General features: G+C 34.1%; 1 protein-coding gene and 1 long non-coding RNA gene across 2 annotated transcripts; both read right to left on the bottom strand.

Annotated features, from left to right (window-relative positions):
• Window positions 1–11,865: 11,865 nt before the first annotated feature.
• Window positions 11,866–12,240, bottom strand: LOC140873909 (uncharacterized). Its single transcript, XM_073277192.1, has one exon. It carries the CDS (start codon window positions 12,238–12,240, stop codon window positions 11,866–11,868), a length of 375 nt encoding a protein of 124 aa, XP_073133293.1.
• A 25,771-nt stretch (window positions 12,241–38,011) lies between these two features.
• On the bottom strand, window positions 38,012–40,310 carry LOC140876441 (uncharacterized). Its single transcript, XR_012148793.1, has 2 exons — window positions 40,032–40,310; window positions 38,012–38,348 (listed from the first exon to the last, which is right to left on the bottom strand). It is a non-coding gene; the product is annotated as an uncharacterized lncRNA (long non-coding RNA).
• Window positions 40,311–72,089: the final 31,779 nt, after the last annotated feature.

Here is a 72,089-nt window from a genome sequence, read left to right as displayed (position 1 = left end):
TCCTGTATAATATTTTGTAAAATATTTTGATTAATATTCAAATAGAAATAATATCATAACTTAAAAAATTATGGAGAGATTAAATTGTGATTTGAATTATCGAAATATTAAATAAAATAAAATAAAACAAAAATGTAATATCTATATCGTACAATTTTAGTAAAAAAAAACCCGTGTCTCAGACCTTTCTATATAAGGGTAATATGATCAAAATTCTTGGTAGGTAACTTATTTCACGATAGTTTGTAATTTATTTTAGTTTCTAATTTTTATAACTGGGACAAATTTTTTATATTTTTTGTTGTAATTAGATTAAGGGGAGTGTTATTTACACTCCAAAAAATATTAATCACATCTCAAATTATATTTTTATTGTATTAGTTAACAAAATTACCCTTATTTATGACTTTATTATTATATATAAAATCTTGTTTGACATTCCAAACTTATAATTTTGCATGTATTATGAAAATTATTTTGTTTAAATCATTAATTTTTTTATTTTATATATAATAAAATATTTAAATTTAACAATTCAAGTGGAAAAATATTAATATATTTTATGTTTTATATCAAATTTTACAAAATATTATACAATTTTATATTTCTGTACACTGAAATTTGATAAATTTGATTGAATGAAATTAAATATTAACTATTATCTAAATTTGTGTATAGTTTGATTTGTTTATATCATGATTATCTCGATTATTAATTTTAAGAACATATATTATCTTATTTAAATTCATTAAATATTTGAAAATTTGACCAAGAAATAAATTAAAGTTCCGGGAAGATATTTTATTTTTATTTTTATTTTTATTTTTATTTTTGAAAAAAATTATTCAATTGTCTTTATTTATTGAAAATATTTAATTAAATTTATTGATTAGAAATATATTATTCTAATTAGTATCATTTTAATTATTTTATCTTATTGGTTCCCAAATAAAGTGATTACACAATATTATATACATTATTTAATTTAAACTTTTAACTAATATTACAAATTAACTTCATATTTATAAAAAAAATAAAAATAAATATGATATCTACATTTTGTATATATTTTATTATTATCAAAAATATATATTATTACTTTGATCAATAAAGTATGGTGTGGTATAAACAAATGTAATTAAGAAGCATAAATTTTTTTATTACATCAATATTTAACAATTCATTTAAATTTTAAGTATAATGCTATTGTATAAAAAAAATTAAAATTCTTCAAAGCCATTCAGTATTATGAATTAATTGTAGGCGGTTTACTAATATAAATGTTTTTTTTTTCTATTTTGAACATTAGTTTTAAAACTTTCTATAAAAATAATTGATTAGTTTTTTTTATTTGTTTATTAATTATACAAGAAAGTTAGTTCATATATATTAGATATGTTCTTAAATTTTAGAATGATTTAAAACTTACTAAAAAATTTGAAAGGATATATTGTCAATATGTAAAATAAATTTTTTAAGTGGAGTGATTAGTATTTTTTGGAGTGTAATTTAACACTCCCCTTAGATTAATGGTCGATGATAATTAGGTGGAATAAATATTAATATTGTAATTATTTGAAATGGCGTTTTTATATTCATGATTAGCTAGAGAAACAGACAAGCACTTGGCCTTTATATTTAATTAAGGGAAAATGTAATTTTAGTTCAATAAGTTGGTATGTTTTTGTTTCAATTTTATAATTTTTCAAAGTTTGGTCGTAATCAGTAATTTGGTTTTTTTTTTTTTTTGTCTTTTTTTCCTCGAAATTCATTAAAAAAATCAATCAAATATTTCTTATTAGACATCGATATTTTCATATAACTCATTAAGCAAGATTTAACCATATGTTACACAAATTAAAATTGTTTATGCAAAATTAAAGGAAAAAATAAAGAAATTGACAGTCAATATACATGAATCTAGGGAGAAATCATTTTGTTTTATTTTGATTAGTTATATTATAATATGTGTAATATAAGTTTAATTCTAACCACGCAAGTTTAATAAGAAAATATTGACATCAAATAAGTAAATAAAGTAATATTCGATTGATTTAGTAACTTTTGATTCAAAAAAGACCAAAACTAAAAAAAAGAAAAAAAAATCCAATTTATCGGACTAAGATTAAACTTTGAAAAGTAATAGTATTAAACAAAAAGCAGACCAAGTGATAGTACTAAAATTACAATTTTTTCTATATTAATTAACCTTCTAGAGGCCATAGAAAAATTTACTTGTATTTTTTACGGTTTGTTTGGACATGTATTTTTAAAATATTTTTAGTGTGCTTTTTACAATTGAAAAAAATTTTAAGTTTGTTCTTGGATAAATTTTCAGATATTTTTGAATTTTTTTTAAAGTGTTCTCCAAGTATATATAGTTTCTAAAGAACACTATAGATGAGTTTCTGTAGAAGTATCATTTTTCTTATGCCCAAGGTGCAGTGAAAGTTTTTAAATTTTTATTTTGACATTCAAAATATGTTTGTACACTCGTATGGTTTAAATATCATTCATAAGGTGTTTGTAAATGTAGTGACCCTGCATGAAATCACCTACTAACTGGCAAGTGACAACTAATAACATGCATTAAACTTAATACAACAAAATACTTAACAGAGTAAAACGTGCGGAAACATAATTCATAATTTACATATCAGCTTAAAATATATCCAGACTTAATACTGTAGTGATACAATCATATCGAAAAAATTTAAAAGTAAACATTATACAGTTATATCAAATCATGTTGTATAATAAACTCCTCAAGGCTCCTGCTCCTTACTCCTGCCTTGAACTACCAGCTCCGTTCATCCTGCGACCTACCCCGTGAAATAGGGTGTCCAAGATAACAATAGGACGTGAGCGCTAATGCCCAGTACATAAACATGAGTAAACATATGTATATAATGCATGCAATATGATGACTAGTAAAATATAAATTTAATATAAAAATATAAATTGAGGAAGCAGGACGAACATAGATAAGAGGATATTCCCTTAATATCTGACCTCAAAAACACTTTTATTTATTTAAAGGAAGATATTCCCTAATATAAATAATATTTATGAACACGAAAAGTCAAAATAAAAAACAAAAAAAGTTGAGCCACAGAACCATCGGAAGAAGACCAGAAGTGAACACTTGATTTAGGTTCAGGCAATCAATCTGTCACAAGAAAAGGGTTGTCGAGTATAAAACCGTCAGAGGCACAAGAAGTATTCCAAAGTTGACCCTAAAATTATAATGAACAATATCTTGATTTTTTTTAATTAACCAGATGTTCAATTACAATAAAATAAAACATGTACAAATATAAAATTTCCAATATATTAGAATACATAAATTATTGAATTCTCTGAAAACAATTAACTCAAATACTTTAAGTCTAACTCAAGTAATAATAACATTAAACATAATATGAATGATTTGTTTTAGGGATATGAATGAATTGTGTCGGTGTAACAACGAAATAAATTGCAATTCAAAAATAAAATTAAATTTATGATCAATTTTTTCCTAGCATTTTTTAAAACTCGAGTAGCCTCAAGCCAATTAAGAAACAATTAATGTTTTAATCTCTCGATTGCCCACAATTGACAAATTCTTAAAATCTTACTTTCACAAAGGAAACACTAACGTACAAAACTATATAAATTACTTATTAGTACTTAAAAATCCAAAATATATATATACATATGTGAAAAACACTTTCTTCGAAATGAAAAATAAAAATCATTTGACACATAACCCAAGTGAAGTAGATTGTGAGATTGGAATGTCCAACACATGAGTCATCAACAACTAACACCTAACACAATAACATTTATCGGCCCTTCAATGTAGCTGGATAATAAGATTTCTTGAGAATAATCAAATAAAAAAAAAATTGGACCTATAAATAATATATAATTGAAGAGCAGGTCTCTTGAATCTCCCTTCAGGTTGGGTTCTCGCAAGGAATGGATTTTCGGTATACCGTATAAAAAATATTGATATAAAAAAAATTCATACTGGTACGATATAGAAATTTAAAAATTTTGGTATGAAAAAAATCCTACTGATACCGTACAGATACTGAAAAAAAAAATTGATATACAAAAAAAAATCTATATCGAAAAAATTTCGATACAATATTTCAAAAAGTCAATATTTTAGTTCGATATCCCAAACTTAATTCAGACCAGCAAACAGTTGAATAAAAAAACGATTATGTCATGAGTGAACATAACATGGCCATTACACTTCCACATAATTGGTTTGGCCTGCGGTGGCGACTGTGAACTGAAACCTAGTTCTTGAATCTACATAGGGTGGATTTTCGGTATATTGTATCAAAAATATTGGTATGAAAAAAATTTATATCGGTACCGATATCAAAATTATGAAATTTTGGTATAGAAAAAATCCATACTGATACCGATAGATACCGAAAAAATTTTGATATACCAAAAAAATGTGTATATATCAAAAAAAATTTCGGTATGATATTCCAAAAAGTCGATATTTTGGCTCGGTATCCCAGCCCTAAATCTACATATGTCATTGACGAGGATTTATGTATAAGAAAGAATCTTTATCCGTGGGAGGCATTTGGGTCAATAAATTGGTCCAATTTTTTTTTGGCAGGAGTGAGGATAAATATTCTAGAACACATGAATTCATCCATCATGACCAATTTGTTTTTGGCAGGAGTGAGGATAAATATTCTAGAACACAGGAATTCCTCCATCCTCGTGTCATTTGAAATGTTTTAAGTATGAAAAATGTTATATTTATACTATATACATCTAAATTATAAAATTATCTCAACTGTAAATTTTTTTTTTAAAAGTATATTTAAGATAAATTTATAATTTCAAATATGTTTTGTAATTTAATATGTAATCTCACGAAAGGTGGGATTTCGGTATATCGTAACTAAAATATCTGTATGAAAAATATTCTTACTGGTATCGATATCGAAATTCTGAAATTTTGGTATAGAAAAAATATATACTGATACCATATAGATACCGAAAAAAATGTCTGTATATCGAAAAAATTTCGGTACGATATCATGATAATTTAGTATTTTGATAAGGTATCCTAGCTCTAATCTCATGTGCACATGTAGCACGATCCATAATATATATCTATATATATTTATACATACACACACTAGTCGGATCCGATGCACGATGCATAAATGAATAAATGAATATCATAATCCTCGTTTGATAGACAAGATATCTGCTGAATTGGTAACTATGCCCATGCTTGAATTGATTTTTGAACATGAACTATGATATGGATTGACAAAAGTTGTACTAGCCCATGGACAACCCATCAACACAATCTACCTTTGATTATATTTAGCCACATGAGTTACAAAAGTAATTTACAAAACTATCCCTTCACTGCAAATAATGAAAATCACTTGGGTGGAAAGAAATTGGTCCACTTGATTAATAATTGAGAGCGAAAAGGGTATTTTGGTCAATCTAAATTATTTGTACTAATTTATCCCACTTTTAAAAATCATATCAAACATTAGAAAAAAAACTATCAAATACATACTTATCTTCCCTTATCAATCAACATTCTACTCTAAAAGTTATCTCATCTCTATACCAAACGGGCCCATATGTATTATATATATTAAAATTTTTTCCTTTGCACATAATTTTTAGCATCATATAATAAATTTCAAATTTTATCTTTAAAGTTCATGCTTTGAATTCTTCCCAAAATGAAATATCCTAATGTATTAGCTTTTGTATGTTGTTCGTCTCCTTGGGCATTGTTTGGTTTAATGTATTATTAATCTATGTATAACTTATTTCATTCAATTTCGCGTTATTTTCGTCATATTATTTGTCCATTTATTAATTATTAATTTTACATTAATTAAATCAAATAAATTATAATCTATCCATCAAATCAAATAATGTATTAACTATTTTTCTTATTTATTTTTAATTTACATTATATTACTTATCCATGTATTACTTATTCTATCATTCAAACCAAACGGTGCCTTGATATATAATTATGTATGGAAGGAAGTTAAATTTTTGGAGGAATAAAATTAATTTGCACGATAATTTCAAATCAAGAACCTTAAAAGAAATTCCTATATTTGTGATTGAATTATACGCGTATACTAGAAGATTTAATTAGTCTTCTTACACAGATCAGGAAGTTTCTTCAAATGTTTCACAATGAACATAAAACAATGACGTACATTATTGTGCAGTCAATATATAATTTTGAAGTCGACGAATTAAATATATGTGAATAGATTTTTTTTTTTTGAAAACAAATATATGGAAATAGATAAGAAATTTAGTAAATGATTTATCAAGTTGACGTACAGCTAGCTTATTTAAATTTGGAAATGCATGAACGTAACTCAGCATTGATTTCTTTCGCCATGAAAATTAGATCACGTTTTATATATGTTTTATTTTATTTTATTTTTTTGTTAGAGAACGCAAATTATATATATATATATATAATTTTTTTTAAAAAAACAAAACAAAACGAAGAAGAAAAGAAAATGGTATATCGTGATTTTAAATGCATGTTTTATTATTATTTCTATTATAGAACTCTTTATCACTCATTTTTTCTGAAATTAAAATTCCAGTTTTTTTATTAAATTTTTTTTTTAAGAATTCCATGTTGATATACATGAGAACATCTGCTATATATACATATCGTCTATCAATCTAAATCCCAAGTTTGCCCCTTGACACTGTATCAATCTTTTAGCACAAGCAACGTTAACTTTCAAAACAAAACAAAGGTAAAGTACTCTTAATGACTTTTAATTAAATGTCTTTTGGCGACATATAAAATTATAATTAATATTGATTTGAATGCCAAGTAATGCGATTATTCAATACTTCATTTGAGGTAATTAATTATCATTTATCAACTCATCAACATATATCATAATGTTATTCAGGTTCATTTTATTTTAGTAAGGTATTTGCATGTCTAAGATGTCTTACTTATTTTTGTCTAACGTCCAACATTATTGAATATATATGTTTAAACTATTGAAAGCGTATAATTTTGACCTGCTCCTATGTACGTACCCAACCCAAATTAAATGTATAAAAAAAGACTTTAAAAGTCCACATTTCTGAAATTCATATAAAAAAAAAAAAAATGGGACCTGTACTGTCCCATTATTTTGACATGAAAGGACTGATCAGAAGAACATACTAAACATTGTGGAACCTCGTTTGCATTGAGAAGTATTTATAATACTATATTTGTATTTGAACCAAATTACATATTCGTAAAACTATATGGATCATATATATTCGACTAGACTACATATATATCGCAAAACTAGATCATATCATTTGGATTTGAATCAATATTAGTTCTCCACCTGTATGTTAGGCCGACGAGGCAGAAATGGGATCAAGAAAGGTAGCAGCACTACAGAAGCAGAGCAATATTGGGTGTAAATGGTAGCCATTGACATGAAAAGAGCTAGCTAGGGATTTTTTATTTTTTATTTTTTTGACAAAGGGGTGGGGTTGTGGGTTTAGAACCTCGGCCTCTCCCGAATTCGGGGGTTTTAATTCATATTGGAGAAAATCATTACCATGTAAAATATAAGTGGTAATAGTACTCTGATTATATGAAGAAGCAAAGTCAAGTTCCAAATCCACACAGGATTAATTAATTAGATACGTACTCCATGGCCTAGCTTAGAACTTAGGTCGTCTTCCAAATATAATGGTGATTTGTTTTTGTTGATGTACTGTCTTTGTCGACAGATTAATTACATTTGCATACCTAGCCTTTTAAACTCTCTGGTAATTAATTCCATGTGACATTATATAGGATAGGGGATATATAGATCACTATAATGAGCTTGATCGGAAAAATTTGAGTTCAAGTTATAATAAGAGTCTTTAAGTGTCACGCTCTGCTCCGTGGTCGGGTAACACCTGCGTTGCTTTCAAATAAAATTCGAAAACAACCAGCCTCACATATTAAAAATCGGAATAATAACTATAAAAGCTCAAAAACTATCTTCATCAGCATCGCAAAACATGTCTTTGTTTATTCTCTTCTACTTGTTCCTTGGTAGATCCAGGGGAAATTCTACGTGTTCCTCGGTATCATCCGAGGGAAAAGTAAGGAGCGGGCCATCTAAGTATCGCTCAGCAAGTAGGGATCGATCGATCATATAAATATTTAAAACACACACACACACACACACACACACACATATATATATATATATATATATATATATATATATATATATATATATATATTCATCCGAGAAAAACTAATACTTGGAATTCAAGCATGACATATTTTAAAACGTATTCATATCATAGCATATCTTATCAAAGCATAAACATCATAACAAAACTTGACATGGCTTAACTTGACACGACACTAAAATTCATCTCCTTATTCGTGGCTAACTAATCAGTCTCCTATATGTAATTCTTCTAAGGGGTGAGACAAATGATCGGTTATTATTATTTCGAAAATTTCCTTTACACTTCTAATCGAGTCATAACAGTGCCAAAAAAACTTTCAACAAAATCGTATCCTTAATAGGACTACATAACAAGGATTTCAAAATATCATGAACGTTCGAATTTTAAAGAATATATATAGGATTTTAAAACAAAAGCCCACTTACATTGCTACACGTGCAAAATCAAATACTTGAATTGTTGCATCACTTATCTTCCAAAATTCATTATTGAAAGGTCTGTGACATATCAAACCGTCAGATCAACATGAAAATTGGTCTGGTCACGTAAAAGGATGTTATCTAAATTTTGAACAGTGGGGATCTGGTTTGGTGGTCGTTTGAATCCTTTTCTGGTCCATGAACAGAAGTTGCTTCTTTCTCGAGTAGAATCTGTGCAGAATTCTTGCAAAATTCGTAAAAAAGTGTCGTTGGATCGGGCTGAAATTTGAACTGCATATGGATAAAATCTTATTCTAAAATCTTAACGGTGAAGATCGGATTATGATCTCATTAGTATCGCCGAATAATTCTGGACATAGTGCTACATTTTCGAACTTGAAGAAAATCTCTGCAGCGTTTCACCTACTTTCCCTCTTGTTTCAAATGAAATCTGAGAGAAATTGTAGTATGATTTTTTTAAGGGTTTGAGAGTCTATTTATAGGCAACAATAGTAGTCAAGATCAACTTGGATATATACCAAGGTTTCAAATTTTGAATAGGACTTTATCTTTAAAATTTGATTCCTTCTAAATCTCAGATGCCTTTATATGTTCAATCTTCTTATCTTGCATATATTTTATCTTGATATGCAAACTTCCAAAATCCAATATTATTGATACTAATTTATCTTGGTTAAAAATATGTGGTTTCACATTAAGTCCAACAATTGATCAATGACCCAAGTTTTGCTACGTTAACACTATCAACATTAACATTATCCATGTCCTGGGATACGAGCACTTGAATAAATTATTGATGTACTATGAGAACCCAAAATTTCAATTGACGGAACTGATTTGAGTAAAAATGATTAAGCTAGGTAAACTAATTTGAGGTAAACTGATTTGAGTAAACTGAAATGAGGTAAAACCATTTGTCAAAGATCAATCTAATAGCTAAAGTTAAACCAGATTTGTAATCAAAAAATTAACTCGGATTAATGACAATTATGTCAACTAAGGGCAGTAAATATAAAGTATAACAGACATATTTAATTTGTGCCTATAAATAGCACTCAGATTTTGAAAATTATTACACAACATTCTAAGCAAAAACAATGTATAATTCGAGCAAGAAAGTTCAGTTGAGCAAGAAAATTCAGTTGAGCATAAGGGTTTAGTTGAGCAGACTAGTTGAACGTACAGCTGAGTAAGAGCAACCTTCCAAGAACAACCGAAATTCTTTAGTAAAAATGGTAAGTGGACATTTTAAAGTATCGAATCTCTGTTTGTATGTTTTAAAACTGATCCAGCATGACATTGTGTTCAAATCTTGCTTTTCGAAAACTGAAACTCTGATTACTGATTTTTTATGCACTGAATCTTATGAATTAATGGTAGGAATATATATTCTGGATATTACTACTCTGATTACTAATTACTGACCTCACCCTTTAGAGGTTAACATATAAGAGATTGATATCAATTAGCTAGCCACGAATTCATAATACAGTTTAGTGCAGAAAATGATTACTGTTATTTTTTATTACCGAATTCATGTTCTGCTCTATTCTGTTTTGATATATTTATGTACATGAGATCAATGTTAAAATGATTTTAAAATCTGAGATAATTTGCCCCCATTTACTGAGTGACAACCATATCACTCACCCACCCAAAACCATCTCAGATAAGAACGAGAAAGAACTAGAATAAGATGAACGAATTTAGTTTTGGGGCTGGTGAAGAAGAAGAAGACTGATTAGTTTTATTATTTTCTGTCCGATGCACTTAAGAGTCTGTTATTGTTAAATTTATGAGATAAATTTCTGTAATTGTTTAAGCATGGTAAATGACAATGCATCATCAGTTTATAAATGAAAAAACTAGTTATTCTTGAAATTCTATACTCCGAGACTTATTGTTTAATGTGAGCAGATAAGATCGAGAAAATAGAAGATGATGAGCAAAACCAGCTTTGGGTCTGGTGAAGATGATCGTGATTCTAATGTTTAGTTTTGTTTAACATTAGTCGTTGCATTAGATTTTGTGTTTCTGTTTATTTTGTTGTCATTTAAGCGTTGTAAAGATAGTTTAATTCCAGTTTGTAAAGGCAATACAAATTTCAGTTTTATGAATGAATAAACTGGTTTTTGAGTTTCTGAAATTTGAGGTTTGTTGTTTTCGAATTTATATTTGATAAAAACACCAATGTAAACCAATGAACCAACTTTGGTTTTGGGACACGACAACGTGAAAATCGTGTGTCATGGTTGCAAGTTTATAATAATTTATGCATAAGATTATTAATAATCTTTATACCGAAATGTTTTTTTACTCGTAATTTATTAGGTTACAAAATTTCTTCTAATTATTAATATAATTATGGTAACAAAGTAACTTAATATGGTATAAAAAGTCAATTACTGTAGTGATCCAACCTAGATCAACTATTAATCAGAGGCTAATTAAACCTGCATTAAACTTAAGCAAATCATAATCAAAATTTGTGGGCGGAAAGAAAAAAATATCCAAAATAAAAAACAGTTGGCGGAATACAACCTACACTAAAAACCCATAATAAAAACTGTATAATACAATAAAATCGAACAGTGTATCAAATATCTAACAACTAAGGGAAACTCACTGCAATCCGGATACATGTAATAAAAAATAAATTGCGACATCTCCATCGATTGCCACGTGTAGAATTGCGACATCTGTCCGAACAGCAAATCGGACGGTCCGATCTTGCACTTCAGATCATTTGATCTCACCATGTGACATCATCTTATGATCTCATCTTGGACACCTGGTTGTGAAAAGTTCGGATCATCCGATCCTCACGATCGGATTTTCCGATCACAACTTATATACCAAACTACAGCTGAGCTTCAGAACTTACATAAATCGGATCCTCTGATCCTGGTTCGGATCGTCCGAACTGGTCCGAATTATCAAAGTTCAGATTTATTATTTAAAGTTCAGTTAAGTCCTTGATTTGTCCAATTAACAATCCTTGATCATCTTTTACCATTTAATCACGTTAATTAGAATACGGGTCACTACATTATCTCCCTCTTAAGAAATTTCATTCTCGAAATTTAAGCTTGAGGAACAAATGATCAATACAACAAAAAAGTTCTTTACTACATCTGGTTATCAGAGGATTACAATACAATTCCAAAAGAAACTACACAACTCAAAACAAATTTGAATGCTCCGCACGCATCCGGCTCTCCAGATCCAGAATTGCTTTTTCAGTACCTCTGTGCTTCCACTGAACCATAACTAACGATATGCGCTTGTTACGAAGTATCTTCTCCTTCCTGTCAAGGATCCTAATAGATCTCTCCACGTACGACAAGTCTTGCTCTAACTGAACCTCTATCGAATGCAACACATGATGAGACTCATACGCAACATACTCTCTCAGCAAGAACACGTGGAAAACATTATGAGTGTCATAAAGATAAGGTGGCAAGGCTAAACGATAGGCTACATCATCAACTTTCTCAAGAATCTCGAATGACCGTATGAATCTCGACGATAACATGCCCTTTAATCCAAACCTCATCACTCTCCAAAAAGGTGAAACCATAAAAAATACATGCTCCCCCTGCTGGAACTACAAAGGTCTACGATGCCTGTTAGCATAACTAGCCTATCGATCCTGAGCAGTTTTGATCCTCCACTTGATCAACTCTATCACATCGATCATCTGCTGGACTAAAATCCGAACCCAAAATCTGACGTTCGCCAACCTCATCCCAAAACAAAAGCGTACGACAAAGACGTCCATACAAAGCCTCAAATGGTGTCATGTCAATACTACGTTGGTAACTGTTATTATGTGCGAGCTCAACCAACGCCAAATGGTCAGGCCAATTAAGCTGGACCAAAATCCATCATAGTAGCTCTAAGCATATCCTCGAGAGTGTGAATCATCCTCTCAGTCTATCCGTCGGTCTCCGGATGATAGGTTGTACTCAAACTCAAAGTAGCCCCTAGAACACGTTGGAAGCAGCCCAAAAACATAGAGGTAAACATCGGATCTCTGTTTCTAAATGCTCAGTGGAATCCCATGCAGGCAAACAATCTCTTGCACATACAGACGTGCCATCCGATCAAAAGTGAAATCTCGATTATACGAAAGAAAATGTGCGAACTTCGATAATCGATCAACAAAGACCCATATTGTGTCACAGTTACCCATATTGTGTCACAGTTATTGGAATACAACGACAAGTGAGTGACAAAATCCATAGTCACATCCTCTCCCCTCCCACTTCCACTCAAGAATCTCTAAACTCTGGAGGAACTCACTGGGTCGTCGAAATTCTCCTTGATCTGCTAACACAAAAGATATCGCGACACGAACTGATACACACTGCGCTTCATCCCTTTCCACCAGAATCTCGTCCGTAGATCCTTATTCATCTTCATGCTACATGGGTGGACAGAGAATCTACTACGATGAGCCTGCGACAAGATCTCATCTATTATGAATCATCAAGAACTACCACACGACAGGGAAGACACCTAGCTGGGAAAAGTTTGAATCATCTGATCCTCACGATCGAAACATGCATCCGATCACAACTGATCTACCGAACTATAGCTGAGCTTCCGAACTTACATAGATCGGATCGTCCGATCCGGGTTCGGATCATCCGAAGTTCAAATTTATTATGTAAAGCTCAATTAAGTCATTGATTTGTCCAATTAACAACCCCTGATCATTTTAACCATTTAATTAATTACGTTAATTAGAATATGAATCACTACAATTACTTACTAAATGCAAGTGGCCCCAAAGAAATTATACAATTAACCTTTTAGAGGCCATAGCCATAGGACCACAATTACTTACTAAATGCAAGTGGCCCGAGAGAAAAAGTTTATACAATTAACCTTTTAGAGGCCATAGGAAAAATTTACTTGTATTTGCAGTAATTATGAGAAGAGGAAAGACAAATAATTAATGTACAAAGTCAGGAAAGCTGTAAAGAGGTGCCAGAGTAATTATCTATCATGGTAATTTGCCTGATGTCGTTTACAGATAGCCGATCCTCTTGTACGTAGTTTCCCAGCTTGTATATATATTGAAAAATCAACTGTGTGTGGGTTTGGATGTAATTATCAAGATACAGCTGTAACACAATTTTTAAATGAGAACTGTAACACATTTATTAATTATGTTATTGTCATATTTGAATTTGTAAAATCAATCCTGAATTATGCTTTACAAAATCGCATTGCTAAAGTTTCCGACGTCACATAGATACTCGGCCGATTGAAAAAAGTAATTACATTTGGATGGAAGGAATTGAGTAGATTTGATTTTCACCACATCTCAAATTTTTTACAACAGTTTGAGTCAAAATTAAAACGAAGTTTTATATTAGTTTGTTACAAATAAAAGGGTACTACAAAATTTACTTATTTCTATTCCAAAGGATAAAAAATAATGAGTAACACTCCTGTGAGACGGTCTCATCTGTGAGACGGGTCAATCCTACCCATATTTATAATGATAAGTAATACTTTTGGCATAAAATGTAATACTTTTTAATGGATAACCCATTTAAGAGATCCGTCTCAAAAAAATTACCCTTGAAACCGTTTCATAGGAGTTTTTGCCAAAAATAATCTACGTTCAATAATCCTATTCCATGGATAAAAAAAATCTACATCCAAACTAAATTTTTTATGAGTCAGTCACATTTGATCATTTTCAGGTAAAAAATGCACAGAAAAAAACATTGATTTTTATATATATATATATAAATTATCGAAACCATAAATTTTTTTTTTGATAAATTGAAATCGTAGATTAACAAGTGTTTCTTCTAAGACGTTTTTACGCGAGATATTCGGATGGACATTAACGGGGAATATTTTTTTTTTACCAATATAACGTAGAATAACATAACCCATATTTAGTTTCAAAAAAAAAAAAAAAAGAAACATAACCCATTATTTCAATCTTAAAAAAAAAAAAAACCAATATTTCAGCTTCCGGCCGCCGTAATTTAATGACAGGTAAAAAAAAAAAAGAAGGGGTGGGTTGAGTCCTTTTCAGCCTTCCAGCAGTAAATTCGTTAGAAGTCAAGAGATGGATTAAGATTGAGGAGTGTCAAAAGAGAAGGGATGCCAAGTATAAAAGTGTGGAGAGGCAGGGAATCCACATGAAGTATTTGGGGAGAAGGGTGGCCATCAAGCGATTGAATAGAAGTACGATTACTGTGATGATTCCTCCATCCATGAAATTCGCGGGTTCCACCATATCATCGAACCTAAGTAGAATAACGATGGATATCGCCGTGAAACGACTCAAGGCCAATTCTTTGTTACCGGAGAAACATAAAATGGCCGCCAAGAGTACTACCAGAACGGCCGCGGACTTCCACATCTTTTGGCCTGCAGTGGTCTGTGGTGGTGGTCGTGGAAGAAGTTCCGGCATCGAACTGAAACCCGTAATTTTAAATGTTACGTGTAATCCAACAACATGTAAAACTCCATTTTACATGTAACATTACATTATATTTTTTGAGTGATGAATGGGGATTTATATAGATAACAAAGAATCAAGACTTCGGAATATGTCGGGGGCATTTCGGTCAATAAATTGGTTAAAATATTACTTGTAAATAATTTTAATTTTTAATATAACAAATTAACAATGAGGAAGAGTGAGGATAATGTTCTAGAATACAGTAATTCTTCCATCAGCTCGTGTCATGTGAAATGTATTTACCTGGAAGAGATGGTTAAAATGCAAAAAAACTATAATTAGACGGTCCCTGAGTTCATTTTGTAGATAACTTTTTATTTTACTTTGAAAAAATTATCATTTTTTAATATTAAATATTACTTTTTATTGTAAATATGAATCGAATCGACCCAAACCGTGAGATCGTTTCATAGAAAACTTATTCAAAAATATATATATATATATTCAAGGAATTAGTTGAAAAAATTAATTTTAAATATATTTTTGTAGTGTTTACATACTTTTTAGCGTCATATAAGAAATTTCGATGTTGTCCCATGTGCACAAATATTTTATAGTAATATTTATATTGAATTTCTTTTTTTTTTTTGAGGAAATTTATATTGAATTTCATATATATTTAAGTCTGATATCATTAAAACTCATTCTTTTGAATTCTTCTTAAAATCAAATTCATGTTTTATCCTAATATATATATGCAATTTTTGGATCGTTCGTCATCTTGATATAGAAATAAAACTAATCGACACAATAATTTCCGAAAAATTTCCTAAAGAGAGGAAGTCGGAAGAGATTTGCATTGTGATCACTTTTTCCACATTGACATATATTATTGTCGAGTCAATATATTCAATTTTTTTTTTTGAAGTTTTCTGATAAAGTATATGTGAATAGGTAAGAAAGTTGATGTCAAAAAAAATAAAAAATAAATAAATATATGTAAGAAATTTTGTGAATGATTTTTTTTTTTGTGTGTGAATGATTTTTTATCATGAGTTGGACAGGTTATTGCAATTACAAAAATAAAATAAAAAAGAATTAAAGAAAAGAGCACGGTGTGTCGTGATTTTAAATGTACAACTTTTTAAAACAAAACAAATTAAAACGTGTTATGATATGATTTTGAATAATATACATATAATAATATAGAAATTATTTAAGAATTTAACCTTCATTTCCACACCACTTAGAAAAATAATCTCTTCTTTTTTATTTAATTATTTTTACTATTTTACCCTTCTAAAATAATCATATCCATAAACAATTGCAAAATTAATTATTTGGCTACTACTCTTCGTTTGACTTTCATACACCACATTATTTCTCATTCCAAAAAAAATTCCCAATGGTTTTTTATAATGACACACAACGCACATCAAATATTGAACGAAAAAAAGACAATAATTTAAATATATTCAATGCAATAAATATTAAATCAAATTTTAGTATAATCAAAACTTGATCTCATATCAGAATGAATTAATGAACCGTGTTAAAATGACATAAACACAATTTACTTTAATCATCAACATAGCTGAAACTTGTCATTTTTTTTAGGGAAAATTGCTTTTTTGGTCCTGTATGTTTGTCACTTTGCGATTTTGGTCCTTTATATTTTCAGATTGCAGTTTTAGTCCGCTATCTTTATTTTTTTGGCAATTTTAGTCCTTTTTCCGATGTGGCGCTGACGTGGCACCAATTCAATGCTGATGTGGAGCTGACGTGTACAGTGCCACGTCAGCATTTTCGAAGAAAAAGGACCGAAATTGCCAAAAATCGAAACATACAGGACTAAAACTGAAATTTGAAAACATAAAGGACCAAAATCGCAAAGTGACAAACATAACGGACTAAATTTGCAATTTTTCCTTTTTTTTACAATATCCATCTGTCCATCTATTATGATAATTCATTTAAAGAGGGTTCAAATCCCTAAACATTTTATGTGTGAAGAAAATTGTCATTTTTTTAAATTAAATTAAAAAGAACATTATTTTAGTTAAAATGATTTATTTTCCTCTTGTATCCAAATTCTCAGATACATAAATGCCCCTTCGACATCTATTAGTTATTCGTTCAAATGCTTCAGAAACTCAAGAATTAAAAAAAATACTAATAATATACTAAGTAAAATGGCATCAATCCTACACAATTTAATATTAGTAGAAGTTTTTTTAAGGGAAAAACAAACTTAATTCTATAATATCATACAATGTACAACTTCTTTTAACCAAAAAAGAAATTCGAAAAGTTCATTCCATAAAATATAAAATATTAGTAGAAGTTGGTCCTACTTAATTGACTTTTTTTATTCAAGTTTAATGAATAAAAAAATCGTATTATAGCATAAGAGATATACGTAGTAATATTTCACTTTCTTCCACAATAATAATATTAATTTGTATCAACACGTTATTATTGATATTCGAATCTTCACAAAATTAAATGAGAATAACATAAACGTAAGTAAAATGGCTGCATGTTGCGATAAGTAAACAATAACAAGAGTTTGAGTTTTTTTTTTTTTTTTTGGCTAGGGAAATCTATATAAATATTTAAGAATTTTTTTTTGACGTAATAATATGAAATAATCTTAGAAAAAAGAAGTGTAATAAAATAATATGGAAGAATCAATAGACTGAAGTGGACAATAAATAATAGGAAGTCGCCAAAAAAATACCGTGCGGGAAAAAAATAGGATTTTGGGTTAATTGAGATTGAGTCAACCGTAAGGCAATTTTGATATAAATTATATTATAATTTTAGATGAAGGTTAGTTTACAAAATACAAAATTCAGAAGGTAAAAAATCTAAGAAATGAGTGAGGGAAGGTTATTTTTCAAATTGTCCTGATTGATTAATCCTGTTTAGGCATTCAAAATTTGTAAATTTTGCAAATTACAATTGTTTGTTTATTTATATGTTTTCGCCCGTGTCATTTACAATTGTATAACAATAATATATGGAATAAAATTTCTCGTCTAGAACGAAAATTACAAATGAAAGGATACAAACTTTTTTTCTATCTTTTTTGCCATAAAATATATTACTTTTTCATTAAGCTGATTGAGTATCACAAAATTGAACCGTGAGACGAGACGTCGAGTTCACAAGAGTTTTGTATTTCTATTCCAGCTGAAAGCAAAAAAATCTACATCCAAACACTTTAGGATCAGCACCATGAGGTGCACTACAAAGAATCCAAACTAGGTTTTGTCATGGGTTACAATTGTCTAATAAAACGTGAATAATATACGGAATATATAAATAAAATTTCTCTAGAACGAAAATTACAAATGCATGGCTACAAAATTTACTTTTATTTCTATTCCAACGGGGGAAAAAAAAAATCCAAAATCCAATTATTCTTACTTATTCTGAGACAAACGATATATGTGCATAAAAAAAGTCATATATAGATCCTCGTATACAAAAATAAATGTAAATTATCAAACGGATATGGGGCAATATATCCTATGATGACTCTGTTGGTTCCAGGTGCTGCATTACGAGATAGAAACTATGGAAATTGAAGACTAAATAGACACCAAGATTTACGTGGAAAACCCCCAAAAATTATTAGGGTAAAAACCACGGGCAAGACCAAAAGATTCCACTATAATATTTGGAGAATTACAACCTCTCTCTGTGTTTTCAAAGAGACACACACTCTCTTAATACAAGAGAAAACCTATCTCACAAATATATATAGAAATAAATAAGGGAGATGAAGAAACTCAAGCTTAGATGGTTGAACTCGAGATGGGATGCTTTTCATTCCAAGAGAATGCACCTATTTATAGGTGCAATCTCTCGGTTATAAATGTGAAGGAAAATTCTCAACTGAATTTTCCTTCATTTTTGTACGCACAAGTGTAATGAGTGTTGTCTCATTTTCCAACACTTGCTGCCACCAATTGCCACCTACCATTTGACTGTTCAAACCCAACATTTCTCCCACTTGGAGATTTGATTGAGAATTAAACACGTCTCCACACGTCCTTTCAATTTTGCCATTTCCTGCTGCTTACGTTTCTGCTAGGCCACTTGAGGATCTACACCATTCGAACTTATCAGTATTCACTGGCTTGGTCAGAAAATCAGCTAAGTTATCCTTCGTATGGATCTTCTGCATATCCACACTTCCTTCCTCTACTACTTCCCGAACAAAGTGAAAATGAACTCCAATGTGTTTAGTCCTGGAATGAAAGGCTGGATTCCTTGCAATGTGCAAGGCACTCTGACTGTCACAAAACAGAGGAATCTTTTCTTGTTTGTGCCCAAGCTCCTCCAATAACCTTTTAATCCATATTGCCTTCTTGCAAGCTTGAGTAGCTGCCATGTATTCTGCCTCCGTTGTAGATAATGCCACAACGCAACTATAAACACATAACCAGTAGTAGATTTTCTTTTATCTGGATCACCTGTGTAATCTGAATCAACATAGCCCCTGAGTGTAAAATCTGATCCTCCAAAATATAATGTAGCATCCGAGGTACCCTTAACGTATATAAGGATCCTCTTAACCGTGCTCCAATGCTCTTGTCCAGGATTCGCCATATACCGACTGACTGCTCCCACTGCTTGTGTAATGTCTGGTCTTGTACAAATCATGGCGAACATTAAACTTCCCACTGCTGATGCATACGGTACTCGAGACATCTCCATCTTCTCTGCTTCACTGCTAGGACACATCTCAGAAGATAACTTGAAGTTAATAGGAAGAGGGGTTGAAACTGGCTTACTATCTTGCATGTTGAAGCGTTGCAAGACTTTCTTCAAATATCTTTTCTGAGAAAGCCAAATCTTCCTATTGCTTCTGTCTCGATGAATGACCGGCTATTTCGGTATGAATAAAATTCTACTGGAAAGCGCACCAGGTCAAGTAATAGTAAAATGGACTGAGAATCCAAGTATCGATCCCACAGGGACTGTTTAAAAATGATTACCAAAATATATTTATTCCTACCTAATCTAGACTAAATAAAAAGATGATTTCAGATTTTTAACTAACAAATAAAATTGCAAATAAAATTAAATTAAATAAAAACGCAGCAGAAAAAATTGGATTAATTCAAATTTGGGAAAAACTTCGATCAAGGACACACGTAGGTACCAGACAATTCGTGCAACAAGCAATCTATCTAAGATATCAGACTTAATTATAATTTACGGGAATTTTTCTAAATTGTTCGAAAGACTATTTCTAGAACAATCAAACCTATTCAAATTTGACGGATTAACATTTCATAATTCTAATCAAATCCAAATGCATAAACACTGTGAAAATTCAGTAAACATCTAAACCGCATAATGAAACCGAATTCTATTTTTAGTCAGTTTTACACTATGTTGAAAACCAAAGTGATCGAATTCGAAACCTCTTCTGTACAAATTGGAATCGATTAACAAGCAAACAAATAACTGGCCAAGAAATTTGTAAGGCAAAGATAAATCTGATAATCAATAAACTCAATTAAGTCTAAAAATCTCAAATAAATAAATCAAGTTTTTACATAAACTGTCTGGCCCAATCACGTGGCCTTGATCGAAATAAAGAAAAACTACTCACAATTCATAATTCAAAACCAAATTTTAATCATGAATTGACAAATAAAATAAAATAAAAGAGAAGAGAAAAAACTCTCAAGCCTGTGCCGTAGCCGCCTCTCCAAATCTCCTCTAAAATTCTGGAACCCATATAAAATAATAAAAACTCCTATTTATAGTGTTTGGAAAGCCTTAAAAATTAATTTCCTAGTTGAAATATAATTTTCGGAATTTTCTGGCCCGTCGACACGCGCGCGTGCGCCTTGGAGTCCTCGCGCGCGCGCAATTATATAAAACAGTGGCCCAAACTTCCTCTCTCGCGCACGCGAGAAATAGTCCCGCTCGCGCGCGCTCCACTCACGAATCTCTGGAATTTTCTTCTGCGCGCGCGCGAGATAATGCCCTCGCGCGCGCGCGTTATTTATTTTCTGAACATGCGCGATAGCTTTCTCCTCAGCGCTATCGCGCTTGATTTACAACTCTACACGCTATCGCACTTCATTCCTCCTTGTTAGCGCTAGTTTTAGCTATTCCCATCTTCTCTTGCGCGCTAGCACTCCCTCATGCGCCAATCACCTTGTTTTAAGCGCGTTAGCACTCTTTCTAGCGCCAAAATCAAGAGCTAACGCGCTACAATATTTACCGTCAGCGCAACATTCCAACTGCTCCGAGCGACGATTTTGAAAAATTCATATCTTGAGTTCTAACCGTCGGATTGACCTGAAATGTGGACTGAAGCTTCAAAAATCTTGAACTTCATTCTGACCGGTGGAGATCGGATTTGGATCTCTCAAAAATTAAATATGATTTTTAGATCAAGGCTGCTCCGTTATTCGCTCTTCAAAAATCTAATTTCCTACAAAATTAACCGGGGAAGTGAAATACACACATATGAACTAAAACACATAAAAACACATAAAAATAATATGAATGCACACAAAATAGACATAAAAATAACATGAAATAATGCATACAAAATGCACTTATCAACACCCCCATACTTAACTCTTGCTCGCCCTCGAGCAAGACATGCAAAAACAAAATGCAAACAAAAACATAAGTAAGGACAAGTCATGAATGTGCACAGCCTCTGAGAAGTTCAATTACCAACAAAAATCACAGACATGCTCTCAACTTTTCATAATACACTTTCGGTTTTACGTAAACGTGTGTGTGTGAAATGTCATTCCAGTTTCATACAACTTAAACCGAATTCGTCTCAAATCTGCTTAGCAACCTATGACAAATCAGTGCAAGTTTCACTTTCCAAGTGTCCATTCATTCCAACGATCTCTAGACATACCCACCTCCCTTGAGATAATGAATTACACACCTCCGGATTTTGCACCCGGTATTGCATTAGCCCCAATAATTACCCGCTGACTTAGCTATAACTGGATAGGATATGAAAAATCATTCTATTTTTTCTTTCTAATCCCCTCATCTATAGACCGGATGGAGCATCAATCCCATTTAACCCGCATACTTAGCCTTAAATTTAATCTTTTATAGGATTTTAATCCTTTCAAGGCCCGGATGGAATTGTATAAAACTCTTTTTTTTTTCTTTTTTTTTCTCTAGGTGCGCCCAAGATCATAAGTGTAAACTAGAGCCTCATCAAAATTCATAGTACACAATCAAGATTCACAAACCATCTATTGCCGTGCAATGGTCAAACAGAAAAAAACTTCATCAAATCTTTTGTTACAGTCCACTGGTCTAACATTAGTGCTTAAAAATATTCACGGTTCAACCTACAGTTTCTCATGTCAAGCCAAGAGCAAAATTTTTCAAAAATTTTTTTTTTCAACATAACTTCATCATCATTGGCTATCATGACTCATCCTACTCATGCAGGACAATACAAACAACAACAAAAACACACTATATGCAAACACACATGAAACGAACTTTATGCAACACAAACACAAAACATAATGGAATAAACTAGTCTACCCCCCCCCCCCCCCCCATACTTATCCAAAGCATTGTCCTCAATGCTTCAGAACAATGAACAGAATGCAAACAAACACACAATGTAATGAAAAACAAAAATAACACTCCCCTGGTTTTCGATGCATTCTCTTCCTTCTTGACAGTATCCTCTGGGACGGTATCAGTAGTCTAGATTATCGGCGGGCACGACCAACAGGCATGGGAAAGAAACAATAATCAAATAAAAACAAAAATAAAAACCAAAAACATAATAAAAAAACAAAAACACTGGGTTGCCTCCCAGTCAGCGCTAAATTTATAGTCTATAGCCCGACTATACTCCTCTTTGAGTGGTGAAATTCAAGGTGGTTTATCCACCGTCTGTGAAAAACTCGAATCAGTCCTGCACTTGCATGCTACATCATTAAAGAACTTGTGCAAGGGATTAATTCATGTAGACAACTGCACCTGCAGACATGCATCAACATCATGCATCTCATCAACCAAACGAATAACAGAACAAGATTTCAAAATTGGGCTCTCAGTAGCCGACTTAGATATAGTAAAAACTACTTGTTCATCGTTCAATCTTAGAACCAACTCTCCCTTCTCAACATAAACTAGGGCTCTACTAGCAGCAAGAAAAGGACGCCCTAAAATCAGTGGAACCTCACAGTCCTCATCCATGTCAAGAATAATAAAATCTACAGGGTATATAAAGTATTCTATCTTGACTAGGACATTCTCTACGATCCCTCTCGGATATTTAATAGAACCATCAGCAAATTTAAGAGAGATAGCAGCATGTTCTATATTTTCAACTCCTAATTTTTGAGCAATAGAATAAGGCATTAAATTAATGCTCGACCCAAGATCACACAACACATTCTCAAAAGACAAACTTCCAATATGACAGGGTATAGAAAAACTCCCTGGATCCTGAGATTTTGTTGGAAGCTTCTTTTGCAACACCGCCGAGCACTCTTCCTTCATTGTGACTTGCGTAAGATCATTCAGCTTCTTTTTATTTTTCAGCAAGTCTTTCAGAAACTTTGCATATCTCGGCATCTGAGCTAAAGCATCTGCAAAAGGTATGTTAATATGCAGTTTCTTGAAAATTTCAAGAAACTTCTTAAATTGAGAATCAAATAATAGTTGCTTAGCTCTAAGAGGGAAAGGTAAAGTAGATAAATCAACATTTTTATTAACTTCAAATTTTGAAGTCTTACCTTTCTTACCTGTCGTGGAGGATTTTTCTGTACGCACCTCCTCTTTTTCTTCATCAATTTTCGGCCCTTCCACAGCCTTCTCGTCTTCCGGTTGCTTCTCAGACTGTTCAGATTGTGATCTCGTCACTATCATAATTGCATTCACGCTTTTGGGATTGAGCTCAGTGTTGCTCGGTAGAGATCCAGTAGGAAGATTTGACAATTGGGAAGCAATTTGACCCATCTGACTTTCCAACCTCTGCATCATAGCTTCTTGATTTTGTAAACGAGCCTCAGTTGAAGCGTTGCAAAACTTTCTTCAAATATCTTTTCTGAGAAAGCCAAATCTTCCTATTGCTTCTGTCTCGGTGAATGACCGGCTATTTCGGTATGAATAAAATTCTACTGGCAAGCGCACCAGGTCAAGTAATAGTAAAATGGACTGAGAGTCCAAGTATCGATCCCACAGAGACTGTTTAAAAATTATTACCAAAATATATTTATTTCTACCTAATCTAGACTAAATAAAAAGATGATTTCAGATTTTTAACTAACAAATAAAATTGCAAATAAAATAAAATTAAATAAAAACGCAGCAAAAAAAATTGGATTAATTCAAATTTGGGAAAAACTTCGATCAAGGACACACGTAGGTACCAGACAATTCGTGCAACAAGCAATCTATCTAAGATATCAGACTTAATTATAATTTACGGAAATTTTCCTAAATTGTTCGAAAGACTATTTCTAGAACAATCAAACCTATTCAAATTTGACGGATTAATATTTCATAATTCTAATCAAATCCAAATGCATAAACACTGTGAAAATTCAGTAAACACCTAAACCGCATAATGAAACCGAATTCTATTTCTAGTCAGTTTTACACTATGTTGAAAACCAAAGTGATCGAATTCGAAACCTCCTCTGTACAAATTGGAATTGATTAACAAGTAAACAAATAACTGGCCAAGAAATTTGTAAGACAAAGATAAATCTGATAATCAATAAACTCAATTAAGTCTAAAAATCTCAAATAAATAAATCAAGTTTTCACATAAACTGTCTGGCCCAATCACGTGGCCTTGATCGAAATAAAGAAAAACTACTCACAATTCATAATTCAAAATCAAATTTTAATCATGAATTGACAAATAAAATAAAATAGAAGAGAAGAGAAAAAACTCCCAAGCCTATGCCATAGCCGCCTCTCCAAATCTCCTCTAAAATTCTGGAACCCTTATAAAATAATAAAAACTCCTATTTATAGTGTTTGGAAAGCCTTAAAAATTAATTTCCTAGTTGAAATATAATTTTCGGAATTTTCTGGCCCGTCGACACGCGCGCGTGCGCCTTGGAGTCCTCGCGCGCGCGCAATTATATAAAACAGTGGCCCAAACTTCCTCTCTCGCGCGCGCGAGAAATAGTCCCGCTCGCGCGCGCTCCACTCTCACGAATCTCTGGAATTTTCTTCTGCGCGCGCGCGAGATAATGCCCTCGCGCGCGCGTTATTTATTTTCTGAACATGCGCGATAGCTTTCTCCTCAGCGCTATCGCGCTTGATTTACAACTCTACACGCTATCGCGCTTCATTCCTCCTTGTTAGCTCTAGTTTTAGCTATTCCCATTTTCTCTTGCGCGTTAGCACTCCCTCATGCACCAATCACCTTGTTTTAAGCGCGTTAGCACTCTTTCTAGCGCCAAAATCAAGAGCTAACGCGCTACAATATTCACCGTCAGCGCAACATTCCAACTGCTCCGACCGATGATTTTGAAAAATTCATATCTTGAGTTCTAACCGTCGGATTGACCTGAAAGTTGGACTGAAGCTTCAAAACATCTTGAACTTCATTATGATTGGTGGAGATCGGATTTGGATCTCTCAAAAATTAAATATGATTTTTAGATCAAGGCTGCTCCGTTATTCGCTCTTCAAAAATCTAATTTCCTACAAAATTAACGGGGAAGTGAAATACACACATATGAACTAAAACACATAAAAACACATAAAAATAATATGAATGCACACAAAATAGACATAAAAATAACATGAAATAATGCATACAAAATGCACTTATCAGTGAACTTGCATCCCTAGAATCTTGTTTGCTGGTCCCAAGTCCTTCATATCAAATTCCCTAGCTAACTGTGCCTTCAATTCTTGGACCCGATCTTTGTTGGGGCCTGCTACCAACATGTCATCCACGTACAACAGCAAAATGATATAATCATCATCACCAAACCTCTTGAAATATGTACAAGGGTCTGCACTGAGTCTGTTGTACCCAAGGCTCATGATATAGGAATCAAATCTCTTGTACCAACACCTCGGCGCCTGTTTGAGACCGTATAGAGATTTGTTCAACCTGCAAACCAAGTTCTCATTGCCTTTTTTTGAAAAACCTTCTGGCTGGAGCATATAGAATTCTTCTTCAAGATCGCCATGAAGAAATGCCGTTTTCACATCTAGCTGTTCTAGATGTAGGTCAAACACCGCACACAATGCCAATACTACTCTGACTGTTGAAAGTCAAACCACAGGAGAAAATATCTCATTGAAGTCAATTCCTTCTTTCTGAGCGTACCCTTTGACAACCAATCTCGCACGATACCGCTCCACTTGGTTATTGCCATCACGCTTGATCTTATAGACCCATCTGTTACCGATAGTTTTCCTTCCTCGTGATAGTGTAACAAGATCCCAAGTTTTGTTCCTGTCCAATGCTTCCAATTTTTCCTGCATCGCTGTCATCCACAGGGATACATCCGAGTTTTGAGTAGTCTAATGGAAACTCGATGGCTCAACATCCTCTGTTAATAGATAATATGCAATGTTGCTTTCAGTGACATAATCTGAAAGCCAACCTGGTGGTCTTCTCTCTCGAGTTGACTGCCTCACTTTGGAAACCCCTGACTCAACTTGTTCTTGTACCTCGTGCTCTGGTACTGCTTCACAAGAAACTTGATCTTCGTTTGTCTTATTTTTCACCTGAATGATAGTAGTTTCTGAATTATGTGTGCCTTTGTCTCCCTTCACTTTATCTTCCTCGAAGATAACATCTCTGCTGATGATAAGCTTGTGTACAGTAGGATCCCACAAGCGAAACCCTTTTACTCCATCAGCATAGCCCAAGAAGATACACTTTCTGGATTTGGAATCCAACTTTGATCTTTCTTGCTCATTGTACATAACATACACCGGACTTCCAAATGTATGTGACCGAGAATAATCAGCTGGCTTGCCAGTCCATACCTCCATCGAAGTCTTCAAATCAATCGCCACTGAAGGAGAACGATTGATGATGTAAGAAGCGGTTTTGATTGCTTCTGCCCAAAATGACTTTGGTAGACCCACAGTACTCAACATGGCTCTTGTTCTGTCCAACAAAGTTCTGTTCATCTGCTCCGCCACTCCATTATGCTGAGGCGTGTAAGCCGTCGTGAACTGTCTTTTGATGCCCTCATGCTGACAGAATGCATCAAATTCATCACTGGTATATTCTCCTCCATTGTCAGTCCTCAAACACTTGATTTTCTTGTCAGAATCAAGTTCAACCTGCGCTTTGAAAACTTTGAAGACTTCGAAAACATCTGACTTCTTCTTGATTGGATACACCCAACATCTCCTAGAGAAATCATCAATAAACGAAACAAAGTATCTTGCTCCTCCTAGGGACACCACCGGTGCTTGCCAAACATCAGAATGAATCAGCTCCAATATGTCTTTGCTTTTGGCAGTAGATGTGCCAAACTTCAATCTGTGTTGTTTACTAGTAACACAATGCTCACAAAAGGGTAAAATCACTTTTGTAAGCCCTGGCAACAGCTTCCATTCTGAGAGAATCTTCATTCCTCGTTCTGACATATGCCCGAACTTTCTATGCCACAACACTGTTGATTCTTCTCCCGAACCAATTGATGCAATAGCTAGTTCCGCATCTTTGTGTGTTTCCCTCAACAATATATACAGATTTGCAGCAACCTTTTTCGCCTTCATAACCACAAGCGCGCCTTTCACAATCTTCATGATCCTTTTCTCGATACGGGTTTTGCACCCAATATCATCCAATTGCCCCAAAGACAAAAGATTTTTTGTCAGGCCCTTCACATGTCGTACCTCCTGTATGGTGCGAATAGTGCCATCAAATATTTTGATTTTGATGGTACCGACCCTAGCGATTTCCATGGCATGATCATTTTCCATGAATACAGATCCTTCTGAGACTGGTTCATAGTGATCGAACCATTCTCTCCTTGACATCATGTGCCACGTCGCTCCTGAATTCATAATCCATGCATCACAAAATTTGTGTCTGCCTTCCGCAACTGTTGCTGCTTCACTGAATAGTATTTCACCACTTCCTGAAATACTGGCCACATTTCCTTGAGATCCCTTCTCGATGCTCTTCGTATACTCTCTCTTGAAGTGCCCTTTACCGCCACATTTAAAGCAATAAATATTCTTCTTCTTACTTCTTGACTTGGATCTACCATATCTGTGGCTCCCACTGGAGTCACGCTCCGTCAATCTTCCTCTCGTCATCGATAAAGCTTCTGCTTGCTTCGACGTTGCCAACCTATCTTCTTTATTACTTCGACGACTCTCTTCTCCAAGAACCGCAGTTAAGACGTCGTCAAAATTTAAATTATCCGAAAGAACATTGTTGATAACATTGATGATGAGCTGATCATATGAATCTCGTAGACTCTGAAGTAGAAGCTCCGCACGTTCTTTTTCCTCTATTTTATGCCCCATAGAGGTGAGCCGGAAAAATAGAGTATTCAGTGTGTTGATATGGTCGGTCATCGATGAGGATTCCGCCATCCGAAGAGTATAAAGTTTTTTTTTTAGGAAAATTTTGTTGTGTAGTGACTTGACCTCGTACAATTTTGTCAGAGTATCCCAAATAACTTTTGCGTTTTTTTATTTCAGAGATACTTAACAAAACTTCATCCGCTATAGCCAAGTGCAAATTGGCAACAACATTGTGATTCATCTCATTCCACTTTTAATCGTCCGTGACATCCACCGGTCTATCTTCAATAGCTGCCAAGCAACGTTCTTTTGTTAGAATTGCTTGCATCTTCAATTTTCACAGCAAAAAATTGCTCCCATTGAACTTTTCTATCTCGTATTTTGCCGTCATCTTGACTACAAGAATCCTGCCTTATAAAATCTTCAAAAAATCTTTTCTGATGTGGAAGATCAGTCACAGCTGCAACCACAGAGCATACTCAGAATTTTAAGAAATTTTATGTCAAGGCTTTGATACCACTTGTTGGTTCCAGGTGCGACATTACGAGATAGAAACTATGGAAATTGAAGACTAAATAGACACCAAGATTTACGTGGAGAACCCCCAAAAATTATTAGGGTAAAAACCATGGGCAAGACCAAAAGATTCCACTATAATATTTGGAGAATTACAACCTCTCTCTGTGTTTCCAAAGAGACACACACTCTCTTAATACAGGAAAAAACCTATCTCACAAATATATATAGAAATAAATAAGGGAGATGAAGAAACTCAAGCTTAAATGATTGAACTCGAGATGGGATGCTTTTCATTCCAAGAGAATGCACCTATTTCGGTTATAAATGTGAAGAAAAATTCTCAATTGAATTTTTCTTCATTTTTGTACGCACAAGTGTAATGAGTGTTGTCTCATTTTTCAACACTTGCTGCCATCAATTGCCACCTACCATTTGACTATTCAAACCCAACAGACTCCATCCGTTACATTCAGCGGGAAGATAATATCATCGAATCGAAGTAGAATGACGACCATGAAACGACGGGAGGAGATTCTTTGTTGCCGTCAGGAGTAAATCATCTGGTCTTCGGTGGTCGGAATTTATGTAGTCATTTTTAACGCGATTGGAATTTAATTTATATAGGTCGGAAAGAATCAAGATAGAAATATCGGAATCTGTCGGGGGCATTTGGGTCAGTCAATAAATGGGTTCAAATAATATTAAATGTAACTAATTTTAATTTCACTTTTAGTATAAAACAATGGGGAGGAGTAGAGAGTGAGGAGAATGTTCTAGAATACATGAATACGTCCATCCTCGTGTGAATGTATTTACCTGGACGAGATCAGCAGTGACGATTACTGTAACATTAATTTTTTTATATTAACAGTTAATAACTTGAATTGTTTTATAGTTTTTTAAATATGTTAAATCAACACAAATGTTAATCATTGATTAGTGTAACGTGATATGTTACATTATTTTGTCACAGAATTTTCCTAAGGAAGAGATGGTTCAAAAATATCATAAAAACTCTTGTGACACTATTTTATATATGGATTAATTTTATAAAATATATCTGTCACTAAAATCGATCCATGAAAATTATTTATGAATGAACATAATCGATGATATCAATGTTGAGTCAATATGCAACTTTGAAGTCGACTAAGAAAATATATGTGAATGGATAAGAAAGTAAGCACGCAAGTGATTCATTATGAAGTTGACATATTATTGAAATTAAAAAACGCTTTATGTATATTATATTTATTTTATATTTGTAAAATAAAATAGAAAATTAAAAGAATATGGTCTTTCCTGATTTTAAATGTATGTTTTCAATTTAATACATAAAATTTTCACTCTTTTTTTAAAAGAAAAAAAAAATTCATGAATGTTGAATGACCAATGACTCAATTGTACGTACATGTGTGTGATGCGTCTCATCGGCTCTCGTCTCACAATTTTTAGTCCCCAGTCTGCCCCTGGGCACTGTATCAACTCTTTTAGCACAAGCAACCTTTAAAAAAATAATAATAATAACAAAACTGAACAAAGTAAACTCTTATATATATTTGGCCACATATGCAATTATTAATATTGCATTCCAAGTATGTGATTATTCAAGATTAATTCATTTGAAATATACAAAAAAAAAAAGATTAATTCATTTGAGGTAACTAATCATGAACTTATCAACATCATAATCACATAAGCAATTTGTATAAAATTAGTCAGATTATATATGTGTTTGTTAAGACCGATCATTATAGAAGACAAAAAAACAAGACAGGAAAAAGCAAGAATACAAGGCGGAAAAATAAAGAGCACCAAGACACTATTTTACTTGGTTCGGATTGAACAATCCTATATCCAAGGTTTTGGGAATCACCCAATTGAATCTATGCTAAGAAGATCGAGTTACAGAGGTTTCCAATTCTCACATAGATTACAACCAGATTCAATCCTATACAATCTATATGGTAGATGTGGGGACCTCGGGTGCTAATCTCAATTTTTATTGGACAATTAATCTTAATTAAGTCCGGACAGAAAGTAAGCAATCAACAAATTTTTTTTAAAAGTCAAGGCCTCGCTCGAGCTCACCATTGTCCCGCTCGAGCGAGAGGTGCTCGGGTTCGAGCACCACCCTTGCCTCGCTCGAGCGCACAAAAGTGCCGCTCGAGCGAGTCTGGTGCTGTTCAAAATTTGCAGGCTTCTCTAGTTCTGTGTTTTGTTGCCTTCTTGCTACCTCTCAACAAATACTTCAAGCTAAACAATGCTAGTCATGCAAGAACAAGTTGTTCATGAAATTTACCAACTTTATTCTACTATCAAGCTCATAAGATGCTACATGTATTCATGATTAGTTCTAAACTTACAAAAACTAGATTTATACAAGTTTTTACAACATAAATACATTCTACTTAGTTCAAAATAAAAGGTTAACAGCACTTTTATTCGTAACCCAAAGTCTCCACGTCTAATCTCTCATCTCAAGCTATCCATGTCGTCTCTGACTGGTTCCTGCCCCATCTGTTGCCATGCACATATACAAAACAAAGTAACAGCCGGATAACTCCGGTGAGAACACATTTCTCAGTATAAGCAACATAAACATGCAATAACGATAGCATTTCAACTCAAGATATATCAACTCAAGATATAATATCAATGCAATGCATGTGTCATAAAATAATTCAATCATCAAGATTTGTATCCGATCCCGGCATCAAGATTCGTATCTGATTTTGGTATGGATATATCCACTTCTTATAGTTCGTATCCGACTCAATATCAAGGTTTGTATCCAACCTTGACATCATAATAAATGCAATATGAATCACATATGCATTAACTAAAATGAATCAATAGGATCAAGTTCTAAATCAAGAACACATATATAATCAAGTATGTGGTTTTAAGGAAAACTCGAGAAACCTCTGTTTCGAGTCTTAAATCCCTTTGTTACCGATGTCAACTTATACCTTTTTGTTCTTGTTCTGAAGTGTTTAACTCTGGACACTACAACAAGAAGATCTCATATCAAAATTCTGTTCAAGTTCATAATTCAACCTTCAAGTGAAATTGGCTTCAAAACTTGATCACGCCTTAACCGATTCGAAGGCTAAATTCCCAAGCTCCTCACGCTTCAATACAATCTAAAAATGAAGTATCACAAGCTGCAAGATCATCTAGCAACTCAATTCCAAGCATAGCTAATTCAATAAACTCTAAAAGTGTAGCAATTCTGAAACCGGTGGCGTAACGGCTATAAACCGATAACCGAAACTATATCTAAATCAATCCAACTATCACATATACCACATATCACCAACATACCAGAATATACACGTTCAACACCACCAATTAAGAAATAGGAAGTGTTCGAAATTCTCTTTTAAAAATCATAATAAATTCAATCGACGTTCTTTTTCCGATCCGTCTTCAAATACATACTCTTGGCTAGCTCATGAACATGTATTATCAATAATAAGCACATTCCATCTTTCACTTTAAAATCAAACATGAAAGAACTTAAGAAAACTTATACCAAAACTTAGCTCTCAGAGTGGTGATCGCAGATATATATTCAATATTGAAATTTGACGGCCGAATCACAAGAAATCGAAGCTTTAAAAATCTAAAAATGGCGTGGGTTGAGTAATCTGATTCCTTCCCTTCTTTTCTGATGTGTTTTCGTGTAAAATGAAAGAGGAAACAAGTGGGATTTAGATAAATATAAGACAAATTGCAGTTTAGTCCCTGAACTTTGGCATAAGTGCAAATCACTCCCCGGACAAGCGATTTAATTCAATTTTAATCCTAAATAATTTAAGAATATTAGAATTTAATTCTAAACTCTAAATATTCTCAAATTAAATATTTTCGGATTAAAATTAAATAATCTCGGGCCTTACATTTCTCAAATTAAATATTACCGATGTCAACTTATACCTTTTTGTTCTTGTTCTGAAGTGTTTAACTATGGACACTACAACAAGAAGATCTCATATCAAAATTCTGTTCAAGTTCATAATTCAACCTTCAAGTGAAATTGGCTTCAAAACTTGCTCACGCCTTAACCGATTCGAAGGCTAAACTCCCAAGCTCGTCACGCTTCAATACAATCTAAAAATGAAGTATCACAAGCTACAAGATCAGCTAGCAACTCAATTCCAAGCATAGCTAATTCAATAAACTCTAAAAGTGTAGCAATTCTGAAACCGGTGGCGTAACGGCTATAAACTGGTAACCGAAACTATATCTAAATCAATCCAACTATCACATATACCACATATCACCAACATAACAGCATACACACGTTCAACACCACCAATTAAGAAATAGGAAGTGTTTGAAATTCTCTTTTAAAAATCATAATAAATTCAATCGACGTTCTTTTTTCGATCCGTCTTCAAATACATACTCTTGGCTAGCTCATGAACATGTATTATCAATAATAAGCACATTCCATCTTTCACTTTAAAATCAAACATGAAAGAACTTAAGAAAACTTATACCAAAACGTAGCTCTTGGAGTGGTGATCGCAAATATATATTCAATACTGAAATCTGACGGCCGAATCACGAGAAATCGAAGCTTGAAAAATCTAAAAATGGCGTGGGTTGAGTAATCTGATTCCTTCCCTTCTTTTATGATGTGTTTTCGTGTAAAATGAAAGAGGAAACAAGTGGGATTTAGATAAATATAAGACAAATTGCAGTTTAGTCCCTAAACTTTGGCATAAGTGCAAATCACTCCCCGGACAAGCGATTTAATTCAATTTTAATCCTAAATAATTTAAGAATATTAGAATTTAATTCTAAACTCTAAATATTCTCAAATTAAATATTTTCGAATTAAAATTAAATAATCTCGGGCCTTACATTTCTCCACCTCTAAGACATGATTTCGTCCTCGAAATCGCATGCAATCTATATACACATAAAATAATGAAATAACAGAAGCATAATAAGAATTCATATCAGTGAAATAACTCTGGAAATCTCTGTCACATGTCTGATTCAGTCTCCCAAGTAGCTTCTTCAATATCATGTCGACTCCACTGAACTTTGACCAACTGAATAGTGTTGTTTCTGAGCTGCTTTTTTTTACGATCAAGAATCTGTATAGGTTGCTCAAAATAGCTAAGAGTCTCATCAAGTTCAGCTTTATCAGGTTGAAGAATATGAGAAGCATCAGGCTGATACTTTCAAAGCATAGAGACATGAAAAACGTCGTGAATACCAGACAAAGATGGAGGAAGAGTAAGTCGATAAGCAAGATCGCATATCTTCTCGATAATCTTATACGAACCGATAAATCATGGAGATAACTTTCCTTTCTTGCCAAATCTGATTGTGCCTCTGAAAGGAGAAATCTTTAAGAACACCCTGTCTCCCTGTTCAAAGTATAGAGGTCGGCGTTTGATATTCGCATATTTAGCTTGTCGATTCTGAGCTATTTTCATTTTTTTCTGAATAAGCTTCACTTTATCTGTCATTTCATGAATCATATCTGTCCCAATATCAGGTGTCTCTGAAATGTCATCCCAGTAAAGAGGAGATCTACACTTCTTTCCGTACAGTGCTTCAAATGGAGTCATCTCAATACTTGTCTGATAGCTATTATTATAAGAAAATTCAGCAAGTGGTAACGAATCTTGCCAACTAGTGCCAAAATCTAGCACCACAGCTCTAAGAATATCCTCAAGTGTCTGGATAATTTGCTCCGACTGTCCGTCTGTTTGAGGATGATATGTTGTACTCAGGTGCAATCGCGTACCTAGAGCTTGCTGCAGGTTGTGCCAAAAATGCAATGTAAATCTAGGGTCTCGGTCTGAAACGATAGATTTAGTCACACCATGAAATCTTACCACTTCTCTGACGTAGATTTCTGTCATCTGAGCATGTCTATATGTCATCTTGTATGGAATAAAGCATGCTGATTTTGTTAACCTGTCAATAATTACCCAAATGGCATCGCACTCACAAGCTTCAGCCCAGACATACGGTGCATTTTTCCGAGTCAGCTGAGTAATAGGCTTTGCAATGCTGGAGATATTTTTGATAAATCTGCGATAATAACCCGCTAAGCCCATAAAACTCCGTATCTCTGGTACAGATGTAGGTCTAGGACAACTGATCACTGCCTCTACTTTTCTTGGATCAACAGAATTTCCATCTCCTGAAATAATATGCCCAAGAAAAACAACTTTCTGCAACCAGAACTCACATTTTGACAGTTTGACATACAATTTTTCTGCTCTCAAAGTTTTCAAAACGATTCTTAAATTCTCAGCATTATCACAAAAGTTCTTGGAGTAAATCAGAATATCGTCAATAAAGATAATAACAAAATCGTCAAGATATTTCTGAAATACTCTATTTATAAGTCCCATAAATACTGATTGAGCATTCTTCAGACCAAGCAGCATCACTATAAACTCAAAATGACCATACCTCATTCTGAATGCAATTTTGGATATATCTTCATCCTGAACTCTCAACTGATGATATCCAGATCTCAGATCGATTTTGGAATAAATAGATGAACCCTGCAACTGATCAAATAAATCATCTATTCGAGGCAAAAGATAACGATTTTTTACCGTTGCTTTGTTCAGTTGCCGGTAGTCAATGCAAAGTCTCATTGATCCATCTTTCTTTCGTACAAATAGAACCGGAGCGCCCCAAGGAGAAACACTCAGTCTAATGTACCCTTTGGACAGTAAATCTTCCAACTGATCCTTCAATTCCTTCAGTTCAATAGGTGCCATTCTGTAAGGAGCTTTGGATATCGGTTGCGTGCCTAACATTAGTTCAATACCGAAGTCTATCTCCCGAAATGGAGGTAATCCTGGAATTTCATCTGGGAAGACATCAGTAAATTCACTAACCACTGGCAAGTCAGCCAATTTTGGGCTAGTTTTCAGCACATCTATTGCATAAACAAGGAATCCCTCAGCTCCTTTTTGCAATAAACGAGTCATAGATAGAAAAAATATCAAAGGAATTCGATATCTCGAACCTTTACCATAGAAATTCCATTTATCAGCCATCTCAGGTTTGAATCTCACAAATTTCTGAAAATAGTCAACTGTTGCCCTGTACTTGGTTAACATATCTATACCGATAATGCAGTCAAAATCTGACAAACCAAGCACAATACAATCTATCTCTATCACATTACCTTAATTCTACAGTATACAATTTTTGACAGATTTCACGGACACAATACCATTGCCAAAAGGTGAAGAAATAGATACTACCGCAGATAATGGCTCAATATATAATGCATGTAATATGGGAAATTGTTCAGAGATGAATGTATGTGATGCACCTGTATCTATCAATACATAGGAAGGATAACCAAAAAGAGAACAGTTACTTGCTATGCCATCGTCAGGTGCTGTCTGAGCCTGTTCTTCAATCAATGCAAAAACTCGAGCTTGTTGTCTCGGAGGTTGGCTCACAGTCTGGCTTCCCCCTGCTCAAGTCTGTTGTTGTGGCTGAAATGAATGCACTGCAGATGATTGCCTATCAACCTGAGGAACTGTTCTAGAGGAACTTGAACTTGGTGCTCTCTCAGAATCATTTTGCGGACAAACTCTAGCAAAATGACCAACCTGGTTACATATATGACAACTTCCAAATACTCCTCTACATTGATCACTGGCATGACGACCTCCACATTTATTGCAATATACTCCAGAAGAACTAGATTTCTGTCCAGATTTAAACTATTTTGATCCACTAGAACCAGATGAACTACTGCCTGATCGCTTAAATTGCTTCCCTTTAGATCTAAAGAAATATCTTTTACCGCTACTACTATTTCCTACCTCGAATCTGGTTGGTGGCTGTGGAACCAGTGGCTGATCATGGGGTTGCCTAGCTGGCGGTGGTACAAATGGTGCTCTTCTTTGTCTGATCTAACCAACTTATACCTTTTTGTTCTTGTTCTGAAGTGTTTAACTCTAGACACTACAACAAGAAGATCTCATATCAAAATTCTGTTCAAGTTCATAATTCAACCTTCAAGTAAAATTGGCTTCAAACCTTGCTCACGCCTTAACCGATTCGAAGGCTGAATTCCCGAGCTCATCACGCTTCAATACAATCTAAAAATGAAGTATCACATGTTGCAATATCAGCTAGAAACTCAATTCTAAGCATAGCTAATTCATTAAACTCTAAAAGTGTAGCAATTCTGAAACTGACTGTGTAATGACTATAAACCGATAACCGAAACTATATCTAAATCAATCCAACTATCACATATACCACATATCACCAACATACCAGCATATACACGTTCAACGCCAGAAATTCAGAAATAGGAAGTGTTCGAAATTGTCTTTTAAAAATCATAACATATTCAATCGACGTTCTTTTTTCGATCCGTCTTCAAATACATACTCTTGGCTAGCTCATGAACATGTATTACCAATAATAAGCAAATTCCATCTTTCACTTTAAAATAAAACATGAAAGAACTTAAGAAAACTTATACCAAAACGTTTCTCTCGGAGTGGTGATCGCAGATATATATTCAATACTGAAATCTAATGGCCGGATCAGGAGAAATCGAAGCTTGAAAAATCTGAAAATGGCGTGGGTTGAATAATCTGATTCCTTCCCTTCTTTTCTGATGTGTTGTCGTGTAAAATGAAAGAGGAAACAAGTGGGATTTAGATAAATATAAGACAAATTGCAGTTTAGTCCTTGAACTTTGGCGTAAGTGCAAATCACTCCTCGGACAAGAGATTTAATTCAATTTCAATCTTAAATAATTTAAGAATATAATTGAAACGACCCTCACTCTACTTTAAATTAAACTAAATAAAATACGAATTTTTTTAAAAATTTCGGCATGACTTATCCATTTATTTTACAACCCACCTGTCCCAGACAACAATTAAAAATGCAAACAACAACACTAAATAAACTAGAACGAGAAGGGAATAAGAATCGGAGAAAAGATTCGACATTTCGAACATCAATAAAATTAAAACATTTACATAATTGCATGCCCACAAATTAATCTATAAATCCTTACATTAATATTTATCTAAACAACAGAATGAATGACTTTAACTTTTCAAAGTAAACTATTGCGGAAGACTGGCATGGTCAGAGGGATGTGCCATGCCCGCATCGCAGTCCACTCGATAGTCTTGCCCCTCGATCTCACTGATAACTTAACCTGCCTGAAACAAATAAGTGTAGTGAGTCTAAAAGACTCAACAAGATTATTGGGGGGAATAACTAGTACTACGTAGATACAAGCACACCCAGAATTAAAAATAGTTGGCAATAAAATAATTGTTTGTGCCCCAAGATTTAAAATAATGAACATGTAAAAGATGCGAGTACATGAATATGACAAGTGCTAAGCGAAGTCAAATAACTCAATAAATTGCATAACATGGTTCTGAAAATAATCATATAAATAGTGAACTTAGATCATTGAGTTGTGATCCTGTGGTTTCGATCATGATCATGGCTGATGTGCACTATGCCGCAAAAAAGTCAGGATAACACCCAACTCGATCTTGCCCTATATTTGGTAAGGTAGGTCAAGATGCCTCTCAACCCCATACATACACGTCATTTCTATATTTGGTAAGGTGGGTCAAGATGCCTCTCAACCCCACACATACACGTCATTTCTATATTTGGTAAGGTAGGTCAAGATGCCTCTCAACCCCACACATACACGTCATTTCTATAGTCACAATCAGTTCACCTCATTCGAAAAGTAATTTTCTATCTTTATTAGATATAGGACTTAGCATGCACAAGTGAAGTGAAAGAAAGGAACTCAAAGAAAATATGTTTACTCAATTTACATGCAAGAGACTCGATGGTGAATGATTGGGTTTGGTGATTTAGGGGAGTACCAATGCGGAAACCTAAACCATGAATAAAGAACTTAGGTGAACGGAGCTGTACACTCATAAATCTTATGACTCACTTAAAACTTGCCCAAGAGAAGAACCTACTTGAAGCAGCACTTTCCTAACCTCTTAGGTTAATCCCAGCCTCGTTCCCTTAACCCAAATCTGAATCTATCCTGTCTTAAAAGCTCGACCCGAACAGAGAACTTATAGTCTAAAATTCTGCCCCTCTTTAGTCCCAAGACTTAAAACCTAGGGAAAACAAAACCAAATTGAATTTCGTTCGAAGCGTCATTTCCCTAACACCATGAAGCATCCACCAGCCCTGACCCCTCTCCAAAATCCACCCCTTAACCCCGTTGAAATCCCACGTTTCCGGGCAGCAAGGAAGCTCCCAGAAATCTGTCCAATGCCAACATCCTAAACTAAATCCAGAAACTCATCAAATTGTCCCACGATCCTCGAATCACTATCCTAGTATCAATGTCAACATCTAGGCACATCCAGCAACCCCTTAACAGTCACTAAAATCCCCTAGCTACTGACCAACCTCAAGCAAACCGAAATAGCCCCTAACACACTGTCCTATTCGAAACTTGCCCACTTAAATCTCAATTAAAACTTGCTCGTTCTAATGCTACCACGTGAACTACATATCACCCGTGGTAGCCCCTAAATCACCACACCATCCAACACCATCAACAAACACATAAAATCGAAACATGCCAGCCAAGAAATAAAATCTGAAATTTCGAAAATGTGCTAGCATAATCACCATTGCATTCCAAGGCTTTAAAATCGATTAATCTACGAATATGATCATCATAAAATCAACTACAAAAAAATCCCAAATAAGAGTTGATCGGCCGTGAGAAAGAAAAAGGGCCCTGGGCACGATACATATGAAATTTTCGAAAATGGGTAATACATGAACTAACAACAATCAAACACACATTAATAGTATATAATGCAAGCAATGAACCATAATCTTGCCTAAGCTACAAAAATGGAAGAAAATCGAAGGACCCAAGCTAAAAGTGCTGCGACCGAGGCAAAGGGAGGAGCTGGGCTGAAGCTAAAATAATCGAGCTTAAAGGAGATGCACCAGCTCGTCCAGCTTGCTTGGAGTGAATCCCCAGAGAAGAAAGTGAAGATTGGAGCTGGATTGAAGAAGGTGTCGATGGATTCTTGTTGGAGGCGATACAGGGGAGTAAGGCGTGAGGGTGTGTGTGCGTGTAGGGGAGAGAGTGAGAATTTGGTTGAAGAATTGGAGAGTTGTGTGTATCGTGCGGTGTGTGTGTGTTTAAATTAGAAGCTAGGGTTGTGTAATTAAATTGGAATTTTCTAAGTGCTAAATAAATAGAAGGGAAAATATTACACAACCCAAAGTGCTATATAAACTTAAGAACTAGAATTTAGGAAATTAATGGCACTAAATAAAACACAAGATAAAAATTTAGAAATTTAAAATACAACACTTTAAATATTTTGATGTCACAACAACGAGTAAAATTTTTAAATACCGAACCGAGCGATTTAAAATAATTTGAACAAATGAACTAAACAATTAAAATCAAAAATCATTTAAATAAGCAAAAACCTTAAACTTTTAAAATATTTAAAACAAATAAATTGCACAATTAAATCATTTAAATAAATAATAAAATATTCTAACAACACATAGTTCAGATAAAGAATTTAAATCAAATAAACTTAAAAATAATAATCCTAATATTTATTTAATTAAATGCATGCGATTTAGTAGATTGGATTTTAGGTGCTACAATTCCTTCCCTTCTTAAATGAAATTTCGTCCTCGAAATTCAGGATTTACTAACTAAGATCAAGATACAATAGACCAGATTGGTACTAACTACTTTTACCTAGTACTTACACGAGTCGACGCTACTAAGCTTTAGCTGCGCACTCTGATGCTTACGGACATTGATATCATCAAAGGTTCGACTAACCCTTACTGCAAAATACATTTGCAAATTCCTATTTATTCCCAAATGATAGTAGCGTAAGAGAATTTTCTAATCGTTATTTCCATGTAACTGTAAGAGTTTTCAATTCGCCACTTAAACTCCTAAAATATCTGATGCCTACCTTAGTTCGATAACCTTAAATCCTGGATCGCAACTTAAATCATTAAATATCCATAAAACCAATAAATAATTTATGTCGACCTTACTCATAACATAGAAGCTTCATAACAACGAAACTATGCTTAATGTCTAATCACCGGCTAAACTTAACTCATATAATCTAGAATTTGAGCTCTTAAGAAATTCACAAGTCTAAAAAATACTTAACAACTAAACACTAACCTTTCTAAATAGGATAGCTAAGGAAAATACACAATTTTACCTCGTTAGCCCTCGAAATAAAATATGAATCTGGCCCATAATTCTATAACAATTCTCTACGGCATGCCCAAACGATAAAACAATTACCAATCTCTCCAACAATCTCTTAAAGGTCGACAAAACGAGTTAATTTACTTATACTCCCAAATTGTTAATATCACGGAACAATGATACCCTCAAGAACATCTTAGTATCCATTTTGAAATTCTAAATGTCTGTGCCACTTATTAGCAATGCTACGCTTAATGCTCTGGGGCTATGCTCAAACCCTTATTAGTTACTGCAACTCACAACATTTCTAAGGATAATTAAAAATTTCCTTAAGCAACGACTCTAGTTCATTTTCCCTTCAAGTGAAGCAACTGACTCTCCTCATATTAGAATTGATCTACCTATTTCTATAAATAAATCTAATTCAATCCTTGATAAGAAAATTATAACCTTAAAATCCATTGTTGTTCAGCCACATGGTATTAACCGATAACATATAGAATCCAAATAAGTGACTAAACAGATCCCAATTATCCATTCACCAATTTATACGTTCATCTCTAGTATCTTTGATTCTACCGAAAGTTCAACTCTTGATTAAAACTTCCCAACATATTTATCCACCTTTTCTTTTCCAGACGCAACGACTAAGAAATCCATATTTAAACTACAAGTCAAATATACTACGAGCTATTACCCACTTATTGGATTAGATGGTCTCTAAGTACCAAACAATTCCTACATATCGCCTAAAGACATAACTCAAATCCCTAGTTCAACTAGACAGCAAGTCTGAAAATCCAAAAATCTCTAAATTATTGTGTGTACAACCTAAATTCATATTTCAAGAACTTAGCATACAACTGGACACCTCGAAGAGTTTGTAACCTGATCGTAAAGACTTCCTAGTTGATCCTCCAGTACCTTAGTATTTCACAGATAGATAAATCTTCAGCTTATCCAAAAAACTACTTGAATATTCTATTCATCCTTCTGTACCAATAGTTGATGCATTAATCTTACCGATTGACATTCACAAAATCTTAGAATGCAAATGTAAAGTACCCAAAAGTCTCTAGGGATAACTCTATTTCCTTATCTCGTGACTGATCACCCATTCAGCTTATCAAAGTCATCTATTTACTCTTAGCGGTCCTGTTTAAAATGGAACAACCCATTCAAATAATTTACTAACTAGCAATCTTCTCGCTAGAACTAGTTATAACTAGTAGTCGACATTCCTCAGATCACAACAATAACTTAGGATTTTATTTAGTACTATCACTAGTTCCCAACGGTCTAAACACTCACTATGCGGTTACAAGCCAAATTTCTACACAAGAAATCGAAATGATAGTTGAAACCATAATCCACACAAGTCTTTGTCTTGGTGGATCATGAAAGAAAACAGACATACATGTAATGCTGCTTAATATGAAATAAAATAATGCAAGCATTACAAACAAACGAGCTGAAAAATAAAAATCTAGATAAGTGAAAACAACGTACTCACCCATAATTCAATTCTAGGGATGAGTGAATAATAATGGAGGCTCCATGAATAATAAATATGAGCCAACAAGATACAAATCTTGGGATCATTCATCCATGGGTAATGAAATCATGCTCCACAATTAAAGCATAATTAAGACAGTCAGTGTGACTTCAGTCGAGAGAAGTACACACAGGTCAAATAATCAGGGAAAACAACGGTCCCAAAATAAAATCAGATGTCAGCCACACAACATGAGTAGATTACCAAAAGGAAAAGTGAATCATCAACATGCAGCTCTAGGATCGAAGGAAAAATTTCAAGAAGTGTGAAACATTAATAAGATTTCACTAAGAAGTTCAATCATTGCCAAAGTGGTAGAATTCAACGCTGATTAAGGTCATACGAGTCCATAAATTCTCAAAGAAAGTGCAAAGGAATTTCGGATACTCAAAAGCATATGTCGCAATGTATTTAAGCACAAATGAAGGAAAAAGAAAATAAAGATCGGAATAATAGTCCACATAATTGAAAGACTCATAGTAACAGGCTCATAGTAACCGACTCAATATTTCCAAAAATCATATTTTTCCAAATATCAAAAGAAAAACTCAAACTACTCCAAGTCTTCACACGATTTCGATTCATAAACTTAATTGACAAAACAAACATCCATCAATTTCTAAGCAAACTATTCACTTAGTTTTATCCGACTACGTTTCATCCATAAGAGAATAAATTATAACAAGGACACAACGAATAATATCTCCTGAAGCACAAATTTAATATTTCCAACAAACTCCTATTATCTCCTAAAAATTATTAGCACTACCTAATAACTCAAACAACATCTATGTACTGTCCAAAACTGAAAGGAATATTGGTACACCAACTCCGTTTAACTTGAATTCTCATGCTATATATATATATATATAAAAATAGACAGTCAAATAGCACACTTTAAACTACTAAAGAAATTTTTTATTTTTTATTTTACACAAAATAAACACTGAGCTATGCATTTAAATAAATTAAACATCTAGTTTTGAAAATATTTTAAAAGGAATGAAATCAAAACATTTAAAGTATCAATTCAAGTACGACGGACATATAAAATTCTTAAAACATACAGACTTTGAGGCGAGATTTCTCTAGTTTCTTGCAACCGGCAGTAAGCACAACCCAACCAGAACCATGCTCTGATACCAACTGAAACGACCCTCACTCTACTTTAAATTAAACTAAATAAAATACGGATTTTTTTAAATATTTCTGCATGACTTATCCATTTATTTTACAACCCACCTGTCCCAGACAGCAATTAAAAATGCAAACAACAACACTAAATAAACTAGACCGAGAAGGGAATGAGAACCGGAGAAAAGATCCGACATTTCGAACATCAATAAAATTAAAACATTTACATAATTACATGCCCACAAATAAATCTATAAATCCTTACATTAATATTTATCTAAACAACAGAATGAATGACTTTAACTTTTAAAGTAAACTATTGCGGAAGACTGGCATGGTCAGAGGGATGTGCCGTGCCCGCATCGCAGTCCACTCGATAGTCTTGCCCCTCGATCTCACTGATAACTTAACCTGCCTGAAACAAATAAGTGTAGTGAGTCTAAAATACTCAGCAAGATTATTGGGGGGAATAACTAGTACTACGTAGATACAAGCACACACAAAATTAAAAATAGTTGGTAATAAAATAATTGTTTGTGCCCCAAGATTTAAAATAATGAACATGTAAAAGATGCGAGTACATGAATATGACAAGTGCAAAGCTAAGTCAAATAACTCAATAAATTGCTTAACATGGTTCTGAAAATAATCATATAAATAGTGAACTTAGATCCTTGAGTTGTGATCCTGTGGTTTCGATCATGATCATGGGTGTAGTGCACTATGCCGCGAGGAAGTCAGGATAACACCCAACTCGATCTTGCCCTATATTTGGTAAGGTAGGTCAAGATGCCTCTCAACTCCACACATACACGTCATTTCTATATTTGGTAATGTAGGTCAAGATGCCTCTCAACCCCACACATACACGTCATTTCTATAGTCACAATCAGTTCACCTCGTTCGAAAAGTAATTTTCTATCTTTATTGGATATAGGACTTAGCATGCACAAGTGAAAGAAAGGAACTCAAAGAAAATATGTTTACTCAATTTACATGCAAGAGACTCGATGGTGAATGATTGGGTTTGGTGATTTAGGGGAGTACCAATGCGGAAACCTAAACCATGAATAAAGAACTTAGGTGAACGGAGCTGTACACTCATAAATCTTATGACTCACTTAAAACTTGCCCAAGAGAAGAACCTACTTGAAGCAGCACTTTCCTAACCTCTTAGGTTAATCCCAGCCTCGTGCCCTTAACCCAAATCTGAATCTATCCTGTCTTAAAAGCTCGACCCGAACAGAGAACTTATAGTCTAAAATTCTGCCCCTCTTTAGTCCCAAGACTTAAAACCTAGGGAAAACAAAACCAAATTGAATTTCGTTCGAAGCGTCATTTCCCTAACACCATGAAGCATCCACCAGCCCTGACCCCTCTCTGAAATCCACCCCTTAACCCCGTTGAAATCCCACGTTTCCGGGCAGCAAGGAAGCTCCCAGAAATCTGTCCAATGCCAACATCCTAAACTAAATCCAGAAACTCATCAAATTGTCCCACGATCCTCAAATCACTATCCTAGTATCAATGTCAACATCTAGGCACATCCAGCAACCCCTTAACAGTCACTAAAATCCCCTAGCTACTGACCAACCTCAAGCAAACCGAAACAGCCCCTAACACACTGTCCTATTCGAAACTTGCCCACTTAAATCTCAATTAAAACTTGCTCGTTCTAATGCTACCACGTGAACTACATATCACCCGTGGTAGCCCCTAAATCACCATACCATCCAACACCATCAACAAACACATAAAATCGAAACATGCCAGCCAAGAAATAAAATCTGAAATTTCGAAAATGTGCTAGCATAATCACCATTGCATTCCAAGGCTTTAAAATCGATTAATCTACGAATATGATCATCATAAAATCAACTACAAAAAAATCCCAAATAAGAGTTGATCGGCCGTGAGAAAGAAAAAGGGCCCTGGGCACGATACATATGAAATTTTCGAAAATGGGTAATACATGAACTAACAACAATCAAACACACATTAATAGTATATAATGCAAGCAATGAACCATAATCTTGCCTAAGCTACAAAAATGGAAGAAAATCGAAGGACCCAAGCTAAAAGTGCTGCGACCGAGGCAAAGGGAGGAGCTGGGCTGAAGCTAAAATAATCGAGCTTAAAGGAGATGCACCAGCTCGTCCAGCTTGCTTGGAGTGAATCCCCAGAGAAGAAAGTGAAGATTGGAGCTGGATTGAAGAAGGTGTCGATTGATTCTTGTTGGAGGCGATACAGGGGAGTAAGGCGTGAGGGTGTGTGTGCGTGTAGGGGAGAGAGTGAGAATTTGGTTGAAGAATTGGAGAGTTGTGTGTGTATCGTGCGGTGTGTGTGTGTGTTTAAATTAGAAGCTAGGGTTGTGTAATTAAATTGGAATTTTCTAAGGGCTAAATAAATAGAAGGGAAAATATTACACAACCCAAAGTGCTATATAAACTTAAGAACTAGAATTTAGGAAATTAATGGCACTAAATAAAACACAAGATAAAAATTTAGAAATTTAAAATACAACACTTTAAATATTTTGATGTCACAACAACGAGTAAAATTTTTAAATACCGAACCGAGCGATTTAAAATAATTTGAACAAATGAACTAAACAATTAAAATCAAAAATCATTTAAATAAGCAAAAACCTTAAACTTTTAAAATATTTAAAACAAATAAATTGCACAATTAAATCATTTAAATAAATAATAAAATATTCTAACAACACATAGTTCAGATAAAGAATTTAAATCAAATAAACTTAAAAATAATAATCCTAATATTTATTTAATTAAATGCATGCGATTTAGTAGATTGGATTTTAGGTGCTACAATTCCTTCCCTTCTTAAATGAAATTTCGTCCTCGAAATTCAGGATTTACTAACTAAGATCAAGATACAATAGACCAGATTGGTACTAACTACTTTTACCTAGTACTTACACGAGTCGACGCTACTAAGCTTTAGCTGCGCACTCTGATGCTTACGGACATTGATATCATCAAAGGTTCGACTAACCCTTACTGCAAAATACATTTGCAAATTCCTATTTATTCCCAAATGATAGTAGCGTAAGAGAATTTTCTAATCGTTATTTCCATGTAACTGTAAGAGTTTTCAATTCGCCACTTAAACTCCTAAAATATCTGATGCCTACCTTAGTTCGATAACCTTAAATCCTGGATCGCAACTTAAATCATTAAATATCCATAAAACCAATAAATAATTTATGTCGACCTTACTCATAACATAGAAGCTTCATAACAACGAAACTATGCTTAATGTCTAATCACCGGCTAAACTTAACTCATATAATCTAGAATTTGAGCTCTTAAGAAATTCACAAGTCTAAAAAATACTTAACAACTAAACACTAACCTTTCTAAATAGGATAGCTAAGGAAAATACACAATTTTACCTCGTTAGCCCTCGAAATAAAATATGAATCTGGCCCATAATTCTATAACAATTCTCTACGGCATGCCCAAACGATAAAACAATTACCAATCTCTCCAACAATCTCTTAAAGGTCGACAAAACGAGTTAATTTACTTATACTCCCAAATTGTTAATATCACGGAACAATGATACCCTCAAGAACATCTTAGTATCCATTTTGAAATTCTAAATGTCTGTGCCACTTATTAGCAATGCTACGCTTAATGCTCTGGGGCTATGCTCAAACCCTTATTAGTTACTGCAACTCACAACATTTCTAAGGATAATTAAAAATTTCCTTAAGCAACGACTCTAGTTCATTTTCCCTTCAAGTGAAGCAACTGACTCTCCTCATATTAGAATTGATCTACCTATTTCTATAAATAAATCTAATTCAATCCTTGATAAGAAAATTATAACCTTAAAATCCATTGTTGTTCAGCCACATGGTATTAACCGATAACATATAGAATCCAAATAAGTGACTAAACAGATCCCAATTATCCATTCACCAATTTATACGTTCATCTCTAGTATCTTTGATTCTACCGAAAGTTCAACTCTTGATTAAAACTTCCCAACATATTTATCCACCTTTTCTTTTCCAGACGCAACGACTAAGAAATCCATATTTAAACTACAAGTCAAATATACTACGAGCTATTACCCACTTATTGGATTAGATGGTCTCTAAGTACCAAACAATTCCTACATATCGCCTAAAGACATAACTCAAATCCCTAGTTCAACTAGACAGCAAGTCTGAAAATCCAAAAATCTCTAAATTATTGTGTGTACAACCTAAATTCATATTTCAAGAACTTAGCATACAACTGGACACCTCGAAGAGTTTGTAACCTGATCGTAAAGACTTCCTAGTTGATCCTCCAGTACCTTAGTATTTCACAGATAGATAAATCTTCAGCTTATCCAAAAAACTACTTGAATATTCTATTCATCCTTCTGTACCAATAGTTGATGCATTAATCTTACCGATTGACATTCACAAAATCTTAGAATGCAAATGTAAAGTACCCAAAAGTCTCTAGGGATAACTCTATTTCCTTATCTCGTGACTGATCACCCATTCAGCTTATCAAAGTCATCTATTTACTCTTAGCGGTCCTGTTTAAAATGGAACAACCCATTCAAATAATTTACTAACTAGCAATCTTCTCGCTAGAACTAGTTATAACTAGTAGTCGACATTCCTCAGATCACAACAATAACTTAGGATTTTATTTAGTACTATCACTAGTTCCCAACGGTCTAAACACTCACTATGCGGTTACAAGCCAAATTTCTACACAAGAAATCGAAATGATAGTTGAAACCATAATCCACACAAGTCTTTGTCTTGGTGGATCATGAAAGAAAACAGACATACATGTAATGCTGCTTAATATGAAATAAAATAATGCAAGCATTACAAACAAACGAGCTGAAAAATAAAAATCTAGATAAGTGAAAACAACGTACTCACCCATAATTCAATTCTAGGGATGAGTGAATAATAATGGAGGCTCCATGAATAATAAATATGAGCCAACAAGATACAAATCTTGGGATCATTCATCCATGGGTAATGAAATCATGCTCCACAATTAAAGCATAATTAAGACAGTCAGTGTGACTTCAGTCGAGAGAAGTACACACAGGTCAAATAATCAGGGAAAACAACGGTCCCAAAATAAAATCAGATGTCAGCCACACAACATGAGTAGATTACCAAAAGGAAAAGTGAATCATCAACATGCAGCTCTAGGATCGAAGGAAAAATTTCAAGAAGTGTGAAACATTAATAAGATTTCACTAAGAAGTTCAATCATTGCCAAAGTGGTAGAATTCAACGCTGATTAAGGTCATACGAGTCCATAAATGCTCAAAGAAAGTGCAAAGGAATTTCGGATACTCAAAAGCATATGTCGCAATGTATTTAAGCACAAATGAAGGAAAAAGAAAATAAAGATCGGAATAATAGTCCACATAATTGAAAGACTCATAGTAACAGGCTCATAGTAACCGACTCAATATTTCCAAAAATCATATTTTTCCAAATATCAAAAGAAAAACTCAAACTACTCCAAGTCTTCACACGATTTCGATTCATAAACTTAATTGACAAAACAAACATCCATCAATTTCTAAGCAAACTATTCACTTAGTTTTATCCGACTACGTTTCATCCATAAGAAAATAAATTATAACAAGGACACAACGAATAATATCTCCTGAAGCACAAATTTAATATTTCCAACAAACTCCTATTATCTCCTAAAAATTATTAGCACTACCTAATAACTCAAACAACATCTATGTACTGTCCAAAACTGAAAGGAATATTGGTACACCAACTCCGTTTAACTTGAATTCTCATGCTATATATATATATATAAAAATAGACAGTCAAATAGCACACTTTAAACTACTAAAGAAATTTTTTATTTTTTATTTTACACAAAATAAACACTGAGCTATGCATTTAAATAAATTAAACATCTAGTTTTGAAAATATTTTAAAAGGAATGAAATCAAAACATTTAAAGTATCAATTCAAGTACGACGGACATATAAAATTCTTAAAACATACAGACTTTGAGGCGAGATTTCTCTAGTTTCTTGCAACCGGCAGTAAGCACAACCCAACCAGAACCATGCTCTGATACCAACTGAAACGACCCTCACTCTACTTTAAATTAAACTAAATAAAATACGGATTTTTTTAAATATTTCTGCATGACTTATCCATTTATTTTACAACCCACCTGTCCCAGACAGCAATTAAAAATGCAAACAACAACACTAAATAAACTAGACCGAGAAGGGAATGAGAACCGGAGAAAAGATCCGACATTTCGAACATCAATAAAATTAAAACATTTACATAATTACATGCCCACAAATAAATCTATAAATCCTTACATTAATATTTATCTAAACAACAGAATGAATGACTTTAACTTTTAAAGTAAACTATTGCGGAAGACTGGCATGGTCAGAGGGATGTGCCGTGCCCGCATCGCAGTCCACTCGATAGTCTTGCCCCTCGATCTCACTGATAACTTAACCTGCCTGAAACAAATAAGTGTAGTGAGTCTAAAATACTCAGCAAGATTATTGGGGGGAATAACTAGTACTACGTAGATACAAGCACACACAAAATTAAAAATAGTTGGTAATAAAATAATTGTTTGTGCCCCAAGATTTAAAATAATGAACATGTAAAAGATGCGAGTACATGAATATGACAAGTGCAAAGCTAAGTCAAATAACTCAATAAATTGCTTAACATGGTTCTGAAAATAATCATATAAATAGTGAACTTAGATCCTTGAGTTGTGATCCTGTGGTTTCGATCATGATCATGGGTGTAGTGCACTATGCCGCGAGGAAGTCAGGATAACACCCAACTCGATCTTGCCCTATATTTGGTAAGGTAGGTCAAGATGCCTCTCAACTCCACACATACACGTCATTTCTATATTTGGTAATGTAGGTCAAGATGCCTCTCAACCCCACACATACACGTCATTTCTATAGTCACAATCAGTTCACCTCGTTCGAAAAGTAATTTTCTATCTTTATTGGATATAGGACTTAGCATGCACAAGTGAAAGAAAGGAACTCAAAGAAAATATGTTTACTCAATTTACATGCAAGAGACTCGATGGTGAATGATTGGGTTTGGTGATTTAGGGGAGTACCAATGCGGAAACCTAAACCATGAATAAAGAACTTAGGTGAACGGAGCTGTACACTCATAAATCTTATGACTCACTTAAAACTTGCCCAAGAGAAGAACCTACTTGAAGCAGCACTTTCCTAACCTCTTAGGTTAATCCCAGCCTCGTGCCCTTAACCCAAATCTGAATCTATCCTGTCTTAAAAGCTCGACCCGAACAGAGAACTTATAGTCTAAAATTCTGCCCCTCTTTAGTCCCAAGACTTAAAACCTAGGGAAAACAAAACCAAATTGAATTTCGTTCGAAGCGTCATTTCCCTAACACCATGAAGCATCCACCAGCCCTGACCCCTCTCTGAAATCCACCCCTTAACCCCGTTGAAATCCCACGTTTCCGGGCAGCAAGGAAGCTCCCAGAAATCTGTCCAATGCCAACATCCTAAACTAAATCCAGAAACTCATCAAATTGTCCCACGATCCTCAAATCACTATCCTAGTATCAATGTCAACATCTAGGCACATCCAGCAACCCCTTAACAGTCACTAAAATCCCCTAGCTACTGACCAACCTCAAGCAAACCGAAACAGCCCCTAACACACTGTCCTATTCGAAACTTGCCCACTTAAATCTCAATTAAAACTTGCTCGTTCTAATGCTACCACGTGAACTACATATCACCCGTGGTAGCCCCTAAATCACCATACCATCCAACACCATCAACAAACACATAAAATCGAAACATGCCAGCCAAGAAATAAAATCTGAAATTTCGAAAATGTGCTAGCATAATCACCATTGCATTCCAAGGCTTTAAAATCGATTAATCTACGAATATGATCATCATAAAATCAACTACAAAAAAATCCCAAATAAGAGTTGATCGGCCGTGAGAAAGAAAAAGGGCCCTGGGCACGATACATATGAAATTTTCGAAAATGGGTAATACATGAACTAACAACAATCAAACACACATTAATAGTATATAATGCAAGCAATGAACCATAATCTTGCCTAAGCTACAAAAATGGAAGAAAATCGAAGGACCCAAGCTAAAAGTGCTGCGACCGAGGCAAAGGGAGGAGCTGGGCTGAAGCTAAAATAATCGAGCTTAAAGGAGATGCACCAGCTCGTCCAGCTTGCTTGGAGTGAATCCCCAGAGAAGAAAGTGAAGATTGGAGCTGGATTGAAGAAGGTGTCGATGGATTCTTGTTGGAGGCGATACAGGGGAGTAAGGCGTGAGGGTGTGTGTGCGTGTAGGGGAGAGAGTGAGAATTTGGTTGAAGAATTGGAGAGTTGTGTGTGTATCGTGCGGTGTGTGTGTGTGTTTAAATTAGAAGCTAGGGTTGTGTAATTAAATTGGAATTTTCTAAGGGCTAAATAAATAGAAGGGAAAATATTACACAACCCAAAGTGCTATATAAACTTAAGAACTAGAATTTAGGAAATTAATGGCACTAAATAAAACACAAGATAAAAATTTAGAAATTTAAAATACAACACTTTAAATATTTTGATGTCACAACAACGAGTAAAATTTTTAAATACCGAACCGAGCGATTTAAAATAATTTGAACAAATGAACTAAACAATTAAAATCAAAAATCATTTAAATAAGCAAAAACCTTAAACTTTTAAAATATTTAAAACAAATAAATTGCACAATTAAATCATTTAAATAAATAATAAAATATTCTAACAACACATAGTTCAGATAAAGAATTTAAATCAAATAAACTTAAAAATAATAATCCTAATATTTATTTAATTAAATGCATGCGATTTAGTAGATTGGATTTTAGGTGCTACAATTCCTTCCCTTCTTAAATGAAATTTCGTCCTCGAAATTCAGGATTTACTAACTAAGATCAAGATACAATAGACCAGATTGGTACTAACTACTTTTACCTAGTACTTACACGAGTCGACGCTACTAAGCTTTAGCTGCGCACTCTGATGCTTACGGACATTGATATCATCAAAGGTTCGACTAACCCTTACTGCAAAATACATTTGCAAATTCCTATTTATTCCCAAATGATAGTAGCGTAAGAGAATTTTCTAATCGTTATTTCCATGTAACTGTAAGAGTTTTCAATTCGCCACTTAAACTCCTAAAATATCTGATGCCTACCTTAGTTCGATAACCTTAAATCCTGGATCGCAACTTAAATCATTAAATATCCATAAAACCAATAAATAATTTATGTCGACCTTACTCATAACATAGAAGCTTCATAACAACGAAACTATGCTTAATGTCTAATCACCGGCTAAACTTAACTCATATAATCTAGAATTTGAGCTCTTAAGAAATTCACAAGTCTAAAAAATACTTAACAACTAAACACTAACCTTTCTAAATAGGATAGCTAAGGAAAATACACAATTTTACCTCGTTAGCCCTCGAAATAAAATATGAATCTGGCCCATAATTCTATAACAATTCTCTACGGCATGCCCAAACGATAAAACAATTACCAATCTCTCCAACAATCTCTTAAAGGTCGACAAAACGAGTTAATTTACTTATACTCCCAAATTGTTAATATCACGGAACAATGATACCCTCAAGAACATCTTAGTATCCATTTTGAAATTCTAAATGTCTGTGCCACTTATTAGCAATGCTACGCTTAATGCTCTGGGGCTATGCTCAAACCCTTATTAGTTACTGCAACTCACAACATTTCTAAGGATAATTAAAAATTTCCTTAAGCAACGACTCTAGTTCATTTTCCCTTCAAGTGAAGCAACTGACTCTCCTCATATTAGAATTGATCTACCTATTTCTATAAATAAATCTAATTCAATCCTTGATAAGAAAATTATAACCTTAAAATCCATTGTTGTTCAGCCACATGGTATTAACCGATAACATATAGAATCCAAATAAGTGACTAAACAGATCCCAATTATCCATTCACCAATTTATACGTTCATCTCTAGTATCTTTGATTCTACCGAAAGTTCAACTCTTGATTAAAACTTCCCAACATATTTATCCACCTTTTCTTTTCCAGACGCAACGACTAAGAAATCCATATTTAAACTACAAGTCAAATATACTACGAGCTATTACCCACTTATTGGATTAGATGGTCTCTAAGTACCAAACAATTCCTACATATCGCCTAAAGACATAACTCAAATCCCTAGTTCAACTAGACAGCAAGTCTCAAAATCCAAAAATCTCTAAATTATTGTGTGTACAACCTAAATTCATATTTCAAGAACTTAGCATACAACTGGACACCTCGAAGAGTTTGTAACCTGATCGTAAAGACTTCCTAGTTGATCCTCCAGTACCTTAGTATTTCACAGATAGATAAATCTTCAGCTTATCCAAAAAACTACTTGAATATTCTATTCATCCTTCTGTACCAATAGTTGATGCATTAATCTTACCGATTGACATTCACAAAATCTTAGAATGCAAATGTAAAGTACCCAAAAGTCTCTAGGGATAACTCTATTTCCTTATCTCGTGACTGATCACCCATTCAGCTTATCAAAGTCATCTATTTACTCTTAGCGGTCCTGTTTAAAATGGAACAACCCATTCAAATAATTTACTAACTAGCAATCTTCTCGCTAGAACTAGTTATAACTAGTAGTCGACATTCCTCAGATCACAACAATAACTTAGGATTTTATTTAGTACTATCACTAGTTCCCAACGGTCTAAACACTCACTATGCGGTTACAAGCCAAATTTCTACACAAGAAATCGAAATGATAGTTGAAACCATAATCCACACAAGTCTTTGTCTTGGTGGATCATGAAAGAAAACAGACATACATGTAATGCTGCTTAATATGAAATAAAATAATGCAAGCATTACAAACAAACGAGCTGAAAAATAAAAATCTAGATAAGTGAAAACAACGTACTCACCCATAATTCAATTCTAGGGATGAGTGAATAATAATGGAGGCTCCATGAATAATAAATATGAGCCAACAAGATACAAATCTTGGGATCATTCATCCATGGGTAATGAAATCATGCTCCACAATTAAAGCATAATTAAGACAGTCAGTGTGACTTCAGTCGAGAGAAGTACACACAGGTCAAATAATCAGGGAAAACAACGGTCCCAAAATAAAATCAGATGTCAGCCACACAACATGAGTAGATTACCAAAAGGAAAAGTGAATCATCAACATGCAGCTCTAGGATCGAAGGAAAAATTTCAAGAAGTGTGAAACATTAATAAGATTTCACTAAGAAGTTCAATCATTGCCAAAGTGGTAGAATTCAACGCTGATTAAGGTCATACGAGTCCATAAATGCTCAAAGAAAGTGCAAAGGAATTTCGGATACTCAAAAGCATATGTCGCAATGTATTTAAGCACAAATGAAGGAAAAAGAAAATAAAGATCGGAATAATAGTCCACATAATTGAAAGACTCATAGTAACAGGCTCATAGTAACCGACTCAATATTTCCAAAAATCATATTTTTCCAAATATCAAAAGAAAAACTCAAACTACTCCAAGTCTTCACACGATTTCGATTCATAAACTTAATTGACAAAACAAACATCCATCAATTTCTAAGCAAACTATTCACTTAGTTTTATCCGACTACGTTTCATCCATAAGAAAATAAATTATAACAAGGACACAACGAATAATATCTCCTGAAGCACAAATTTAATATTTCCAACAAACTCCTATTATCTCCTAAAAATTATTAGCACTACCTAATAACTCAAACAACATCTATGTACTGTCCAAAACTGAAAAGAATATTGGTACACCAACTCCGTTTAACTTGAATTCTCATGCTATATATATATATATATATAAAAATAGACAGTCAAATAGCACACTTTAAACTACTAAAGAAATTTTTTATTTTTTATTTTACACAAAATAAACACTGAGCTATGCATTTAAATAAATTAAACATCTAGTTTTGAAAATATTTTAAAAGGAATGAAATCAAAACATTTAAAGTATCAATTCAAGTACGACGGACATATAAAATTCTTAAAACATACAGACTTTGAGGCGAGATTTCTCTAGTTTCTTGCAACCGGCAGTAAGCACAACCCAACCAGAACCATGCTCTGATACCAACTGAAACGACCCTCACTCTACTTTAAATTAAACTAAATAAAATACGGATTTTTTTAAATATTTCTGCATGACTTATCCATTTATTTTACAACCCACCTGTCCCAGACAGCAATTAAAAATGCAAACAACAACACTAAATAAACTAGACCGAGAAGGGAATGAGAACCGGAGAAAAGATCCGACATTTCGAACATCAATAAAATTAAAACATTTACATAATTACATGCCCACAAATAAATCTATAAATCCTTACATTAATATTTATCTAAACAACAGAATGAATGACTTTAACTTTTAAAGTAAACTATTGCGGAAGACTGGCATGGTCAGAGGGATGTGCCGTGCCCGCATCGCAGTCCACTCGATAGTCTTGCCCCTCGATCTCACTGATAACTTAACCTGCCTGAAACAAATAAGTGTAGTGAGTCTAAAATACTCAGCAAGATTATTGGGGGGAATAACTAGTACTACGTAGATACAAGCACACACAAAATTAAAAATAGTTGGTAATAAAATAATTGTTTGTGCCCCAAGATTTAAAATAATGAACATGTAAAAGATGCGAGTACATGAATATGACAAGTGCAAAGCTAAGTCAAATAACTCAATAAATTGCTTAACATGGTTCTGAAAATAATCATATAAATAGTGAACTTAGATCCTTGAGTTGTGATCCTGTGGTTTCGATCATGATCATGGGTGTAGTGCACTATGCCGCGAGGAAGTCAGGATAACACCCAACTCGATCTTGCCCTATATTTGGTAAGGTAGGTCAAGATGCCTCTCAACTCCACACATACACGTCATTTCTATATTTGGTAATGTAGGTCAAGATGCCTCTCAACCCCACACATACACGTCATTTCTATAGTCACAATCAGTTCACCTCGTTCGAAAAGTAATTTTCTATCTTTATTGGATATAGGACTTAGCATGCACAAGTGAAAGAAAGGAACTCAAAGAAAATATGTTTACTCAATTTACATGCAAGAGACTCGATGGTGAATGATTGGGTTTGGTGATTTAGGGGAGTACCAATGCGGAAACCTAAACCATGAATAAAGAACTTAGGTGAACGGAGCTGTACACTCATAAATCTTATGACTCACTTAAAACTTGCCCAAGAGAAGAACCTACTTGAAGCAGCACTTTCCTAACCTCTTAGGTTAATCCCAGCCTCGTGCCCTTAACCCAAATCTGAATCTATCCTGTCTTAAAAGCTCGACCCGAACAGAGAACTTATAGTCTAAAATTCTGCCCCTCTTTAGTCCCAAGACTTAAAACCTAGGGAAAACAAAACCAAATTGAATTTCGTTCGAAGCGTCATTTCCCTAACACCATGAAGCATCCACCAGCCCTGACCCCTCTCTGAAATCCACCCCTTAACCCCGTTGAAATCCCACGTTTCCGGGCAGCAAGGAAGCTCCCAGAAATCTGTCCAATGCCAACATCCTAAACTAAATCCAGAAACTCATCAAATTGTCCCACGATCCTCAAATCACTATCCTAGTATCAATGTCAACATCTAGGCACATCCAGCAACCCCTTAACAGTCACTAAAATCCCCTAGCTACTGACCAACCTCAAGCAAACCGAAACAGCCCCTAACACACTGTCCTATTCGAAACTTGCCCACTTAAATCTCAATTAAAACTTGCTCGTTCTAATGCTACCACGTGAACTACATATCACCCGTGGTAGCCCCTAAATCACCATACCATCCAACACCATCAACAAACACATAAAATCGAAACATGCCAGCCAAGAAATAAAATCTGAAATTTCGAAAATGTGCTAGCATAATCACCATTGCATTCCAAGGCTTTAAAATCGATTAATCTACGAATATGATCATCATACAATCAACTACAATCAAAATCCCAAATAAGAGTTGATCGGCCGTGAGAAAGAAAAAGGGCCCTGGGCACGATACATATGAAATTTTCAAAAATGGGTAATACATGAGCTAACAACAATCAAACACACATTAATAGTATATAATGCAAGCAATGAACCATAATCTTGCCTAAGCTACAAAAATGGAAGAAAATCGAAGGACCCAAGCTAAAAATGCTGCGGCCGAGGCAAAGGGAGGAGCTGGGCTGAAGCTAAAATAATCGAGCTTAAAGGAGATGCACCAGCTCGTCCAGCTTGCTTGGAGTGAATCCCCAGAGAAGAAAGTGAAGATTGGAGCTGGATTGAAGAAGGTGTCGATGGATTCTTGTTGGAGGCGATACAGGGGAGTAAGGCGTGAGGGTGTGTGTGCGTGTAGGGGAGAGAGTGAGAATTTGGTTGAAGAATTGGAGAGTTGTGTGTGTATCGTGCGGTGTGTGTGTGTGTTTAAATTAGAAGCTAGGGTTGTGTAATTAAATTGGAATTTTCTAAGGGCTAAATAAATAGAAGGGAAAATATTACACAACCCAAAGTGCTATATAAACTTAGGAACTAGAATTTAGGAAATTAATGGCACTAAATAAAATACAAGATAAAAATTTAGAAATTTAAAATACAACACTTTAAATATTCTGATGTCACGATAACGAGTAAAATGTTTAAATACCCAACCGTGCGATTTAAAATAATTTGAACAAATGAACTAAATAATTAAAATCAAAAATCATTTAAATAAGCAAAAACCTTAAACCTTTAAAATATTTAAAATAAATAAATTGCACAATAAAATCATTTGAATAAATAATAAAATATTCTAACAACACATAGTTCAGATAAAGAATTTAAATCAAATAAACTTAAAAATAATAATCCTAATATTTATTTAATTTAATGCATGCAATTTAGTAGATTGGATTTTAGGTGCTACAATTATAATTTAATTCTAAACTCTAAATATTCTCAAATTAAATATTTTTGGATTAGAATTAAATAATCTCGGGCCTTACAGTAGAGAATTTTAAAGTAAATCCACTCTCACTTTATGAATCAAGAAGAAGCAAATTCATGGACGAACTCTCCGATTGATGATCGATTTCTTGCTCTGTTTCAGAGAATTGAATAGTGAAGGAGATGACCGTTGTGTCGTTATAAACCCAACTCCTCTTTTCTAACACGTTGGGAGAAAATAATGAAAGGATTCCAGCCATTACATCAACAACTAATAGTTAGGCTCAATCGTCACTGTTCGATTAGTCATATATAGTCAAACCCAACCTTCACACCTTTTTGGCTCGTATATGTGAGTTTCAGTGGTTCAACTGGAGTTCCGTTAATTCATTAAGGGGCATTCATTCCAGCACATTTAGCATGCTCAATGCATCCTTGAGCTTTCTCACTGGAATCACTTTAGTAAGCATGTCTGCTGGATTTATATTTGTGTCGATCTTCTTTACTGTAACTAGTTGCCTTGAGATGATATTCCTCACAAAGTGTAGTTTCACATCAATATGCTTTGTTCTTTCATAGAACAAATCAATCTTTGAAAGGTGTATTACACTTTAAGAGTTGTGAGTCGAAGATGGTTGCATATTTTTGTTCATATCAATTTCACTAACAAAGCCCTTAATCCACAATGCTTCCTTTACTGCTTCTTTGAGAGAGATATACAATGGCGGAATCAGGATTTTTAAACTACCCGAGCTAAAAATTTAGCCTCTAGAATTGTTTAATCTTTTGAATCGAACCACTCGGGCTACTATCAAAATTAATCCAAAATTTCCCAAAATTAATATATATAAAATTTTAAAATTTTTTTGGGCCGCCCGAGCTAAAGCTCGGGTACCAATATGTGGTTCCGCCCTTGGAGATATACTCGGCCTCAGTTTTGGACAGAGCTACCACATGTTGTAAAATTTACTTCCAACTCACAATATTTCCACCAATCGTACATATATATATATATATATATATATATATATATAGAGTTTTTCTCAAATGTCCACCTACCATGCCCACCAATGATGTGACACTATTCTATTGGATGTGATAAAGATGTGATAAATTATAGATCCAATAGAATAGTGCCACATCATTGGTGGGCATGGTAGGTGGGCACTTGAAAGAAACTATATATATATATATATATATATATATATATATATATTCGGACAGTGATCTTATTTTATCAAGATCAGCAGCATAATCGGAGTCACAATATTCAATCACCTCACAAAATAATAATAATAATAATAATAATAATAATAATAATAATAATAATAATAATAATAATAAAAATTCAATCACCTCACAAGTCAATTATGCAGATCCTCAGTAAGCAAGTTTCAGTTTGTTGGTCCCTTTTATATACCTAAGTAACCACTTCACAACCTACCTGTCACACTCCGAGACCGAGATGCGGCACCGACATTATTAAACAATTAAATATTGTAACAATAAGCCTTGTAGTTCATCAAAAGACCATAAAGCCAGTCTATTACATAAAACGGAATTGTCTTTTACAATACAAAAATGAGTGCGGAAGCAAAAACATAACAGAAACCAAAGAAAAACAATTACAGATATCTTTTTGTCTTGAAACTCGATCACCAACCCCAAAACATGTCTTGTTCATCTTCATCCACTTGGTATTCACTCTTATCTGGAGAGAGAAGCAAGGGGTGAGTGTTTTGGAAAACACTCAGTAGGTGGAGGACCTTCATGTACCCAAATAACAGAATATATATTGAAAGGTTTTGACGTCTCAATTTCAAAAATACTAGATATAAAATTTCAAAGGTAGTGTTATTTTCAGTGTTGTCAACACTTCAAAAAAACACTTATGCAACGGAATAATTAAACATAAAATAAATAACACAAATATTTATGCACAAGTAATTAATACTTGTGTGGTGCCTCATGGCAAAATGATCACTAAAAAAACAAACCAGTTTACAAAAACCAACTAGTGAACATATATGTAAACTTACTTTTCTCAACAAATTGAGAAAATAAAGAATATCATAAAAACTAGTAGAAACTAGAATAGAAAAACCAATATGATGTTTAACACATGTGCTGAAAAACAAAAACAAAAGAACCACTTTCGAATCAACACTTCACTTGCATGATTCTTGAAGTGTCTCCAACACTTTACGGCAACAAGGTTATTCGGCAACGATCGGCAATAAAGTTTCTTCAAAAAAAAATCTCGATCAACTCTCAAATATATTCTGAACTATTCTCTCTGTGTTGATCTCGCTTCGTTGCTCTACCTCTCGTTCTGTAGGATAGTCTTCTTAAATAGATCTTTTTAGAAATCCTACCAAAAAATTCAAACACAAAAGTTGTTAGGATAAAATATTTGATCAACAGACTTGATAAGATATAACTCATCTCTTTAAACAAGAGATAAGTTATTCAACTAAAATATACACGATAAGATAAATATGATAAGATTAATTTAAACTCATGAGTTCAATATAAACACATGTCAAAGAAAGGCAAAATTCTAAAATTCTCAATTAGAGAATAACGTGATATACACGTTCTTTCAAACCCCCCCTTTTTTCCTTTTTGGACAAAACACACACAAGTGCAATAACTCCCCCTGAGTTAGATAACTACTGCTCCCCCTGAATTTTTCCACGTCAGCACTAAGTGTTGTGAGTTAGTGTTGGCAACACTTACTCTCAACACTCAACAGATCAGAGCAGCAAGTAGCAGAAAAGTATATCTAAGCACTTATGCAACTTATCATGTAAGAAAATAAGACTTTAGAGCAAAACACTTATATCAATAATCAGAGCAAACAAGAAAACCAATAAGAGAAACAAATCCAGCTTCCGATTATTCTGTTTCATCAACTTCATATGCTCCATAAGTACTTGCAGTATTTGTCTTTGTCAACACTCCCCCTTTTTGTCCAAAAATGTTCAGTCCAAACAAATATCGTCTTGGCAACACACGACTCAACACCAAATGCAGACCAAGTTAGGTCTATACTCCTCTTTCCATTTCAATTTTATAACACAAGGAGGAACATCATCAATGTGTCCAATAAAAAAACTACTGAGCAGAGAGTTAGAGAGTAAATTGAACAACACAAAACAATAAATGTGATGGTAATCAAATTTGTGCAAAATATGGGGTGAACAAATCATCCATTGAACAATACAAAAAAAATTCCACAATCAACTCTTCACCTTCCAAAAGACCTATGCAGAAACATTATTCCAATGAGAAAAAATAAATGGGAAAACTTTTGAATTAAAGAGATAAAATTCAACCCAATTATGGCAATAATCTGAGATTAATTGCAGCCAATTATTCCCATGAATAACTCCACATCAGCTCAACTCCACTCAATCATTGTCAATCACAAAAATTCAATTTTCAGTAAATAGAGTATTTCACCAAATTTTGTTTGCTTAGAACCTCAAACACTGAATAAAAATTTTCACAATTTTGAATGCATATGCATGTCTTATTTTATGCCTAAAACAGAATGTAACATAGAAATAAAATGCAACTACATGCACATGATATGTTCACAAGTGTACTGTTGTCTCTCGTTTTGAAAACATCATCAACAACATCATAGTTTTTCAAAAAGTATTTGAGATTTACACACTTAATTACCCTTAATTTCAAAAAATTTCCAGAAGTGGTAGCCTGCACACTAAAAGAACAGTCTTCATTGGACTCAATTAGGTAGCTTTTTTGATTTTCTTCTGATGATTTACAAAGTTTGTATATATGACATTGGTCATCAAACTTATTAAAAAGCTGAACACTGAATTTGCGAAACCACCTTTCACATGAGACAAGAACATGGAATACACGTACATCCCTCAACTACTTTGTGGTTTAGTCAAAGTTCGATTTGCAATGGCCAGTGTGTTTCAATAAAAATTTTGCTGAAAAACTTGGCATTAGTCGAATTACTGTAACAGAGATTAAAACACTACACATCACAAAGTGAATGCAGAATGCCTAAAATCCTAAACATGCATGAAAAGAAAAACAACAGTGTTGTCTATGATGTTGTAACACCGGCGACAACACCAACAAATGATTATAATGCACACATGTTGATAGAACTCCAAAGATTTGCGAATCTCTCTAAATCTAAAATATTTTTGAATATAACTCCCAGTTGGTTATTAGTTCCAACAAAATCCATTCGGATCACACTTTTCTCTACTAAATCTTGAATCAAGTGATTTTCAATGTCAATATGTTTTGTGCGAGAGTGTCAAGATGGGATCTTTGAAAATTTCAATTTCTCTCGAATTATCACAATAAAAACTTGCACATAAACACATACTGAGCATAAAATCAAGATGACTAACATTCAAACACAAAATACAACCAGTAATCTTGCAGTATCCAGTGTTGTCAACACAGCCTACAACATTGTCCTCACACAGTTTTTCATTTGAATCCATAGGTGATTTATTTGGCACAATATTACAGATGAAAATAGGAGTGACTTACCTGTGAGTACACATAACTCATGCATACTAACTCAATCATCTTTCGATAGTCAACCTTCTCTTTGATGAGCTAGCAAGAAATATCCTCTCCAAGTTGAAAACAATTGTCCGATGATCTGGTGCCTGTCAAAATAAAAATATTATTCTTATCAAAAACTTCACAAAGAGTTTTATTGAATTTAACATAAAGATCATCATCACAAAGTTGACTAATACTAATAAGATTAGCATTCAATCCTTCAACATGTAGAACATTGTGAAGCTTGGGCAGTCCTTCTACGTTCAATGTGCCTCGACCAACAATCTTTCCATTAGATCCTCCTCCATATGTCACTTTTCCTTTATCTTGTTCAACATAATCAACAAGATACTTCTTTGATCCTGTCATGTGACGAGAACTCCCACTGTCAAAATACCAATAACCTAGTTTGTGATAGTAGTGACAGATGAACCGACGCTTCCTTTGCTTGGTCATCTGAGCAGAAACTTTTACTTTTAATGGAATTGGTTTTGGCTTAGGAGATTCACTTGGAATACTAGCAGAGTTACTCTTCTCCTTGACAAACATAGTTTTCGATGACTCTCATACTTCAAACTTGTTGTTCTCAAATCCTAGTCTAGTTCTATCATTCTGTCCCATCACTAGCATTGATTCCAGTTTGGCTTTGCTTGAGTTGAACTTGGCAAGTGTAGTTGTAGTTTTTCCAAGGTCCTCTTTTATTCTGTACACCTCCAAATATTTCTTTCTCAGAATAACTTCAAGTCTAGCCACTGCTGCTTTCAGTTCACTGTTCTCCTTTGATAGAGCAGAATTTGACTTGTTCCTTGTCACCCAATCAGCAAACAATTCTTCATACATCTTCTGGACATTTTCTAGAGAAATCTCATCCTCATCAGCATCTTGATTATTCAAGTCTTAAGTTACCGATGCATTCCAGCACTTCTGTTTTCTGTGAGTGTTGTGGCTAAATGTTGCAACACTGGCAACAACACTGCTTTTATTTTGCATCAGAACAGTCAGTGCATTGTGAGTTTCTTCTTCTACTGGTTCTATACCCTCTTCAAATTCATCATCGCTTAAGGAAGCATTCATTCCTCTTCGAAGTCTGGTTGGACAATCATTCGCATAGTGACCAAAACCTGTGCATTCATGAAACTTCACAGAATCAATCCTCTTTGATATATCCAGCGTTTTTCCTTCACTGTGTGTTCGAAATTGACTCTTAGATGGGGTGGTGTTCTGTTCTGGTCCACCAATTCTTAAGGGTCTTCCAATAGCAGGAGTGATTGGAGCTTTAGATTTCTGTCTAGGTTTTTTTGAGTCCCTCATCCTCTTTAAGTAGTTACCAAATTGTTTGGTAATCAAGTCAATAGATTCATCTCCTAAGTCAGACTCATTTACTTCCTGCGTTAGATCAACAAAATCATTGTATGAGTCGTTAGAAACTTGTAGTGCAAAAGACTTACCTTTGTCCTTTCTCCCCATATTCATATCTAACTCATACGTTCGCAGTGAACTCATCAGTTCATCCAAACTCAGAATTGATGTATCCTTAGATTCATCAATAGCACATATCTTTATTTGAAATCTTTCGGACAGTGATCGCAGCACTTTGCTTACAAGGCGTTCATTTGATTTAGCATCTCCTAGATCGATTGCCTCATTTTCAATCTTCCTCAAGCGGCGTTCATATTCATCAATTGTCTCACTTTCCTCCATTCTCAAATTTTCAAACTGAGTAGTGTGAATATTCTTTTGGTTCGGCGCACACTTTCAGATCCTTCACAATGCATTTGAAGTTATTTCCAAGCCTGTTTAGCACAAACACAGTTAGTCACTAGTGCAAACATGTTAGAATCAAGAGAAGTAAATATAGCATTAAGGGCTTTGTTATTCATGTTTGAAGCTACTGTTTCTTCAGCATTCCAATCTGTTTCTGGTTTGAGGAGAAAATCTCCTTCTCCATCAGTTCTTCAGGGTGGACTCCAGCCTTGTAGCACTCGTTGCCAAGATTTTTCATCAATGGATTTGATGTAGACTCACATCCTAATTTTCCAAATAGCATAATTGGATCCATCCAAGGTTGGTGGTCATTGAGTAGTGCCGGAATATGATATTTCCATAATAAACTCTGTCAAACACAAAAACCAGAATCTCACTTAGTACCGTCAAGTGTTGGTCTTTGTTGCCACTTGAAAGGTTTTGACGTCTCAATTACAGAAATACCAGATATAAAATTTCAGAGGTAGTGTTATTTTCAGTGTTGTCAACACTTCAAAAAAACACTTATGCAGCGGAATAATTAAACATAAAATAAATAACACAAATATTTATGCACAAGTAATTAATACTTGTGCGGTGCCTCATGGAAAAATGATCACTAGAAAAAAAACCAGTTTACAAAAACCAACTAGTGAACATATATGAAAATCTAGTTTTCTCAACAAATTGAGAAAATAAAGAATATCATAAAAACTAGTAGAAACTAGAATAGAAAAACCAATATGATGTTTAACACATGTGCCGAAATACAAAAACCAAGGAACCACTTTTGAATCAACACTTCACTTGCATGATTCTTCAAGTGTCTCCAAAACTTTACGGCAACATGGTTATTCTGCAACGATCGACAATAAAGTTTCTTCAGAAAAAAATCTCGATCAACTCTCAAATATATTCTGAACTATTCTCTCTGTGTTGATCTCGCTTCGTTTCTCTACCTCTCGTTCTGTAGGATAGTCTTCTTAAATAGATCTTTTTAGAAATCCTACCAAAAAATTCAAACACAAAAGTTGTTAGGATAAAATATTTGATCAACAGACTTGATAAGATATAACTCATCTCTTTAAACAAGAGATAAGTTATTCAACTAAAATATACACGATAAGATAAATATGATAAGATTAATTTAAACTCACGAGATCAATATAAACACATGTCAAAGAAAGACAAAATTCTAAAATTCTCAATTAGAGAATAACGTGATATACACGTTCTTTCATATAAATATATATATATAGATAAATAATTCCGGACGTGACATGTCTCAAAACATGTCACAACACGAGTCAAGACAAGATAGGTATAGTACTCAAACGAAAACATTAAAACATACCAGAGATAGAACATGAACGTATAAATATGATACTTGGATTCATATTGCTACACATAATAGAGATATACATATAAACGCGGTTCTGGTTGTGATGTGTCTCAAGACGTGTCACGACATGAGTCAAAATATGACAGAAACATAATTAAAAATGCAGCATCAAATCATATCAGAAATAGAACATAAACATATAGATGGCACTGAAACTTCATTTCATTATTCATGGTTAGATTTTATGTCCCCTATATGTTACTTCTTTAAGGGGAGAAACTAGGGGTGCAAATGAACCAAACCTGTTCGAGAGCTTTACGAGCCCGCTCGATAAATATTTGATTCGTATTTGAGCTTATAGAACTCGAGCTTAATTCGAACACGTTCGAACTTTTTTCGAGCCGAGCTCGAATCAAAATTACTATGTTCAATAGTTCGCGAATAGTTCGCGAGCCTTAATATAATTATATAATAATATATATATTTAGAGATTTTCGAACCATAATATCCGAATAGTTCACGAATAGGTTCGAATATTTCGAACCGAACTCGAACTCGAACTTCATTTTGAGCCAAACTCGAGCCAAAATATTTGAAATTATCGAACTTCGAATCGAGCTCGAACTCGAATATACTCTTATCGAGCCGAATTCGAACCTTAAAATTTTACCATTATTTGGCTCGATTCGGTTCGTTTGCACCCCTAGACGAGACCATTGTTTCGCTTTTATACCCACCGAAGGGGGTCATAAGTATGATTTTATGCCCACTGTCCGGGGCCATAAGTACGATTTTATACCCACCGTACAGAGTCATAACATTGTTAGAGTGGGTGCCCATAAGACCAACTGTTGGCAGGACATTATTGACTCTATGTAAAAACAATCTTTATTTAATACAATTTATCTTCTATATATATGGCAATCTTTATCTCTATACCCATGCAAGCTGCATTGATAAAGACCTTGAATATACTATAGTGCATGAAAGATGAGACATCATTGGATGGTAGTAATGAAACACATCTTTATTCCACGGTATATTCTAAACATAGTTCATAGTCGATTAAGCCGTCCAAAAGAAGGATAAGGGTCGCTTGAGATTGAGACTATCATCTGTGATGTGGAGTACCACGTTTCATTGGCAATGGACATAGGATGTTTGAAGCATACAAATGGTGACACATAGGATGTGTTCATAGAACTACCCTTGTAGGGCTTTCCAAGTGGTTATCAGTTTTTCGAGTGGATGAAGTCCTGATTATGATTGTACACCTTTAGTCCTTATGACCCGGGACAACACTAGGCTCTATGTACTAATACTACACTTTGATCATCTTACTGGCTCCAAGAGAGCACCACAGTGGTATGGTTGGGTGTAGCTATGACATACATGAGAGTCAGTGGTTGTCGTCGGAGATTCGCCACACATTTGAGAAATGTGGATCCTATATGATTTGAGGAAATGATAGTGTATTCAGTCTCTGGCCAGAAAATGATATATGCTTTAGGGAAATGGTTTCTCTAGTTGCATATACAATACCACTATGCATTATCCAAGATGATATAATATAGTTATTGAATCATAAGCAACTCTCGATATACCAATGATTGCTGATTCGATCGGGATATATGAGATGAAGGGACCGTATTGTACGCTAACCATAATCCACTGGTTCTTGCAGGCACTATCAGTGATACCTAGGGAATAATGAGACGATATTGCTAGGCGCTCATACCATGATTCGATGGGTCTAATCAAAATTGTTATTACGTTCAATAATCAATAGTTGACTATTGAATGGGGCAAGAAGGGTAAGTCCGCATAATGAATAAATATTATTCCGAATCACAAAGGTTGTGAACCCATGGCTAGTTGTATCTCTGAACCATTGAGGGCCACACAATTACTAGATTTGAGAATCCCGTTGAGATAGTTAAATTTAATGGTTGAATTTAACGACCAACGTTTAATTGGATTAAACATTCATTATTTTCAATCGTTGAAAATACGAGAGAAACTTATAAAATAAATCGAAGTGTTTCATTTATTTTAGAAACTTTAAAATAATTGAACTTGAATTGTTCAAGCCCAAGTGAGAGTTAATGGACTTGAATTTTTTCAAGCTCATTATGCATTGGACCTTGTATGACAATTCATTTAGATTGTGATCCATATGAAATGCAAAGTCCAACAAGAGAATAGCCCCAAAATATTGTAGTATGCAGATTTTTGTGGTCTTCCAACTTGCCACATGTTTTGCATTAATGTTTGGGAAACAAACTCACATGCATTCTCTATTATTGATGGACAACTCTTTAAATGACATTAAAAGAGTGTTTCCCACGTTGGTTGAGGTGTATGACACTTCTGATTTTTCAATATAATCAACACAATCAAAACACTCCAAAAAAACGAGCATCTCTTGAAAGAAGAACAAGTGCAGAAAACTGTTTTGTGTTCTTGTCCTTCTTATCCCATTATCTTCGAAAATTTCTTTGGTTTTTCTAGTGCAAACCCATAGAGGAACCTCTAATTTAGTAGTGGACTTGATTTGAATAATAATCCAAGTGAATCAAGCCAAGAACAAAGCATAACATCACAACATAGCTACTGGAATTTTGGTGTAGAAAACTTTTCAGATTATGTAGCTGTTTTGCTTAAGGATTAGGAGACACTTCAAGAGCTTATTATTTTGTGAATAAGTTGGTATCCATCACAAGTGATTTTCACTTGCAGGTATAAGCTTAATCCCTCCTCTTTTAAGTTTATAAGTTGCACAAACCATACACATGTCCAAGTAAGCTTCAACTATGAAAACCAGAAAATGTTTTTGAAAGTTTTTGTTTCTTCCGCTGCCTTTGCTTGATCTTGAGCATACAAGGGCTTGTTGGGAGTGCCCTAACATGTATATCCTTCAGTGGTATCAGAGCTGTAAGGATCCCTTGGTGTATGGTTTGTGGAAGCAAGCTAAACATCACTCACTTGCACAAGCATACATTCTGAAATTTCTGCTGTCAAATGAACCTACTGTCATGTTGTTTCCTTTTGAATTCGGTTTTATGGTGTTGGACACCTAAGGACCACTTTTACGACATTAAATACAACCTAACATGCTGTTAATATGTTAAGAAGCAAGTATAGGTGATGGAGGAGTCATGAAAACAACCTAAACTTCCAAACAAAAATCTGTTTTTGTTGTGCAGAAAAATCTGTGCACTTCCTTGCACTTGATTTCGGTTTTAAGGTTATGAGGGTGTGTTGGATTGACTCTCCACATGCTAAAACACCATTGAACATGTCTACAGAATACTTAAGTGTTCAACCAACAGATCCATTTGCATTGAAAGTCAATGAAACAAAATGATATGCCATAGAAACACATGAATGCCATTTGCTAAATATTTGAGTTGTTATGGAAGGAATGAGGTTGTGAACTTCATCATTCATGAACAACTTTAATATATGGTAGATCTACTATCAAAGAGTGATGTTTACACTCTAATGGGTGAAAGAGTGGGAGCTCGGTTAACCAACTTGTGGCTAAGGGCTTTTGTGACTCTATGTGTAAACAATCTTTGTTTAATATAATTTACACTTTTATATTGGCATTTACTTTATCTTTTATCATATTATTTTGTTGCGACGTACTATACGATGTTTAGATAAAGATCTTGAATATACTAGAGTGCATGTAAGATGTGATAGTAGAATTGAATGACTATCATGAAATACATCTTATAATCATTGTATATTCTAAACAGTTCCTAGTCAATTGAGCCGTCCACTAATAAGGATAAGGATCGCTCGAGATTAAGACTAGCATTTGCGATGCCAAGTACCACATTTCATTGGTATAGAACATAGAGATGTTCGAAGCATGCAAATGGATATTCATATGATGTATGATCGAACTACCCTATTCGAACTTTCCAAGTGGTTATCATTAATTGAGTGGACAAGTCCGCGGTTTTGGTTGTACACCATTAGTCCTTACTACTTCAAACATCATGGAGACTCTATATGCTAGTTCTGTACTTTGACTCGTTTACCGACTCTATGAGGGTCATCAGGTGTCGAGATTGGGTACAGTTACTGTAACACCCGGTATTTTAAATACGTAAATTCGCATGCATAATTAGGAAATTTATTTATTTAAAATTTTAGATTTATGGGGTAAATAATTATGTGAAATTATTTGTGCATGTTTTAAGTTATTTATAAGCATTTAACCCATAATTAGTGATTTTCACGATTTATGGAAATTAATTATTTTTGATCGCGTAGACGGGACCGTGGACGGACGAGATGACAACTTTCTATCCAAATTATTTTATGAATCTTTTTAGAGCCCAAAAATATTATTTTGAGTTTTATTTCCTCAATATTTTTAGTATTTAATTTTATATGATTTTAGGAGTCCGTTTTTATTCAAAATAAGCCAAAATAATGACTTTTTAGTATTTTTAAAATTCCCTTAATTAATATTTCGGGATTTTTAATTTTAGTTATCAGATTTTACTTCTTATTTAGAGTTTTTAAGATTATATATTTTATATTTAAAAATCCTTAGTAATATTTTAATTAACCAAACCCTTATTTTATTTAAATTACACCCTAAATCTACCCTAAACCCCACGTTTTCAAGCTTGGCCGCCACCCCCCTCCTTTGTTCATCAGATTCTTCATCGATCAGCCATCCCCAAGGACTCCATAGACACGATTTTGAAGCTTCCAAGTTGTGTCATCGTCGCCTCGTCGTCCCGGAATCGTTCCACGCGCCTTCTTCTCTTCTTTTATCGGTGCAAGGCATGTTTCCTTTTGATTTTTTATGCCATATCAGTCGTTTAGTGTGTGTAATGTTATGCATCGAAAATTTGTAGTTTTTTTCAGAAAATTGTTTGAGTTTCGATGAAGGCGCACGGTTTTGTTGGATTGTTGGTTCATACTCACGTTTTCCTTAGCCATGGTTGCATCTAGCTGCTGGTCAGAGGTTCAGAGGGTTGTGAGGGTAGCCTGGACTCGAATGGCTTGAGTGGTTCGAGCCAAACGAGCCCAGGAAAACCAGGAGGTTCGATCGGTCCCCTGAAGTGCGCAGACTAGGGTTCACGGGAAGGGCTTGGTTCGGCTAAGTCTGCATGGTTTGAGTTCAGGGGCTAGGTTCAAACCGCCCAGACGTGGGCTACGTCTGGGCGGCGGCGCTCCAGCCAGGGGCAGCGGGAGCAGGCCGGCAGCGGCCAAGGAGTGGCTGCTGCTCATGGCCGCAGCCGAGACGGGATAAGAGGGCGATGGGTTTAGGTGTTA

This window comes from Henckelia pumila, chromosome 1 (assembly GCF_033568475.1).
Source record: "Henckelia pumila isolate YLH828 chromosome 1, ASM3356847v2, whole genome shotgun sequence".
Lineage (NCBI taxonomy): Eukaryota > Viridiplantae > Streptophyta > Magnoliopsida > Lamiales > Gesneriaceae > Henckelia > Henckelia pumila.
The sequence above is the reverse complement of the archived record's forward strand: the minus strand, read 5'-3'. Positions and strand labels throughout refer to the sequence as shown.

Coding starts and splice junctions, on each gene's coding strand:
- LOC140873909 (XM_073277192.1), bottom strand. CDS start 12,240: ATGAGGTTTGGATTAAAGGGCATGTTATCGTCGAGATTCATACGGTCA.